The sequence below is a fragment of the Prunus persica genome, chromosome G2, assembly GCF_000346465.2.
Source record: "Prunus persica cultivar Lovell chromosome G2, Prunus_persica_NCBIv2, whole genome shotgun sequence".
Classification (NCBI taxonomy): Eukaryota; Viridiplantae; Streptophyta; class Magnoliopsida; order Rosales; family Rosaceae; genus Prunus; species Prunus persica.
The window spans coordinates 3,406,358-3,476,591 of NC_034010.1; the positions used below are offsets into that span (position 1 = coordinate 3,406,358).

Here is a 70,234-nt window from a genome sequence, read left to right on the forward strand (position 1 = left end):
TCTATGAGTTCTTTTATTTCTTTCTTACTAGGAAATCTTTGGATATTCCTATTATTATCTTCTAATTGGGATGTTATATAGTCTAAGTTTTGTCTAATTGTTTTTAAGGAATTTTTCTAAAAATATTCTAGTAACTGTTGAATTATCCTATTATTTTTGTCATGTTCAAATTTTACACCCTCTGCTTGACTAATTTAAAAGGTCAATAATACTATTTTCTAAGGGACTGTTACTACTATGTAATACATGTTTGTGTTCTTTTTGTGGAAAAAAACAAACTAATGTATTATTATCTCGAGTTAATTTTTTCTTTTGTTGTTCACTAATTTCTAAATTGAGGTATTCTATTATAAAATTTATCTAAGTCTACATTTTTCTTTTAAGATGCCTAAATGCTCCTGGAAAGCTTCTATGGATTCTGTATATACTTCTAAATGATATTGATTTCTTGTTATACTATTATGTACTTCTAATTTTCTTCTAGGATAATTATCTACTTCTGGTGATTTTATAAATTCCTCTAAATTGCTAATTTCTTTTTGGTATTCTGCTTTCTGTTTCTTTAATTCTTGTAACCTTTTTTTTATTCTAATAGGTGTCCACCAAAGACCAAACATGCAAATGGTTTACTGTTCTTAACTGGTTTAACAAAATTTTAACATATTGTAAAACGTTGGTTTTTATCAGTTGTGTTAATTGACTTCTGTCCTCAAGGTACTTTACTGGTATAACTATATTATTAAGGAGCTAAACTAGGGTTCTGATACCATTTTTGAAAATGGGTCTTAGTCAAGGTTTTTACAAGCCAAAATAATAACCAGACACCATGCCTAGAACATAGAACTGTAAAGACACAAACTTAAAGGGCTATGGAGCAGAACTCAGACACTACTACAAAAAGCGAAAAAGACGACCAGAAAATAACGACGGTCTAAGTGAAAACCGTCGTGGTTTTTAAAAAGACGACGGTTCTAAAAACACCGTCGTGTAATACCACCTTAGACAACTAAAAATGGAGATTCAAATGGCTGTTCAAAAACAACGACGTACCTAATTAAACAACCGACGTCTATTTGAAACAGATTTCCGCAGTGTAAAATCAAAGCAAACAAATAACGGCAGAAGTTATGAATAGACCGACGTAGAAAGTAAAGACGACGATTTCAATAAAAGTCGCCGTTTTTACTCATAAAATAACACGACGAGGTTTTCGTATAAGACGCCGTATAATTACAAACAAATCCACGGCTTTAAAATACAAAATAATCTTAACAGATGACACAGATTTGCAATCAGAGAGACAATTTTTTGGAAGTTGATCAACGTCGTTGCAAATTTGCAATCAGAGAGACAATTTTGAACGACGGTTATATTATACCTAACGACGTTTAAAAACAAATCAACGTCGCTCAACAAATATATTACGTCGTCTTAGTCTTACTTAAGACGACGAAAAACGACGACAGTAGTACAAAAACAGTCGTTGTTTTTATATTCTTATTTTAGTTAAATCTGTCGTGTTAGTTAAAAACGACGGCATAACAAAAAACCGTCGTTTTGTTTCAAACTGAATTAATTTAAAATTTCTTCAGGAAAGCAAAATCTATTTATAATTTCCTCGGGTTAGTAATATTGCGTCGTGTTAGTTTACAAATTCTAGAACATTAATTTCCCTCATTTTAAATTTCCTCGGGAAAGAAAAATCTATTTATCACGCTTTGTAATTGAAAACTAAAACTGAAAGAATTCTGGAAAAAAAACTCTATTTATAATTTAAAAATAAAATCCACGTCGGTTGTATTACACTTAACGACGTTTAACAAAATAATCTACGTCGGTAATTATAAATCTACCGCCATCTTATAGAATAAATTTTTAAAACCAACGGCGGTCCTTACCAAAAAACCGCCGTTTAAATTGTAAAATCAACGTCGGTATTACCGACGTATATACAGAACTCCACGTCGGTACATTAATAATCCCGACGTCTTAAATTATCTACCATGACGCGAGTTATTACTTATGTACTTTAATTTTTGAGTTTACTACGACGGTACCTACAACACTACTGTCGTATTTATTTACCACGTCCGAAGTTAAATTTACCGTCGTATTTTGATATTCTTATTTTATTTGTAAGCAACTTTTCGTCTACTTGACTTACACATTCGTTGTTTTTATATTCTTATTTTATTTAAAAATTAAAATCCACGTCGGTTATATTAAACCTAACGACGTTAAATTAAATGATTCCACGTCGAACGAAAAATATTGCGTCGTGTTAGTTAAAAACGACGTAGTTAAATGTAACCGCCGTATTATTTTTTTGAAATGGTTTTATATATAAGCAACTTTTCGACTTACACATGCACTGTTTCCAAACCCGATTAAAAATTTCAATCTCCCAGAGAAACCTTTTCGTCTTTTTTCCTTGTCAGAGCATTGTCAGAGTTTCTCATCGTCTTCCTCTCGTCTTCTTCGTCGTCTTTGAATTTAAACATCGATCATCTTCCTCTTGCTTTCATTGCACGCAAAAGGTAAGCTTTCATTTTCACTATTTTGGTTACTGTTTTGCATGCTCATACGTTTTTTGTTTGAAAAATCTTTTTACCTTTTTTCTGGCCAAAATCATTTTACTTCTTTCCAAGTTTGATAAAATATACAGACAAAGAGGGAAAGTTTCCAACTTTGAAGACAACTACCTCAACTAAATAAGACGACGGTAGACCACGACGGTTCGTCAGTTGTTCTAGCGTCGTCTGAAAATTGACAAAGTTGTTTTTAAAATAATAGTCTTTTTTTATATGCTTGTTTAATTGCAGGTTTGATTTCTCTGAACAATGGTTTTTGTTTTTCCCTTATTTGATAAAATATAAAGAAAAAGAAACTAGGGTTGGTATCTAATATAGACGAAAAATATCTTATTGTTTTACGTCGTGTGAATGTTAATACCACGACGGTGTATTACTATTGACGTCGTATGGACATAAATACCACGACGTTATATAAATAATAGTTTTACCACGACGGTGTATTACTATTGACGTCGTGTGAACATATATACCACGACGTTATATAAATAATGGTTTTAAACATTTATTACGTCTGAGATTATTTCATTGCGTCGTCTAAAATCATATCATACGTCGTATTTTTTTAATACCGTCGTTTGTGTTCTTAATGTTTTCCTGAAATATTTTCACTTGCAGTTTTGTCTGTTAAAATGGTTTCTCAACAACAAACTAAGGATTCTGGCTCCAAGAAGCTTGGAATGGTAGCTCCTCAAGACAAGTCTTCGAAGGAGATGAAGTCTTCGAAGAAGATGAAGTTTGCTTCATCATCTGCTGAGACAGAACCAACCAGCCAGACAACAATCTCTGATGATTCAAAGACTGGTCGAGGTATGAGCACAATGCCTCGTGTTGTGAAGAGAAAGCTTCAGAAACTGAGGCCAATTGTTGAGTACAATAAAAGGGGGAAAGGTGTTGGCCAAGCACATATTGAGATGCAGTCGTATATTGGTGTCTTGGCACGCTCCAGGATCCCACTTGTGGACAAGAAATGGTCCCAAATCCCCAAGGATATAAAGGAGCAGATTTGGGAAGCAGTTGACATGGCTTTTGTCGTAGGCCAAGGGGGCAAGACCTCTGTTTTATCTTCTGCTGCCAAGAAATGGAAGGATTTCAAGTCTACACTAACGAGGCATTATATCCTTCCATACACCAATGACAGGGAGAAATTAAGCCAACCCCCTGAAACATATAAATTCATAGAGAAAGCACAATGGGATGCCTTTGTAGCTTCAAGGCTATCCAAAGATTTTGAGTCTGTGCATTCTCAACATGCACAGATTAGGGAGAAACTCGAGTACAATCATCGATTGTCTCGAAAAGGATACGCTGGATTGGAGGATCAATTGGAGGAAACCATGCCTGGGGTAGAAATTGATCGATCTACCTTATGGAAGAGAGTTAGACAGGACAAACATGGTAACATCCCTGATCCAAAGGTGGCAGAGAAAGCAAAATTAATTGTAAGCCTACTCACTCTGTTTTAAATTTTTATTAAACTGTGAATTATTCTTATTACGTCGTATGTTATATTTTTCGTCGTGTGAATGATATTTCCACGTCGAAAAGTTTTTAAAAACGTCGTTAACGGTCTAAATAGGAATCACTACTCTGTTTTCTGTAATTATAGCATAAGACGTCGGTGGTTCATTTTCGCGTCGTGTGAATGATATTACCACGTCGAAACGTTTTTAAAAACGTCGTTAACGGTCTAAATAGGAATCACTACTCTGTTTTCTTTAATTATAGCATAAGACGTCGGTTGTTTATTCATTTCGTCGTTTTAAATAAATAACCACGTCGGTATAACTACCGTCGTGATAAGTTATAATAACGTCGGTTTATACGTTATTGCATCGTGTGAAATTATATAATACGTCGTTTGTACATAAATAACCGTCGTGTGTTTTTTTGTTTATCTTTGTTTTAGGATGAATTGCAGAAACAAGTCTCGGAAGGCAAAGTCAGAGTAGATGGCAGCAATGATGTGCTGACCATGGCTTTGGGCCCCGAGCATCCAGGCAGGGTGAGGGGAGTTGGTGCTGGTGTTTCCCCAAGGCAATATTTCAATTTGCCCAAACCACAGAGGGTGAGCTTTGACGACCGTTTGAAGGAGAGTTTAAGAGTTCTCCTTCAAGAAGAGACTAAAAAGATGGAGGCTAAGGCAAGGGAAGAGGCCTTAAGGATGGAGGCTAGGACAAAACAATTGGTAGAGGCTGAGAGGGAGCATTTCCTGAGTCAGCTTTCCCAATTAATTCCCAATTTTGATCCAAGCATGCTTAAACCAAGAATTAGCCAAAGCCCCAAAAATCCAATGTCTGACAAAGCTAGCTGCTCTGGAGGTGATGTGAGATCCCTACATTTGGAGGATGATACTGCCAAAATGGGGAAACATCAGCCAAATGAAGAGAAGGAAGAAGAAAAAAAAGATGAAGAGAAGGAAGAAGAAAAGGAGAAAGAAGATGAAGAAAAGCATGACGACAAGGTATGTTCACATAACTTTGCCTTTTTTATTTGTTTTTCAAAATTTCAGACGTCGATATTTTTATTTAATCCGTCGTTTGTTTACAATTTAGACGGCGGAATTTTTTTAAGACGTAATAAAATATTTAAACGACAGTTTTTTCACCGTCGTCTAAATGGTTTCAGACGACGCTATATTCATAAAACCGTCGTCTTTATTGAATTACCACGACAGTTTTTTCACCGTCGTTTAAATACTTTTAAGACGACGTTTTATTCCTTAAACCGTCGTCTTTATTGAATTACCACGTCATTTTTTTTATTTCTTTAAACAGGTTATTGAAGTTGGTGATTATTCAAATATGGAGGCGCCATCTTCTTTAAAAACCCTTTGTCGTTTTGCGGAAACGACACTCCTGCCTGAGGATAAGACACTCCAATTTACAATTGATAAGGAGGTGTTTGGTGGTGAGCGCAATACCTTCCTCCTGCCTGAAGATATTACACAATTTGCAGGCATGGAAGAAATTGGAGCTACTGTATTGGCTGTATATATGAGGTTTGTACTTCTAAAATAATACCTCGTTGGTTTATATATTGCGTCGTCTTAACTAACTAACCACGTCGTCTTAACTAACTACCGTCGTGATAAATATATTATAACGTCCTCATCTATTTCAATACGTCGTGTGAAATATTATAATACGTCGTTTTTTTATACATAACCGTCGTGTTTTTTTGTGCTGACTTGTTTATATTATTTTATGTATTTAGGTACTTACACGATGTTTTGAAACAAGCCAATATGTGCAGCATGGTTGGCTTTATTGACCCTGCTACAGTTAGTGCCAACTCTGGCACAATAACTGAAAGATCACGACTGGTAGCAGCTCGACTTCAGAAGACAGACGGTGAACAGATTTTCATGATGCCTTACAATCCAGGGTTAGTCTCCTTAGGATTTTGTTTTTATGATTTTCAATAAATGACAGCTTATAAACTAACCACGTCGGTGTTTTATTTTATTTAGTCGTTTGAAACTACTAACCACGTCGGTATTTATTTATCGTCGTGATAAATATATAATGTCGTCGTTATCTACTTTATTTCGTCGTGTGAAATACTATAATACGTCGTTTTTGTAAATAACCGTCGTTTTTATATTAATTTTGTGCAGCCGTCATTGGATCTTGCTGATTGTAAGTGCAAAGAAGGAGACCGTCTATTTTCTGGATCCTCTGCCAGGTCATCGTGTGGTCGACGAAGAGGCGAAAAACATCGTGAACAGTGCTTTAAAAATATATAATACCCACATAGCCCGAGCAGGACGTAAAAATGTAATTTGGAAAACTCTCTCAGGCACACCAAAGCAACCCAGCAATGTCGAATGCGGGTATTATGTGATGCGCTTCATGAGGGACATCATCATGGATCCTTCCTTGGGGTTTGAGAATAAGGTAAGAAGAAATTACCTTCATACATTTCACGTCGTTTTTTGTATTATCAACGACGGTCATGTAAAATTAACGTCGTTGAATGGATATACTACGTCGGTTATGAAAAATATCGTCGTCTGTGATTGAATTTCTTTTTATTTATAAACCCTAATAGTCATTGTTTATGCAGTATGCCAAGGGAAACCAGGAAGCTTCATACCCCCAAGAAGCCATTGATGAAGTCCGGAATGAATGGGCAGAGTTTGTTTTCCAAATTATTAAACAGGGCAATTATTGAACACTTGATATTTATGTATAATGTACAAATTTTCTCTATAATATGTAATGTAAAAATTTGTTGAGGTTTTCTTAAATTAAAAAAAAAACAAACATACAAATTGCTTAACCGACGTGTAATACTTTTCCAACGACCTAATAAAGTCAAAAACCGTCGTATTTTGTTGTTTCGTGTTTTAAACAAATACGACGTAAAAATATAGTTAGACGACGTTCTTTGAACAATTGAGTCGTTTATGGTTTACAACATCTTCAATTTCTTAAGGTTCAGGGTATCATCGACGACGTTTATGTAACGACAGCGGTTAAGTCGTGGAATATATAGTTTACGTCGTATAGTTAAATAGCCGCCATGGTTTCTCATTTTAACGACTTAGTAGTCTATTACAATTTACAACGTCTACAATTTATTTAATACCGACGTGGTTTGTTGTTGTGGTAAGAATATTTTATTATTTTTATATCAAAATATTCAAAATAAATATAAAATAAATCAGAAAATTGAAAAGTCAACTCCTATGAAGTCATTGATATATTTTCTTCCACATAAACCTTGAAAAAATTCATTTTGAATAACAAAAATTTAAAATGACCATCCAAAATAAAATTGTTTTGATGAGTCATAAAATCACTTCTAGTTTTATGGTTTAGGGTTTAGAGTCTAGGGTTTAGAGATTAGGGTTGTTATTTATTGGGGTTTATTTTTAAAGTATAATTTTTGGGTAGTCTAGGTTATATGTTAGGCTTTAAAACCATAAAACCTTTTATAAACTTAATTTTTTAAATTGTATAATTTAGTTTTATGGGTTTAGGGTATTAATTTTTAACGACGGTGGTTGGGTCGTGGAATACATATTTTACGTCGTACAGTAAAACATACGACATGGTTTACGCTTTAAACGACGTCATTTTAATATGTAAGTCGGTTTATATAATTTACAACGTCTTTAATTTCTTAACACCGACGTGGTTTTTCAGTCGTCGTTATATAAAAATTTCAAAATAAATTTAAAATTAATCCGAAAAATGAACGGCCTTACGTTCTTTATCCGAAAAATGAAGTTTCCGTCGTGGAAGATTAAATTTACGTCGGTACTTGTAGAACTTTCGCCTTGGTTTTTCTTTCGACGTTTTAAAACGCGCGCGCTCTAAAAATTTTCGCGCGACCTAAATTTTTTTAGATTTGGCTCTTATTCTTATACTTCGATCCCTGAAATCTAAAATTTCAGATTTCGCGCGACATAACATTTCGCTCTCTCACTTCTGCTCTAATTAAAAGTTGCACTCTCCAGGCTCCGTCGAATCTGTGAGCTCGTCCAACCTGTAAGTACAAACCCTATCTTCCCCTTGTAAATTCATTGAATGATATTAGGTTGTTTTGTTAAAGGGTTTTATGTGTATGCTTTGCAATCTGTTAATAACGTGCTTATAGGTATGGGTTCATGGATTTTCTGTTTAATGGGTTCATGGATTACATTATCTGTTATGTTGAATTGGGAATGGATTTATTGTTTTCATGCTTGGTTTCATGTATATGTTGGTTTCTTGCTTGGTTTCATATATATGTTGTGTTCTTAATGGGTTTTGTGTTCTTGAAAATAAACTGAGCCACGACGAATTTTAAGGCATACGACGACGATTACACGACGGTTTTTTTAAACTACCGTCGTTGTATTACTTATACACGACGGTTTTTTCATAAACCGTCGTTTGTATTACTTATAATAGACGACGTCTGTTGAAAATCCGTCGTCTATATATGCCAAATACGTCTGTTTTTGTTTAAAACCCGTCGTCTCTGTTGTGTATTACTTGCGATTAGATCATTGTATAATCTGCTATAGTGATGGTCATTGCCTGTATTTTCACTTTATTATAGATAATAGGTTATAGTGTCGGAGATGGATAAGTCATGGATGCACTCGGATAGAAGATCGAAGGCATATGAATTTGGGGTGGAAGCATTTTTGAACTTTGCTGTAGAAAATCTTCTAACTACAACACATATCCGTTGTCCATGTGTTAAATGTGTTAATTTGAAGTTGTTTGGGGTTGGAATTATAAGGGATCACTTATACTTTAATGGAATTGACCAAAGCTATAAGAATTGGACATTTCACGGAGAACCTTGGGAAGCAACTACTAATGCTAGTAGAAATGTTGAAGAAGATGATGGCCATAGTAGGTACAGTTTTGTGTCTGAAGAAATTGATATGGATGATAATGATTTTGGTGATTTTGGTTCGGATCCGTATGAGTTTGCCAATGTGATTGGGGATGGAGATCAACCAGTGTACCCTGGTTGTAGAAAGTACACGAAGTTATCGGCATTAGTGAAGTTGTATAATTTGAAGGCAAAACATGGGATGAGTGATGTCTGTTTTACAGAATTATTGATACTTCAAGGCGATTTGCTTCCAGAAGGAAATACAATACCAACCTCCATGTATGAGGCTAAAAAGACTTTGTGTGCATTGGGGCTGAGTTATGAGAAAATGCACGCATGCCCCAATGATTGCATCTTGTATAGGAAGGAGTATGAGGATTCAACTAATTGTCCTACTTGTGGTATCTCAAGGTGGAAGGAAGGCAAAGATTCAATCTTGAAAAAGGGTGTGCCAGCGAAGGTGGTGTGGTATTTTCCCCCAATTCCAAGGTTTAAAAGGATGTTTCAATCACATGAGACAGCTAAGAGTTTGACTTGGTGGCATGCTGCTAGAAAATCAATTGACGGTCAGATGTCTCATCCGGCGGATTCCCCGTCTTGGAAACTTCTTGATGATAAATGGCCTGAGTTTGGTAATGAGCCGAGAAACTTGAGATTGGCTCTTTCATCTGATGGATTCAATCCCCACAGTTCTCTAAGTAGCAGATATAGTTGTTGGCCGGTTATCTTAGTTACATATAATCTCCCTCCATGGCTGTGCATGAAACGAAAGTTCATGATGTTAACCTTATTGATTTCCGGTCCTAAACAACCCGGAAATGATATAGACGTCTACTTGGAGCCTTTGATTGATGATTTAAAATCCTTGTGGGTTGGGATTAGAGGAGTGTATGATGCACATAATGGAGAATACTTTACACTCAGAGCTGCATTAATGTGGACAATTAATGATTTCCCCGCCTATGGAAACTTATCTGGTTGTGTTGTTAAAGGATATAAAGCTTGTCCAATATGCGGCGATGATACACCTAGTCACAGGTTGAAAAATGGCCACAAAATTTGTTACATTGGGCATAGAAAATGGTTACCAATCAATCATCCATATAGGAGGCAACGTGCAGCTTTTAATGGGAAACCTGAATATGGCATACCTCCAGAGCCATTAACCGGAGAAGAAGTGCTGCATATGGTTGAAAATGGTGACAGAGTTTGTTGGAAGAAGAAATCAATATTCTTTGATCTCGAGTATTGGAAATACCTTCCTGTGAGGCATGCCCTAGATGTTATGCACATTGAGAAGAATGTTTGCGATAGTATCATTGGTACATTGCTGGAGATCCCTGGAAAAAATAAAGATGGGATTGCTGCTCGATTAGATTTATTGAACATGGGGGTCAAAACTGATTTGCAACCCGAGTATGGAGAAAGACGTACTCGTTTGCCTCCTGGGCCTTGGAATTTGTCAAGAGCAGAGAAGAGAGAGGTTTGCAATTCTTTCTATGGTATGAAGGTCCCTGAAGGTTATTCTTCAAATATTAAAAATCTTGTATCTTTACAAGATTCAAGACTTCTTGGCCTTAAATCACATGATTGTCATACCTTAATGCAACAATTGCTCCCTGTGGCAATTCGTTCTGTTTTGGAGAAGCCTGCAAGGTATGCAATAACTCGTTTGTGCTTCTTCTTCAATGCTATATGTGCAAAGACTGTTGATGTTTCCAAGCTAGATAAGTTGGAAGAAGATGTAGTAGTTACTCTGTGTTTGCTTGAGAAGTACTTTCCCCCTTCATTCTTTGATATCATGGTTCATCTAGTAGTACATCTTGTCAGAGAAGTTCGTCTATGTGGGCCAGTATATTTTAGGTGGATGTATCCGTTTGAAAGATATATGAAAGTGCTGAAGGGGTATGTTCAGAATCGTACTCGTCCCGAAGGTTGCATTGCTGAGCGGTATATAGCTGAAGAAGCGGTAGAGTTTTGTACTCAGCATTTATCTGATGCTAGTACAGTTGGAGTGCCTTCAAGCCAAAAGATGGGACTTTCAAAGCCTTTATCAGGTTGCACAGTGAGCGTAGTTGATCAGGACCTGTTGAATCAAGCACATCTATATGTCTTGGAGAATACGGAGGAAGTCCTACCTTATATCGAGTACGTATGAGTTTTATTCTTTAAGTTTCCATTTAAAATTATTTCTTATGTTTATCTTATATATTTGGGACCGTAATGCTTGAATTTTTCGTGTCATGTAGGCAACATATGATCCACATCAAGACTGCTTATCCAAAATTTAGAAAGAGAACAAAGTGGCTGCAGGATAAGCACAATAGCACTTTCATTCAATGGCTACGCTTCAAGGTATATGTTGTTGAATAACATATTTCTCTTTTAATTTTCTTCTTATTTATATGTTAGATTGAATTAAGATATGATTAATTTGCAGGTTCAAAGTGAACTTGAGGAAGACAATCATGGCGTATCAGAAAATTTAAGGTGGCTAGTAGCTGGTCCAAACATGTCAGTGCCATTATATAGGAGCTATCTTATTAAAGGTATTAAATTCAATATCAAGGCACAAGATGATGTGCGGACAACTCAAAATAGTGGAGTTTATTTACTTGCACATACCATGCAAGTTGCTAGTGCCAAGGATAAAAACCCAATTCTCTCAAATATGGGTTTCTATGGTGTCATTCAAGAAATTTGGGACCTTGACTACCAAAAGTTTACAATCCCAGTCTTTAGGTGTGATTGGATAGATAGTTCTGGTCTTGTAGTCGACGAACTTGGATTTACCCTTGTAGATTTGAGTAAAATTGGACATAGGAATGACCAATTTGTTTTGGCTTCTCAAGTCAAACAAATATTTTTTGTTGACGACCCGATGCATCGTGGTTGGTCGGTAGTGTTATCAATGCCTAATAGAGAATATAATGATGTTATTGGTGATGAAGTATTAGGTGATGTGATAATTGAGTGTGAGCCATTTACTAGAGGGATGCCAAATGTTGACACATTTGATGAACTGGTAGGTGAGTTAGGCGGTCAAAATATTCGAGATGGGTGTGAAGATATATGGATTGAATGATGCTTATGTAATTGGCAGTGTATGACATTAATTTTGTAATATATTGTAATGTGATTTCTTCACTTTCTACGTTCAAATAAAACACGACGTTATTGTGAATCAGTTATTCAGCATATTTACCGACGTCTTAAAGCAACGTAACAATGAAGAACCACGACGCTATTGTGAAGCAATTATTCAGGATATCACGTCGGTGAAGGATTAAGAACCGCCATGTAATTCAAAATAACACGACTCAAATCCCATAATACCGACGTCTAAAAAACGAGATATATAATCTGAACGTTAAAAAATACGACGTCATCATACATTTTCCACGTCGCAAGTTCTTTTATAAACGAAGAGAAACGAAATGAATTCCGACGGAAATTCATTATAACCGCCGTCTAATAACAATTAAACGACGTTATTTGTAATACGGCTCCCATCATAATCTACGCCGTCTATATGTTCTGTAATACGGCTCTCATTTATTTGGAACCGACGTTGTTTAGAAGTTCAACGGCGTCTATATTATTAAGTGCGTCGTGAGTAATGAATACATATAAATACAACGTCGACTATATAAATGTATACGTCGTAAATAATGACACTGACAACTATTTCCACGTCATCTTTTGTAGAAAAATCGAAGTGGAAAATTTATTTCACGACGGTTTTTTGTAAATAAGAGACGTAGTAGATTTCAATAACGTCGTCTTCTCATGTATTTAAAGACGTCATATTTTTTCTTGTCGTGTAAATTATATTTAACGGCGTAGTATTTTAGTTGTAGTCGTTGTATGTATATCTTGCGGCCTTGTTCTTTTAATATGTGTCATATTTTTCCTTTTTAACGACGGTGATTTTTGTTGAGTTGGTCGTCTATTCTCATCCTCGACTTTTTAACACGTCTGTTTTTATTTTTTCCGACGTTGTTTTATTTAACAACGTCTAATATTTATCGTCGTTGTTTGTTTCTGAAAATAGGACGTATAAATTTTTTAATACGACTCTCATATATTTGTAACCGACGTTGTTTATTTTTTCAACGTCTACTCTATAAACACCGACGTCGTAAATAATGACACTGACAACTATTTCCACGTCATCTTTTATCGAAAAATCGAAGTGGAAAATTAATTTTACAACGATTGTTTTTATATATGCGACGTAGTAGGTATCAATAACGTCGTCTTCTAATGTATTTAAAGACGTCATATTTTTTATTGTCGTGAAAATGATATTTAACGTCCTCTTATTTTAATTTTCGTCGTTGTATGTCTATCTTGCGGCCTTGTTCTGTTAATATGTGTCATATTTTTCCTTTTTAACGACGGTTTGTTTAGAGAGTTGGTCGTCTATTCTCATCCTCGACTGCTTTTTTAGATCTTTTTGCAGTACAAAAGACGTCGTTTTGTATTTGTTGATGACGTTGTATATTTTAACAACGACGGTTATGTAGCGTCGTGGTTTATGAGGGAAAAGATGACGGTGGATTCCACGACCATTGAAAAACCCAATACACGACGGTGATTTACCGTCGTCTTTTTGCTTTTTTGTAGTAGTGAGAGGTCCTCTGAACTCAAAGGTTCCCTGACAGAAATCCAATTATTGTTATGGAAAATATCAAACATGACCAAGTGCTCAAACAAAGTATTGATCGTTAGTTTAGCAAAATAATAACATAATTATGAAAAGTGTTTTCCTGTATTGGACAAGAAGTTTACTAAAAAAACCAAAAATAAAAGAGAAAAAGACTTACTTAATTGCTTATGTTGCTGGAACTACTGTTATCACCGGGTATTAACAGTGGTCAGAGATATTAACAGTGATTGACGGTATTGACAGTATTAACAGTGGTCGGAGTAAGTAAGTATAATAAGTGAATAAGAGAAAGTATATTAACAAAGGGAGTTTTATTTATTGAAACTGAAGGAGGAAGTAATGAGATTTTTTCTTCTCTAGTATTGTACTTCTTTCTTCGGAGTTACAAACTATATACACCATTTTCATCGACTTCTACCATTGCTAAGGATGAGACGAAAAGTTGTTCTCTATCTGATACTCTCTCTCTCTCTCTCTCTCTCTCTCTCTCTCTCTCTCTCTCTCTCTCTGATACAAAACATTATATCTGGCATTGTCGCTTCGTAGTAATAACAGTCGGACATATGCAAAGTGACAAAGTCTTCACATGGCCTGCTTGCTTGAAAGACAAAATCTTCACATTCTGATGGCGGATGAAAGGGCTGTAGGACTTGCATGTCTCGAAAGCTAAAGATAATGGGCTCTTTCGTCATTTTGAAAAGTTTTTGGGTGTTTTTGAGAGCTGGCTGCTTATGTTGGGTTTTTTGCTAAATTTTGATTTATACTTTTGTTTTAATAATTAAAGCTAAAACAGAAAGAATATAAAAAACGTATATTAATTTTGAAAAAAAAACTGATTGGCGCGCATGTGAGAGTGTTAAGGTCTATTTTGCTCCAACCCTAATCTCCTCAAAACAAATCAACATCGTTAAAATTAAAACTTCCACTCTCTCTCCCCCTCTCTAACTTGTTATTGGAAAATTTAAATTCCAGTAGAAATCCAGGCTCCCTAAACCTAAAAATCTGATTCCTTTCCAATAGCACGAACATTCAGATTCCACCTCTATTCTGTTGTATTGCTTCTGCTTCCGCCATGAGAGCAGATTGACTAAAGCCCTCCCTGCCTTCAACAGCAAACCAGCATGGTTTCTGACCACCCAACCTGCCCCACCTTTTGATGTTGATGTTTCCCCAGACTCTATTTTTTTGACAAGTGCCTGTTGGTTCATTGGGGCAAAACGTCGAACATTTGGGGGGCAATGCTTGCCTAGACTTCCAGCAGTCCGGGGCTCAAGAAATTTGGCTCAGGCGGCGGTTTATGGCGTTGGGGGTCACTTGACCACCTTGCTTTGACGACTTGGCTGACTGCTTATTGCCGAAATATCCTAAGGACAGAGCAGAGCAGAATTGGGGGTTCTGATTCAAAAGTAATTTAACTTTGCCCTCATTCCTCCTTATTCTTTTGTTTCTTTTTCCTCTACTTTGCTTCAGCTATTGAATAATTAATACCCACTTCGATTTTTGATATCTTCAGGGTTAGCTTGAATAAGATTATAGTATTAATTCCTGGTTATGTTGAAGCATTGATTGTCGTAGCATTATAGGGTTCACTGGGATTTCCTATTTACTACTTAGTTCATTGGTTGATGAACTTCATAATTTACCCTCAGTGCTTTGACGGACCCAGGATCCGAACGTCGTAGGGTCATAGTGTAAATATTCCAAAGAAAATTTAAGAATGGGTTATTTTTCTTATCTATTTTTTCTCTTCCAAATTTTATTCATTTCTTGGACAAATATACTGTGAATGATTTCGATTGGTCATTTTTTTATGTATGTTTTTGAGTAATTTCAATTCGTAAAATTTCAAGCCAAAATTTTATTGTTTAGACTTTTTTGAATATTGGTTTTAGCACTGTTAGAAAAACAAGCCAAAATTTTATTGGGTCAGATATTTTGCCTGCACATCTAGTTCCAATCTGTTGGTTATTGCATTTTGTTCTAATTACAATGAAGAAAAACAAGTTTTTATTTTTTTTTTGTATTTTTTTTGTGTGTGTGTGTGTGGAGAAATTCTTAAGTGTTAAATAGTGGTGATAAAATCATGTTGTGGTCATCCTTAGATAAAATTACAAGTAAAGCTCAGCATTCATGGATTCTAATTTCTAAGCCAGTCATTGAAATTTGGGAGGAAGAAATAATAATAAATGGAACAAAGTTGATTGACTGATTCCAACAACAAAATAGGTTAAAAAAGATTAAAAAGAAAACGCACCAAGTAGGGAATGGAGGAGGGATACGGAAGGGTTTTTTATTTAAAAAATTTTCCTAGGCCAAAACGACGTCGTTTTGCCTAGGGTGTTTTAAAAAAAACATAAACGCGCTGCTTCTTCTTCCTCCTCTGCGCAGCTTCCTCCCTCTTCCTCTCAGGCAAAATATCAAGCACTTGGAAGGCAGTTCAAGGGGTCACACAGCCAGCTCAAGTGGACTTCCAAGCCTATTTCCATGGCTTCCATGGGGTCGTTTGACCCCAGTGACCCCACTGTGGGTCCGTCTATTTAGGTTTATAGTTTGAGACTATTTCCCAAAAGAAGAAAAAAAAGGTTTTCAAGTGAATGTGAATGAGGATCCTAGTTTAATATACAGCCTCAGCACCCAAGAGTTAAATCTCTTTTCTCTTCATGAATGATTAGAAGTTATTGTTGCAGGGGAAAGCTCCAGTGTTCGTGTGTTGCCAATGAAGTTTGTAAGTTTCTTTGTCAATATTTACATACATATGGATTATTCATATATAAATATTAAAAAAAAAATTGTGGGGATTATTTTTTGTACGTTATTTTTATGATTCTGTTTTTTGTTTTGTTTTTGCAGTCCTGCTTGAGCAAAGGTGGTGGTTACCATTTCCCACCATGTCACATACTCAACATATGTGGTTTTAGCATTTTATTGGATTGCCCATTAGACCTTTCAGCTCTTACAATCTTCTCCCCTATTCCTACTAGTTCAAAAGCTAGTTCCTTCGATGAAGAGAATCCCAGTTGCCCAAACCGTAGTGAGTCTTCAGATTTGGAGGAGCCTATGGTTCGGAAGAGACAAAAAGTCGAAAAGCCCCTGGATGCTGATGATTTAATTTATGCAGAGCCTTGGTACAAAACTGTCAAGAACTTGCACCTGTGGAATGTCTCTTTTATTGATGTGGTATTGATATCAAGTCCAACGGGTATGCTAGGATTACCATTTCTTACTCGAATGAAGGGTTTTTCTGCTAAGGTAAATACATTAAGGAATTAGTTGTTAACTTTGATTTCTGACGTTTCTGCCAAATTGAATCTGGTTTTAGTAGTTTTTTTTTGTGCTTAAAATGTGTCAGATATATGTGACTGAAGCAGCAGCAAGACTTGGACAGCTTATGATGGAGGATCTTGTTTCAATGCATCTGGAAATCAGGCAGTTTTTTGGACCTGAGGAGTCGTCTTTTCCCCAGTGGATGAAGTGGGAAGACCTTACGCTTCTTCCGTCTTCATTGAAAAATGTAGCTTTAGGCAAAGATGGGGGAGAACTGGGTGGTTGGCTTTCCTTGTACAGGTAAATTAATATTCCACCCAAATAGTTAATGTTGTTTGTTTCATGATTAGATTTTCTTGACCAAAAAAGAAGAAGATTTTCTTGGTGGAATATGCCAACTGCCAGAAAGTTGTATCTAATTAAAGAGTCTTGTTACGCATGCTGTTGCACTTGGACATGTTTCCTCTAGATAGATAACCTCTATATAAATTGATGATCTGGAATTGCTGTCATCATCAGCTTCTCCATTGGCAGGTGATGTAGAAGAAGCTAAATTTCTTTGACATTTTCCTAACTTTGAATCAATGAAATTTCCTTAGGGTGTTGGTCAAGGAAATGTTCTCTTGTCAGACAGTCTGACATGTTATGTTACTAGACTTCAGTCTGAGCTATTTTTCAGGTGGTTAGTAGGATGTGGTTCAAATTGACATATCTGGATGTAACACTGTCTGACTAATATACTTGGTTGTTTTTTACCCCTCATATTGTCTGAAATATCTATGTAGCAAGTTTCTCTATATGAGAATGTAATAGAGATTGCTTCTACTTCTCAGTGCAGCTGATGTGAAGGATTGCATGCAGAAGGTTCTGAGACTTAAATATGCAGAGGAAATCTGCTACAACAGCACATTGATCATAAAGGCATTCAGTTCGGGTTTAGAAATAGGCTCTTGTAATTGGACAATAAATGGTCCCAAGGGAGGCGTTGGCTTTATTTCAAGTTCCATCTTTGATTCTGCTCATGCAATGAATTTTGATTACAATGCTCTTCGAGGGAATGATATAATAATATATTCAGATTTCTCATTCTCGGATGGTACAGAAGATGTTGAGAGTGGCTATGATAACTCCATTCCAACTACTTGCAATCGGTCATCTCTCAGGTATTACGCTTACATAGCATTTGCCATCTTTATTTATTTATTTATGAGGTTTGATAAATTTTCCAGATTTGTTCTTTATTGGTATAAAGGTTTTAACTTTTCTAAGTCAATATCCTCAAAATGTGAAAATCAAAGCTTTAAACTATTGGAATTGATGCGTGCAGAAATTATGAAAATGATTGTCAAGAGTTGGCCAAGTCCTTACTTAATGTTGATGAGGGTTTGGAGGAAAGGGACAAGCTAGCTTTTATATGCTCCTGTGTCATTGATTCCGTAAAAGCTGGAGGTTCAGTCCTTATTCCCATTAGTCGACTTGGAATTGTTCTGCTGCTGTTAGAACAGATATCAACTTCACTAGATGTTTCAACTTTGAAGGTATCTATAATTTTTTTTTGTCTTTTGCTTACTTGCTTCAGTGTTTTAAGTCCTACCAGAAGTATCAAAATTAACTAATTGTATTTCTCTAGAAGATGATGCTTAACAGGAGTTCTATAAAATTTTAGAGGTTATTAGTTACATGCTGAGACATAATAGTCTTCAATACAGAAATGTGGCAAAGTGTTACTTTTATGGCATATAATGGAGCATATGTGGAATTCTCGTCTTGTTTCAGGTTCCTATGTATATTATTTCTTCTCTAGCTGAAGAATTCTTGGCTTTCTCCAACATCATACCTGAATGGCTATGCAAACAGCGGCAAGAAAAGGTAAAAATATTGAGCTTATTATTCATCACATTGTGCTTGGAGATTTCATTTAATTGTTAGAATTGCCAACTTAAGACATTGCAGTCACTCTTTTTTAATTGGTCTTGCAGCTTTTTTCTGGTGAGCCATTGTTTGCACATGCCAAGCTTGTAAATGAGAAGAAGCTTCACGTGTTTCCGGCAGTTCATTCACCTAAATTATTGTGAGTTCCACATTTGTCCTTATTTTAGAATATTTCTTCATGGTCACTGTTGTGGAGTCAATGTTCAGAACTTATATGTTAGGGGGTTACAGGAGTTACCATAGTTAAGGGTTTTCAATGACAATACATTAATGTTTTAGCTATTATGTTGTTATTAGCCTTTATTAGGATATAATGGGTTTTCCGTTTCATTATAACCACTAGGAAGATATCTTAATAGTTTGTGTATAAATATTGGTTGTAATATCTCAAATATTATAATTGAATATACAATTTTTACACATTGCCAACATTGAGAGTCGTTGGCGCTCCTCATTCCTCACCCTTAAGGGTGTTTGTTTATGTATAGTGCTTTTTCATCTCCTCTTCTCAAAGATGAATATGTTTTTTTTCTTTCCACCTTAGCTGTAGCCGCACTTTTCTTTTACCACTGCAACCTTTTCTTCTATTAACCAGTTATTTTTGTCTCCATCACGCCGTCTTCATTGCGGATTGTCTCCTCACTGGCCTTTATCTCTCTCTCATGTTGTGCTATCCTGCATTGTTGTTCTCTTGCACAGCCACTGCCTATCCCTCTTGAGCTTTTTGTTCTCATAAGCTCCCTTTTTTTGTCCACTTCTTTGTCTCATAAGCTTTTTGAACTTTTCCTTGCCCTCTTGGTTTCTCTCTTTCTCTTGAAATCTCTGTCCCCTTCTTTGTCTCTCGCGCCGTCTCTCTTGCCGAGCTGTCTCTCTTCCCTCTGCGAGCCTTGTCAATGCTCGCCGAGCCTTATCCTAGTATGCAATTGTGGTTTCTTTCTCTCATGTATTTCTGATGGTTTCTCTATTGTGGTTTCCATACTTTCCCCTTGTTTGTTGATGCTGCCTGTCATCGCTCACCGAGCTGTCTCTCTTTCCTCCGTGAGCCTCGTCAACGCTCGTCGAGCCTTCTCTGTCGTGCTACACTGCCGCAGCCACTGTTTCTTCCTCTGTGTTGTTGACTTGGTATCGGCCACTCAAGCCCTATCACTGTGTTGCTGCCTTGGTATTGGCCTCACGCTCTATCTATGCTCAACCTCTTTCTTTGATTTTACTGTTGGTCTCTGTCTTCTTCAATGCTCTCTTGCACTGCCTTTCTTCTTCTTTGTTACAAGGGTATTGTCTTCTTTTCTTTATAATTCTTTTATGTTATTGGGGTATTCTCTTCTCTTCTTTTCAATTGCGTTGTCTCTCTCCCTGTCATGGGTTGTCTCTGGCCTCTTGAGTTTCCTTTCCTTTTCATGGGTTGTCTCTTGCATCTTGTTCTCTCTCCCTCTCTTGACTACTTTCTCCTTTTGATGGGTGTTACCTTTTCTCCTCTCTTTTTTTCTCTCCTTTTTCCATTTTTATTTTGAAAGGATTTTAACTCTATGTGTTTTGCCCACACTCTCTTTCCCTTTCTCTGTCTCACTTGGTTTCCTCCTTTACTTCTTATTATTGTTTTTCGGGTCAATCATCCCTCTTTATTTTAATCTATATGGGCCTTTGTCCTCTTGTGATATTTTTTTTTTTATTACTTTGTTCCCCCGTGGTTTTCTTCCCCATCCCCATACCTTATTGTTTCCATGGTGCTTTGAAATTCAAACTTGCCCATGCTCTCGTTTTCTTTTCTCTGTGTCCCAAGTTGGTTTCACCTCCTATCCTCTACTGTTGTGCTGCATCCTCTCTTAACCCCTTTATTCCCTTCAAATATTCCTTCTTTTCTTTCTGCACCCATCCCTTTCTGCTTTCCATGTGATGAATTTTCTTTTGTTTCCATTCCTCATCTTTATTATATTCCTTCTTTTCACGTCTTATTTCCAAACTTGTCACCTCTCCAGCGTCAAGTTTGCGGGGGAGTGTTAGAGGGTTACGGGAGTTACCATAGTTAAGGGTCTTCAATGACAATACATTAGTGTTTTAGCTGTTATGTTGTTATTAGCCTTTATTAGGATATAATGGGTTTTCCGTTTCATTGTAACAACTAGGAAGATATCTTAATAGTTTGTGTATAAATATTGGTTGTAATATCTCAAATATTATAATTGAATATACAGTTTCTACATTATATACCTTAGCCTAAATGAGATTTGCATAGATTAATGGCTTTTGATTTGGCTGATTTTATCAAGTTTTGTGTCTATTAGCCAACTATCACTTTAATCTCACCTCTTTTGTGGACAAAGTTTGGGATGAAACTCAGTTATTTTTTTCGTTTTCATTAATAACCAAAAAATGGAAAGTTGGGGGCCTTGATTATATTATTATCTTTTCCTTTCTTCATTCCTAAGCCAAACATGGGGAAACTATCTGCTTCATATAGACCAAATGTTGTTGCTCACCTATTATGAGATTTGTCATGATTAAAGGTGGAAGGGGAAACGACAGGAAGCAGTGTATTTCCTGTCCTTCTGGGGTTATTAATCAGAAATCAATGTATGCCAAAAAAAGAAAAAAGAAAAGAAAAGTAAGAATACTTGTGAGTTGTGATAAAGATGCACAATTGACATTTGTGATAGAATGAATTGGCAGGAACCATGCATTGTTTTCTCTCCTCACTGGAGTCTACGGCTCGGTCCTGCTGTTCATTTGCTCCAGCGTTGGTCTGGGGATCAAAACTCTCTACTCATTCTTGAGGTGCTACTATATACTTTCACTGGCTGTTGAACTTCACATGTGTACATAAATAGTTCAAGGAAGTTCTCAGAAAAAAAAAAAAAAAAAAAAGGTTCAAGAAAGCATCTTTACCTTGTGTCTGGATGGAAACTATATATGCTTAAATTGTTACTGCTTGATTTGCAGAGTGGACCGGATGTTGATCTGGCTCTCTTGCCTTTCAAGCCAATGGAAATGAAGGTTCTTGAATGCTCATTTCTCTCTGGCATAAGGTAGGGTTTGTCTTCTTTTCTTGAAACTGACACAACATTTTGATTTATTCATATTATTGTAATGTGGCAATCTTAACAACAACCAAATACCATAATAAGCACCAACCCATGTGGATTACACTCCAAAGAACGTTTGAAAGTATAAATGCAAACCATAGGGATCAACCTCATGAAATTGTGAAATGATGGATGATTGGAGTGGAAACCACTGGTTTTAGTGAAGGTTTGCTGGGCGTATAGAGTTCTCTGACATGCTATGCTAATATCGTAAATGTATCGGCAGCCTTTGGTCTCGAAATGTGAGTAACGTGTGAAGTTGTGGCACTGACAGCTGTTTGCATGTTTGAAAATGAGTATTATTTTTCCAGTCAGAAGGCATATCAGTTATAATTTTTTGTTTTCATTTTAGAAGGGCTTTTGTGTACAAGTTATCTGCTTTGTAACTACTAACTTGTCTTGACACTTAGCAGGCAACTTTCTACCCAACAAAGAACACAAATTTCAACCAAAAAACAAGATTTAGCATGTAATTTTCTATTTAGGTTCTTAATATGTTAACTCCCCTTATCACTCTGTTGAACAACTCCTCCTTTGAAATGTTAAGCAACTTCTGAATTCATCTTAACTACTTCTATCGGGATATTTGCTTTTTGTAGGTTGCAGAATGTTGAACCGTTGCTGAAGATATTGCAACCAAAAGTTGTTCTGGTAGTTCCATTTTGTTCCCTTTGTATAATCAATTTTTATTCTTTCCTTGTTTATATATTAGATTTCATCTCTTTAATAAGTCCCCTGTTATTTTCTGCTCAAAATAGCTACCTAAAGATTTGAAGCAGATTAGCTCTTTGAAATCAAATTCATGCTCGACCTTTCACTACTGCGTTAATGAAACGTTACGTATACCAAGCTTGAAGGACAATTCAGAACTAGAGATTGCAACAGACTTAGCTTCCCAGTTTAATTGGAGGAACTTGAAACAAGAAAATATTAATATGACGAGGTTAAAGGGAGAGCTTTGTGTAGATCATGGCAGGCAACGGTTGTCCACTGGCAATCAAGAGTCCTCAGAGAGTAGACCGCTGGTACACTGGGGTTCAACTGATTTGGAGAAGCTTTTGGTTGTGTTATCAAACAGGGGCATCAAGGCAACGCTTGGGGATGCATTTGGTTCTGAATCAGAAAGTGCTTCTCTAGTACATGTCCATGATCCCAACCAAGCTCTTATAGAAGTCAGAACAACAAGCACTGTTATTAGTACTGCTGATGAAAGTTTGGCTTCCATTATTTTTGAAGCTATAGGTAGCGTTCTAGATGGCGTTTAGATGAAGAGAATTTCACTTGTTTCATGCAATTCTTATCGGCCATGTTTGGTGACTAGGATTGGACTGGCTACATGCATAGTTTACTGTATGTACTATGAGATATTGCTACTTTTCTTTGCAGAGGCGACAGTGAAGGCGGCCAGAAGGATTTCTACCTTACTACCTCTCTTTGCTTCAGCAGCTGGACAAAGGATTAGCTTCCATAAGTCCTTTCCTTTTTTCCAAAAATGTTTCTAATGCTTGCCGACAACAATTGGTCCAATTTTTGCAAATACAACATAAAGTTACTCTGGAAAGGCATCTTGGAATAAATAATATCCTGAAGTGGAAGGACTCTTTTAATACCTAAGATTTCCTGGACTGCTCAGAGGAAATTCTCTTCTTGGAAAGGTAACTTACTGCAGCTCCTATTGCAAATAGGGCCCCTATTTCCATCCTTTCCACAGATTTCCTCTAATATTGCTGGTAATTTGTCTTAATAATTTGTCTCGGTAATTTTTCTGGAGAAAGGATGGACATAGGGCCCCTCCTATTGCTTGGAAGGAAATCTGTTAACCTTGCAGCTCTTGCAAAATTGGGTTGGAATGTTCTTAATTGCCTCAAAAATGGTGAGTTCAACTTGTATGAAAAATTTATTTGTTTCATCACTCCTTTTTTGCTGCTCCTATTAAATCTGGACATTCTGCAACCTGGAAAGCAATTTCGGAGGCTAGAGATCTACTTTGTAATGGTAATGGTGAGCTTATCTCTTCCTGGACTCATATTTGAGTCCTTTTTCCTGTATTCCATCTCCTTGATGTCTCTCAGCAGAGTAATGTTGATTAGGACCTAAAGGTTTGTAATTTATTCAAGATGGTCTGTTGGAATGAGGAAGATCTTAGAAAAGTTGTGCTTTATCTTTTGGTCAAAAGAATATTGACTATTCAATTCCTGCAAGTTTTGTTGTTGGGTTGTAAGTTGGATTGCTTAGACAGAAATTCAACTTGCTGGAATGAAAGCTCAATGTCCCCTGTGAAAGCTCAATTTGATATTCGATTCAAGCCCTGTGAGTTTTTTATCAAGTATAAACCAAGTAACACCATCAGTTGTGAATTTACATAATTCAATCATGAAGACATGACTTAATGACAATCCAATTCCCATATCCAAAACTCTAATTCAGTCTCACTGGAAAGGTGCATGGGTTGAATTGTTTGGTGCCAATGAGCTTCTAAGATCTACAAAATATAAACATAAACATATTAAAACATTAGGCAATTATACATACATCATTAAATCACATAAAAACAGAAACTAATAATTGATTCAATCGATTCATAAAACTACATCTCTTGAATATTTGGCTTATACTTTAAAGAGGAGATTTCATTGGACTATAACCAATTTTGAGCAAAAATTAAGGCTTCCACAAACGTAGGAGTCAATGAAGCACGAAAGGAATTGAGTTCTTGACCACTCGTGCTAAAGTATGATTCCGAAACTACTGTTGATACCGGAATGGCAAGTACATCCTTTGCAATAAGTGACAATCCCGTATATTTAACCCCATTCAATTTTCACCATTTCAAAATATCAAAGTCGAGAACCATTTTTTCAATAAGATTGGTTCAACATCACTTTATTTAGATTCTTTTACCCAATTTTCCACCAATTGCATTCTTTTCCTTTCCCCTTAGTCAATGCTAGTGGTACTAGTATTAATATCTTCACTCGTAGCGCTAGATTCATGAGTGAGTGTTGGTTGTGAGATATTATACTCTTCATAGAGTTTTATTATAATTTCACCTCATTCTTCTTCTTAATAGCATTCTTCTTAATAGCATTCTGATCTTTCATATCGACTCTTCAAGAGAAATTCTAAGTTGCCCAACTTGACTCGAGGATCAAGCACAAGTGCTACCAACAAAAGTTGGTTCACTTTATCTATGTTACCCCAATACTTTTCAATTTTTCTCTTCATGCTTTGTGTCATATCATTCAATACCTTGGCTTGGAAGTGTGGGTTTCAATTTCCATCTTATAATCTCCATGGCCAAATCCTCAATTTCACCTTCCATTGCAATCAAGTCATGAAAGGTGGCGTGAGAAGCCGAATGTAAAGAAAGACTCGTCTTCAATGTGGCTTCATAAAACTCCTTTAGAAAGTTGACAAAATAAGAGCATTACTCCAATCTTCATCATTTTGTTAAACTTGGCAAATGGGTCATATTTGCTGTTTGTGTTAACATGCTTTTTTTAATGGGTTGATGTGATACAACCCTTTAAGTTAACAGGTGAAAAATAACCGACACGAACACAACCTATTACAATTTGAGAATGACACGACACGAAAAAAAAACACACACACGCACAAGCGCATGCAACCTCTCTCAACTTAAAAAATATACCTACGTGCCAATTGCCTACCCCAAATTTCTAAAAAATACCCAATTTCCAATTCTTCAACTTTGTTATGGTAGGTAGGACATTCTTTGTGCTCGCAATGTTTGTGGGGCTAGGTAGCAATGATGGTGAGACGAAGATGAGTGTTGGATTTGGGGAAGGAGCTGGAGATGGTTTTATTTTTAACATATTTTATTTTAAGTTTTTTATTGATTAAGTTGTATTAAAATTATAAAAATAACCCTCTTAACTGGTGAATACCAGCAAACGATAGCTTAACGGGTGGCTAACGAATCCACCTGTTTTCAACATGACCCGTTAAGCCTGATCCGAGTAATATTTCGTGCGAATTTGTTTCATGTTAATGGGTCGGGTTTATTCTATTAAATTAAAGAAAGAGACGAAACACACGTAATGTATAAGTAACACATTGTTTTTTAACTAAAAACCGAACAGTTGTAAATGGTTTCTTGGCTTAATTTTACCTGACTTACTCTTTTTTCTTCATCTCTTTACAAATTTCTTATATTAAATATAGAACCACTGCCCAGCATCTGGCAAACTAAGCTTCAAGTTGAATAGTTAGTTACTTGTGGTAAATTGTTGATCAAGTTTCTTATATAACGGGAACACTTCTCTTGTTCCCTGTAGACAAAGTAGGATGATGAACCATACAGACAAATATTCGAATAAGCTAGTTTCGACTGCAAAGTTTGATTCTTTTTGGTGCATAGTCATATAGTAATACAGTGCTTTGCAGCAAACTGGGAAAAGGAAACTAATACCTCCTCGAGTGACACGGTGAACCATACAAAATAGGATCAGGATCCGGGAACACACATTTTTGACACACATTATGACACACAATCTGTATCATTAGATTAAAGCACATTCAATGGTTTAGATTTAATGTAACAAAATATATCTAAATAACCAGCGATAAAAAAAAGAAGTCCAAACTGCCTTACAAAAACAGCATAGTAACAGCCCATTCTTTTCTCTTGCAAGGTTCTCACGAGATGGTGTTCAAAAACTTCATTCATACTACTAACTATTCCTACAGTAGACCACTTGTCATTGCCATTCACCCCAATGTCATCAACCTTGTAGCACATTGACATGTAAGAGCTTCTTCCGAGAGTTGCTGCACTTGTGCCAATTCAAGAATAATGAACACCAAAATATATATCCTTATTTCTTGTTCATATCTAGACAATCAAAATTGACAAAAACAAAGCAATAAATCCAAAGAAAACTAAGCTAAAGTAATTTTAGGGATGAAAAAATATGCAATTAATCCTTATTTCACTGCTGGGATTGCAAATTAAAATTTTCTTGCTGCACATAAAGACAAGAACAAGATTGGGTTGTTTCTTTGGTTCATGCACCTACATGTGCATTTGGGACAAAATACAATGTAAAAGAGGTTGTTGTGAACAGACAAAAAAAATAGGTCCAAACCCCATCAAAGTGTGAGAATGTGAAGGTAAAGAGTCCCACATTGGAAAGTTGAGAAACCTAGCAAAGGCTTATAAGGAGTTGGGCTACTCCCCCCATTGCCAATTAGTTTTGGGGTGGAATCTCAACTTCCTTCATGGTATCAGAGCAGGTTGCCCACGTGTGAAAGCCCAACGGCCACATGTGCTCCACGTCACCCAAAATGTGTTATCCACGTGTTAGGCTTGAAAATTCGCCACACGTGCCGGGCGTGTGAGAATGAGAATGTGAAGGTCAAGAGTCTCACATTGGAAAGTTGAGAAACTTAGCAAGGGCTTATAAGGAGTTGGGCTACTCCCCCATTGCCAATTGGTTTTGGGGTGAAACCTTAACTTCCTTCACAAAAAAGTCTCATAATCGACAAGTAATTGATCCATGGAGGCAGCTGCTGGGTTCTAAGTGCTAATTGGTGCAAAGAGTTCATTCAGAGCCCAATTGACTTGTCCATTGAAAATTCAATTGGGAAACAATTGGTTCAAGTTTTCAAATCCACAAATTCCAGATTAATGGGCTCAAATCCTAAAAACCCATTAATTCCCCAAATCCTAAATTAAAGCCTAACCACACAAATCTTCATCATCAAAAAATCATATTTGAACTATTTTGGTTTGATCCCGCCAAGGGTACATAGGTAGTCTAGCATCCCACTAGATGCAACCACAACCAAATTTGAATCCCCGGTTTATCCTAACACCAAATCTCCATTCAAACATCCACCACCATAAATCTCAAATAAATCCCAATGAACTACAAGTTGGCTTGATTCCCATAAAGGATATGTAGGCAACTTGGTTTTCATTCCAAGTGCAGCCACAAAACCAAACATATCCTACCCCCGCCCCCCAAAATTATTTTTATTTTTATAATTTTAATCAAAGGGTGTTTCTTTTATGATGTTCATCATAAAGGATTGTAATTAAGAGATATCACTATCTTAAATGGGTCGAACTAAATTAATAAAAGCCTTTATTTCCTTCAACAACTAGTCCTCGAGCAAAACAAAAATTAGAAACATAGAATAAATGAAAATTAACTAAGCCACTTTCATAGGGATCTTAATTGCATTTAGCGTATGCAACAAGCCTTTAAACTCCTAGGTTGCCCTAGTAGACGAGTTATAGTCTTGTGGGTTTATAGTGATGATACCCACAAACATCGAAATGCGAAGTTAAATGATCAAACTTAAAATTATTTCAAATGCCCAACCATCATAAAAAAGAATAACAAAGCAAGAAAAATTTGAATTTCAACTCATGGCAATTTTTAAAAGAGCAAACACATTTTCAAAACCAATCCCAACTTACAGTCGAAAACACTTATAACCATTTAGTAAAATTTTCATTTTTTTCCTTTGGTGTAATGTGGACCAACACACCTGCAGGGCAAAAATCAATTCCAATCATACTAACCTCATTATTTCAAGTATTGTCAAATTTCATTGCAAATAACAAACCAAGGCTTTTTTTTTTTCTTTTTTCTTTTTTAATAACTTGGTGACCATGCAATGTTCAGTTTCGTCCAAAAAAGAAAAAGAAAAAGAAGCTTTCTAATTAACCCATGTAATGAGTTTTAGGCCAACGACTCTCAAATATTGTCCTCAATGTTTCAAAATTAAATCCTAAAACATCTCCAATTTCTAAATCCTACTAAAAACTTAAATAAAACATTGTCCTAAATATTTCAACATTTAAAGTATGACGAATGCAAGAAATTAGATAGGGTGAGATAAAGAAACTTATTACCTGAAAATTGCTTTTCCAATTTCACTTTGAAATTATTCCAACCGTAAACACTAGGGTTTTTTATCGAGTTGGTCACAAGCCCGTCAGAAGCAACCTTAGCAGAAAGCCACTCTTCCAAAGTCTCTTCCATCGTTTGCACAAGTTATAATATATGGAAATTCCAAAAGAAAATAAGAACAGAAAACAATACTCAATGTTGATAGTTCATATCATCATTATGAACCGAGCCTATCGGAGAGCATCACGTGGCTACCAGAGACCAGGTCGTCATTATACTGACCCGAGCAGATCTGTCAATAAAAGGTACTCCTAGCCGAGCCCATCAGGAGATGCCGTGTGAACCAGTGGTCATGAACTCGCACACCGCCCCGACCACTGAGATACCTTGAGACCAGAGACGTGTATCTATATTCTGACACGACCAGACCCCTGTCGAGTCAATCACCACATGAGCTCGAGTGCCAGCCTGGCGATGGGAAAGGATCAGTTAATGCGCCTTACATCCAAAGCCATGTGTCGCTTATCTCCTTATTCCCTGATAAACAATCCGGCGATGGAAAGGGATCAATTAATGCGCCTCACATCCAAAGCCAAGTGTCGCTTTGCCACTTGATCCCTGTTAGACAGCATGGTGATAAAGAGAAATCATTTAATATATTTTAGTCCCACCATGGGGGGAGAGAGAGATAAATATCTCCTCCTTAGATATTTATCCCTCCTTCTCCCCTCGATAAATACCCTTTGCCAAGACAAAAGGTAATAAGTATTCTCACCTAAAAACCCTACATCCCTCTCTCCACATTTAAACTACTTCTGACTTAGTCATCGGAGGGAGTTCAACTGGGATACACGCAGTCTGTTCCTATTCTGATAATTATTCAAAGTGTGCAGGTCATCTCCGGAAGATAGCTCAACCACACGATTTGGTGTAAAGTCTTAAACCTTAACCCAAGTTAGGGCCACTTGTATCACGAGAGGGACACCCGGTTTACACTCAACATAATCAAAATCCTAAGTAAAACACAAGAAACACTTGAAGAAACGAAAAGAAAACCTACAACTAAAAAAAAATACTCAGCAAAGTCAACCAGGAAGAAAAACAAAGAACGAGTCATGAATTGCACTGTGCTCACCTGCACGTATGTGATCTAAATCCGAAGTGAATTTCATATGCAAAGGGTCCAAAGAGCCAAGGCACATGTAATTGGGAATATCATTCAATGGATTCATCTTTTTTGCATTTCTGTATTTCCGAATTCTCTCATCCTCTCATCCTCTAGTGTTTGAAATGACCAAAGCCAGAGCCATGACCCAATTGAATAAAAAACTAATGGATCCAAACAAATCGCTAATCCTACACCTAACAAGATTTTGATCCTTGCCAAGAAGCATCTTCCACGTGCTTCTCCAAAAAATCACTCAAAATGATTATTTGGAGAAGTGATTCTCCATAAAAGTGATTATTGGCATTTCCAGAATCACTCCCAAACGAGCCCTAAAAGAACAAGTCTCTAGAGTGAAGAGATGCATTGGTTTCCAGAATAAGCACTTGCTAGAAACAATAAACAAACTGTAAAACAGTTTTTCTTTGCTGATGAAGAAGAAGCAATCTTTGAATTATTTACAAACGGGTCAATAGTGCCAAAAATAGATCACAAGTTTCAGCACTCTTAGCATAATCATACAACTTTTATTATAAAAGCAATCTGAGGTCTTAACTGAAATGTAATGGGTAGTGCTACTCAGTAGAATGAATCAGAGTCTTTCTCCGAGCAAGGTTAACAAGAACTTTTTGTAGTCTCCTGATGTGTCACTTTTAACGTCGTCGACGAGGCTGCTTTTGCACACTTTGGAATACTCCTCTTTGATTTTGATCATGTCGATCTCAGCTCGGGTTATTATGGTTCTATTCAGAGAATCTTCATCTGTCCCGAGTCCAACAATGGAATTTTTGATGACCTGCATGTGGTTCAAGCAACAATGAAAAGTCAGATGAGATCAATATCTAACAAGGAGCATCAATTCTCTCTACAGCAACAAGATCCAGCTGGTCTGACTGGTCTTGCTGGACCAGGAAATTGAGTCGGAGAGAAATATTATCTTCAAAACAAGGGTTCAATTAAAACGAGCGTGAAAAAGAAACGAAAAGTATATAATAAGTTGGTGCACAAGGAATGGATCTACCTTTGCAAAATACTTCTCAGGTGATTCTATGCACCAAAATACCGCTATCAAGAGAGATTCCAAATCACCATTGCCACAAGCCTTAATGTCCTGTCAACAGAAGTGCCAATTGAACGAGGAAAAAGGAGGACATTAAAAAGAACACAAGTTTGATGATTAGTAAACGGTAGAAAAGTAGAGGCAATACCTGGTCAAAGGAATTTCCATACTTTTGCTTGTAACACTCAAAGGTCGCTCTGAGCTGAAATAAATTCCTTGTGCTGAGTATCCGAACAACATGATCATCATCTAGTTGCTTTCTTTCGATGGCTTCATGTAGCCTAGAAACCTCCGAACCGGCAATGCCTGAGTCCACCAGCTGTCTGTCATACCTGTAGGAGCTCACCAAACCGACCAGAATCTATGGCAACCAGCAACCAGTACTATTAGTCAACAGAATGCAATTCTACCTCATTTTCCAACTCAGTCACCAAACATGGCCTTAACTTATAGTATGAGACATTTTCCCTTTTTTATAATTTTTTCCTTAATATTAATTCAGTCAATTACTGTTTAATTACTTTGAGAATCTCCATGCATTTTAGAGGGCTTTTCCGGATGAAGATGTTAGTAGCATAGCATTATAATAACAATAATTTACCCAGTATTTGAGTCTGATGTTCTTGAGCTAGTCAATATGTTTTCACCTTTCTGAGGGGGAGGGAAACAGTAGATGCAATATCCTCCTCAAGTGAACAATCAAAAAGTGAAGCGTAGACCTGCCTCACTGCCATCAAGTGGTGAGGAGATGATGCACAAGCTATCTCAACTACCACTTTTAGGTGTTTTATGCCTTGCTTCTTTGCCTTCAGCGCATCTCTTGCCAATTTAGCATCCCTTTCAGGAGGATCATATGCCCACAAAATTATTGCTTTCTGTTTCACATCATTACTTGAATTGTTATAATTAAACCCATGGAATAACATGAAAACAATAAAAACATAACATGCTTATGAAATTCAAATTTGCAATTCGACGAATTCATTTACGATTTGTATTGTAAACATACAGAACTTTTGTTCGTTGAGCAAATTTTATTTTTTATTTTTTATCAACTTGAATAATTAAGAAATAGTAATAACAACAAACATACATGTGTTTTTCATACTCACGTAAGAAGTTTATTATGACCATGGATAGCATGGAAATGTTGTTTGAAATGAAAAGTTAGGAGTATTTCTCCTCTATGAATTATGAGAAAGAAATGTCAAGCATAAAGGGTTGGAGAAAATTACTCTGAAATCTCCAGAAAGCTCAGAGTGGAGATCATCAAGGAGAGATTTATTGTAAAGCTGTTGATAAGTGTCTTTGATTTTCCTTCTTTGGCTTTGATTCCTATGTCCTAATATCCATATCACAGCCTCCTCATCCGTTCCCAATCCTAAATCCATTTGTACAAACACTTGATAAATATATTCATGAATGAATATCAGCGGAAGCCAAATCAATTATAAAGATTTTCAAAAAGACCAACTTTCAAATGAAAGGTAGCCAACTTTATTTCATTCATCCAATGACAGGAAACAAATATCAAATTATAATGACAAATAACAGAAAATTTTATATGAAAAATTATCATAACCAGTTTCAGGCTTCTGCCACCCATATTTTTGCAACAAGAAAAAAAGGGAAACAAGATGGTTGATATACATAAATACACATGTGTTTTCAGCTAATCCACAAATGAACCCATGAAGAAATCAAATTAATCCACCAAAATTCAGAGAGAGAATCAGAAATCTTCACAGATATATTCACAAATTCACCATTGACCCATGAACCAACATTGAACAAAACATTCAAAGACACAAACTTTTTCAATGAAACCATCATATAATTGAATCACGTCTGAGAGTGAGAGAAGAAGAAGAAGAAGAAAACCTTCGAAGGCTTTTTTGAGCCTCTGACAGTCGTTGTCTGGAGAAGGAACAGGTTCTGGTACTTTGACAGTACCCATTGGTCCGGTCAGCTTGAAATCTTCCTCTGAAAATGAGATTGCAGATGAAGAATTTTGTTTGTGCACTGAGCTAGTGCTACGCAGTCTACCAAAGAAACTCTGCATTTTTAGCCGTTTCTTTCTCCTCCTTCAGTTGTTTTTCCCACTTTGTTTGCCTCGTCCTTCGCTGGAAGCATAGATTTGTTGTGTGTATCATCATCTTTTCAAATTGACAAATTTACCACTCATTTTTACATTCCGAATTTACCACACTACCCCTGTTTACAATAAACTACCTTTTTTTAGGGAACAATACATTTTTGGTTATTGCGTTTTGCTCCAATTTTTATTTTGGTCCTATATTTTTAATTTGTTGAGTTGGTCCTTCTTTAATTTAGCAATTTAGGTTATTCCCATTTGTTTGATCAAAGAGAAACTTCCTAAACCTTTTTTTAGGTTATTCCCATGTAATTGCACTTTAATATGAGTGAGCTTTGAAAACAAAACTCACTATTCAACAAAAAAAAATAGAAAAACACACAAAGCCACTACTATTATTAACAAATTAACACACCTATGATCGTCGGATAATTAAGGCAATTTGTAGTAATTGCAATTTATCATAAAACCATATGCTTATGAAAAATTACTAGTTATCATTTTCTTTTGTTTTTACCATATAACTAATCTTTATCTCGTAGAACATAGATGTTGAACAAGCAAAAGAGTGTAAAGGTAAATTTCTCTCAAGACTTAGAGCTACAAGTAGCTTTATTGGTTACCTAAAAAAAAAGAAATGAAATAAATAGGGCAACCAACCTTAGCAAAGAAAAAGCCCCTAGATTTTGTTGAAATTATCGAGTGCACCCTGTTATTTGTGATTTTTGAGATTAGACCACAAACTTTGTGTATATCCTTTTTGGTGACCATGAAGACTTTCTATTCTCAAGTTGGAACCGCCTCATGTAAAAATGCACCTTCCATCGGTTACCAACTAATTATAAATGCACCTTCCATCGGTTACCAACTAATTATCACTACCCTTTGGAGCGTTTAGCATTAATTTCATCACCATAATTATATATCCATGAATAGGTCTTTTTCTGGTCAATTGTTAACAGCGTTTTGATGGGGATATAAAGTACGTAGGCCATAAAACACATCAGTTTGAGTGAGTGCATTAACTAATAATTAACAGAGAAAAAAAAATTAATGTTGTCATAATTTATCAGCAAAAGCAAGCAACATGAATGCCATAACGTACCAAATAAGTAAACAATGTTTCAATAACTCCAAGTGAGAGATAGGCAAAATTTGCTTTTGATTTATTATGATAAGCGATAGAATATTATTGATGTGAAAAAGCTAATACAAGAAGTTTGAACTCGTATTAAGGGCAAAGGAAATTCCTTATCACAAATTACAATTCTCATACAATACATTAGAAATAAAATCAGGAAGTTCCTCAAACCAGTACAAAGAAACCCCAACACATTTGCTTTAATATGTAAGAGATAGGTGAATAACCAATTTGGCCTAGTGACATTAGCTTTTACTTGTTTGAAATTAATGAGATTTTGGTACCTATTTGGTAGTTTATTTTTACAAATGACATCTATAATTTCATAATTCATGACCATAACTAGTTATTAAGAGTACTTTAAACACAACATGGCCTAGTTTGGCCGCCCTTCAACTATTTTGAGTCGAGGTGAGAAAACTTCAATTTTAAACTCTTAGAGAAATTTTAGAGATTGAATACTCTTGATTTTTACTCGACCGCTTCTTCGTTCAATTAAAATAATTGAAGGGTGACTGAAAAGAGTCATCGGTGAAAATCACCCAAGAACACATGGTTAAACCAAGCTTATAATATTGTCAATGGCCTCTTGCTTTAACCAAGTTAATTAGCTGATGAGAGAGAGAGAGAGAGAGAGAGAGAGAGATTCTATTAGATAATTCACCTGGCGTTTGATATGATCTCAGAAAACACCAAAAAGATAGAACAAACAATAATTGAAAACCAACCTATACCAAAAAGGAGAGACAAAGAGATAAAGGCAACGTGGTCGAAAGCATCAATCACCATCAGAATGCGTGTCTTGAGCTTCATGTTGAGGAATTATGATAAAGAACATTAATGAAACGTAGCTGTACCCGCACCCTGACATGTGAAACTCATGTCATGTATAATTATTTATCATTTTAAATCTATGCATATGATATGCATGGTTTCCATTTCAACAACCAGCTGCAAGAAAAAGATAGCAGCAGCCCCACAATTGATACAATTGTTTCAATTAGTTGCGCCATGTGTTTCAGGCGACGCACTGTTACGTTAGCAACATCGATATTGTTTCTAACTTAATTATTTACAAAATCAATAAGTATAATTTTTTATCACAAAAAACCTCGATCCACGCAGCTGCTGAAAAAAGTGAGATCACACAGAGAGCAATGTCTTTGCTTTTTTACTCTTAATTAACACATCTTTTGGGCCATGCCATGATTTGTAGCTTTTCCCTTCATGATTTGTGGAGAGCAATGTTCTTGATTTGATAGCTGAAAGATGGTTTTATTTGGATATATATGTTGAATACTTTTCTAATCAACTTCTTGTGTTATATATGATTCTGATACAACTGGAATAGATCAAACGCCAGCCAACTCCTTGTGTTGAAAGATGAGATGACTGAGTTCAAATTATTTGATTAGATTTGTTCAATATTTTACAACCACATGTTCTTCCAATGAAGATGTGGGATATTATATGTTATCTGTCTAGAGATTCTACAGAGGATAGAAATCACATATGTTCAATAATCTTACATGATTGCGAATCTTTTTAAGAAATATATGTAGGACATAATTGTTTACAACCTTGTGTTTTTAAGTGTGGCAACCAAAATTCGTTTTGATGTGCATAATAATATTGAGATCTCAAGGACATTTTCTTTGTGAGTTTTATTTATCGCTTGATTTTTTCAAGCTTCATCTCTTTTTTATTATCCTAAGTTTGCAATTTTAGTTGGAATGTCTATGCTAGAGTTTCTTCGATCATGCTTGATCGTTAGTTGAGGCGCACTAATTGTCTTAATTTTAATGTTAGACCGCTCTGTTATTGTAATGGCCTTTGTGGTTAGTTTGTATTGGCCCTTTGTGACTAGTGCTTTTTGGCTAAATTATAAATGTAATCCTAGAATTTCTCACACATTTACTACTAATGTGCTATAGAAATTCGAATATGAGACCATTGGTCTGTAATTAGGTTAGACCCGTTGACATAAGAAAAGAAAAAAATTAAGAATTCAGGTACACTTCCTCACATATTCAAATCACATGCAAACGTTGGCCAGAAAGTCTTAATTACATATTTAATAAATTCATGGCAAACACAATAAGCTGTTGAAATATTTATTTGCCTTCTGTAAAAGGCAGTACGTGTCATGTGTGAAAGAGTTAGAGAGGAGAGCTTTGAGTTGTTGACAATGGATTATATTCTCCAACCAATATCTTATTGAACTTGTAGACTCACATTCATCACACTATCTTTCTTTCTATACTTTTTAAATACAAATAATTTTCTTTCTATACTTCTTAAAACAAAATAATTTGTAAGGCCAGCTAAATTTCCTTGTGATAGTTGTAAGTATCTAGTGTTTACCTCGTGAATACGTATCTACTATGAAGAAGTGGTTGTTACCCAAACACAAAAAAAAATGTTGAAGAAACTTTTCAATTTCCACAACAACAACAACAAAAAAAAAAAAAAGTCTTACTAATCTTCTTTTGATGATTTTTTTTATTTTTTTTGGTTTACCACAAGGTGCTACACCCGAATCGTAGGATTAATCTCCATTCAGGATTCAATTTGCCCCTGGCCATAAAGTGCTTCCAACGAGTTTCGAATCCCTGCTATTGAGGCACCAAGTAGCTTGCTAAGATCATTCACAATGGGCTCCCTAAACCACCTCCTTACACAAATTTTAGGAAGAAATCGTAAAAATGCAACTTCAACCACGCTCCCTATCCACCTCCTAAAATAGGGAGTCCTCAAGGAGCTCCTAAATCTGAGGAGAGAGAAAGGACTCTTTGTGACTCCCTATAATTTAATGCTACTTTATTTAATGAGTATTTCAAACCTTTATTTAATTCTAACTATTTTTTATTTTATTTTTGTAATAGAGATGGACCAATAAAAAAAGAGTTATAGCATTTATGACTCGCCAAATTAGAGAGTATGATTGAAGTTGAAATTTTTTAGAGAGCTCCTAAAATAGCTTTCTTATATTTTTAGCTGAATTTTAGATAAGAAATAGAGAGCATCATTGTGGATGCTCTAACTGAAGGGGGCCTTTTGCCAACCGTACCATACCTTGTAGTTTCTTTTGATGATTTCGCAAATGAAAAAAACTCTATTTTTTGTTACAATGGAGAGAAAATAAAAGGGAGAATAAAAAAATCCTTTCGATCATATGATGCACCAATCTTTTCTTTGGTTATGATACGTGAAACTAAATAGATTAATTTAGTTTAGTATTACTTTTTTTCTAACGTCGAATGAGATCTCAAGTTCGAATCTCCCTTAATTATATCTAACATGTTTGATTAAAGGGGCATTCATCAAAACTTTTGTGGTGATAAAACTACAAATTGTAGAAAGTTCTGGGAGTTAATAGTAAATACACCATAATATGTGGAGAAGGATGTGCAAGAAAACGCTAAATTATAATGACACATTTACTTTGGTCATTCGTATAACTGTTTCATTATGATTATTTATAAATGGAGTTACGAAATTACCCTTATCTCAAAATGACAAAAATAACCTTTCAAGCTCATATATATGCAGCAGCATGGCGGAGAAGATCTCTACACGTTGCCTGACTTCTCATCAACAGAAAAATCGACACAGAGAAAAGAATGGCTCTCACTGATGAGTTTCAAGCTCTCAACAAGGCTTTCTCAGGTTCTCTTATAAAAAAATGCTTTATTTTTTATTTTTTATTTTCATTTCAATTTTTTTTTTTATCAACCCATTTTAATTTCTTGGTAAAAAGTTTATTTAATTTGAAGCAGGAGTTGGAATTGATGAAAATTCATTAATATCAATACTGGGAAAATGGCATCCTGAGGAGAGGAAATCCTTCAGGAAAGGAACTCCCCATTTTTTCAAGCAAGATGAACGCAACTTTGAGCGCTGGGATGATCTCCATGTCAAACTTCTCAAGCATGAATTCATGCGTTTTAAGGTTTAAAAAAAAAAAAGTTACAAATTCATTGTGGTTATTTCATTTTTTTTCACCACAGTTTTTATTTATCTTCTTTTTTACTGAGACATTTTTACTTAATTTTCTTAGCTCACTTAATCTTCACTATAATTACTCATACAATGTATCTCATAAATGGTATACACATATAATGGTAATTTTATTTCTTACCAAACTGGTGGGTATACTATGTTGTCATACATGAATCAAAATCATTGATTAGGTAAATTCAAGTCGGATTATGTGGTTATGATTGACAGTTTGACAATTTGACTTGCCAGACAATTTATAATCTAATAGGATAACATGTATGTTTGGTTTGACTCACAATTCGATAACACTTGGCTTGCCGGACAGTTCACAGTCTAATAAGAGAACATTGATATTCAAATTTGTATATGTATACATGATCAATGAGTAGAGAGTGATGAGTCCCTTTATGATTTCTGTCAGAATGCTGTGGTGCTATGGACTATGCATTCATGGGAAAGGGATGCTCGTTTGGTGAAGGAGGCCTTGAAGAAAGGCCCACAAACATACAGTGTGCTTGTGGAGATTGCATGTACTAGATCGGCCGAGGAGCTATTAGGAGCTAGGAAGGCCTACCATTCCCTCTTTGATCACTCCATTGAGGAAGACGTTGCCTACCACATTGATGGCCCTGAAGGCAAGGTAAATCACAGTCTTCCACATTGAAAACTGTTTTAACCTTTTGTAGTGTAACAAATGGCATGAAATGTGAAAGTATTTAACTGCCTTTTTTTTTTGGGTTCTTCCTGTTGGCATTTGCTTTGTACAGCTCTTGGTTGCGCTTGTGAGTGCCTACAGGTACGAAGGACCAAAGGTTAAAGATGACACTGCAAAATCCGAGGCCAAAACACTTGCTCATGCCATTAAGAATGCAGATAAGAGGAACCCCATTGAAGATGATGAGGTCATTAGGATACTATCAACAAGGAGCAAGCCCCATCTCAAGGAAATATATAAACACTACCAGGAGATTTCTGGCCACAACATCGATGAGGTATGCATATGAGATACAAAAAGAAAGAGGAATTTCCCAACTTTTTCTCCCAGTTTTCTTCGCCCACTTAGATGGCAGGAAAAAATAACAACTTTGCATACTCCAATGTGATAATGTCATTTAGGTCGGAGAAAAAAGAGAGTAATAATGCTAGAGAGCCTACATTTTTGTACATGTTTGAATAACACATGAAGTGACAAGTAACACGGCATGTAAACCTCACTTGCTACATCATGTGGTACTGAAATGTGGTCTCCCTAGCATTTTTCGAGAAAAAAAAAAGGGTTGGATTATTGTCCAGAAATTTGAAACCAGAACTCCAAGTCATATTATTGAGCTTATAGAAATCTATTATCTTGCTTTTTTGTTTAGGATCTTGATGATGCTTTGAGGTTAAAAGAGACAGTGCAATGCCTATGTACTCCTCACACATACTTCGGCCAGGTAAGGCAGAGTCGCATAGAATTTTTCTGTTTCGCATGCAGCCAACATTAGGCATGACATTTTCAAATTCTTGTGTCTCATCAGGTCTTGGAAATTTCATTGAGAAATGGTGTGGATAAGAACATCAAAAAGGGATTGACTAGGGTAATCGTCACCCGAGCCGACGCAGACATGAAGGAGATCAAAGAGGAATACCAGAACCTATATGGAGTTTCTTTAACTGAGAAAATTGAAGCAACAGCTAATGGGAATTATAAGGATTTCTTACTCACTTTGGCTGCAAGAGGAGGCTAAAACAGGCGGGAGTCAAAGTTTGGGGCTTGTTGGGATTATTTGAAGGGTTTCTGTGTTGCCCTCTTCGATTGTTGCTGTCTTTCATGGTTGCTTTCTTGCTAGAGCTGGTGTTGTTCTGTATGAGTATTGTGTTACCATTAAGAAAAACTGAAATAAAATCAATCAATGAGCCATTTGATTTGAGCATTTAAATAAGCTGATTTTGTATATATGTTCAACATTTTGTTTGTGGCATAACAATGTTACATTTGGTCTCTAGTGTACAAAATGTTGTGGTCTGGACAAGTATATAGGCGTGCATATAACAAGTCTTGTTTAGTCAAATAAGTAGGTAATTGATTGGATAAACATCTCTTAAGTTCACATTCAAAATTTTCATGTTTTTCACCTAATTTCCATAATTTTTCGTGACTTTTTACCGATTAATTTTTCACCGGTATTCCCATCAAGATTTCCGTGTTTTAAAACCCCGATAGATATTTCCCAACCAATTTTTTAGCAAATCCCAAATGACCTATAAAAGAAAGAAAAATAAGAATGGAAAAACACATACAAGGAATACGAGGAAGGAGGAGGTAAAGAATTGCAGAAGTCGTGTTTGAAGTAATGTCGCAGAAACAGAAGTAAGTTGTCTATGGGACTGAAGCAAGGCTGAAGAGAGTCTGAAAAGAGAGAAGCAAAGGGGCAGACAGAGAAATCCAATGGGAATTGGTTTAAAGAAAAAAAGACAAAGCTATCCAAATCTTAGTAATAAAGGAAACCTGAAATGTTTTTTTTTTCCTGAGTGAAGAGAATCAGAGGCGGTCTTGTGGGTGTGCAAGTAGTGTCACGCATAAAGCCCCGATTAAATGGCACTAGGGAGCATTGAACCCATGACCAATCAAACAACTTTACCAGACAATACCACTAGACCAAGTATATATGTCTTCATGAATAGTTGTTCATTATTTTTATTGGTTTATGGCATCAATTCACGATACTTTTTATTTATTATTATAGTATTTTCGTGTTAGATGATGTGAGGGTCTCAATTCAAGTTTCGCACAGGGTCCTCAAATTCTCAAAGCCAACCCTAGAAGAGAAGTCCATACAACAAGAGATTCTAAAATTTTATTCCTTTTCTTTTTCTCCATTGCTATCAAATTATCAATCCAAACACATTGCAAGACTAGCTATAAATATAACTTCTGCTAAATTCATCCATCAAATTTGAAAGTCTGACAGACAACTCTTTATGAAAACTCAAACTCCAACAAACATAGGCGAAGACAGATAGCCAATCCAACATGGTAACTTAAGACACAAACATAAGAAAACAAAGACTGCCATCAAAGTCCAACATAAAACACAACCAACTGGATTATTATACTAATAACTTGCTCAGAGAAGGGTTTCAATCTTGCTGCCCTAACAGGGTAACGAGGAAGGCCTTGTAATCTCCTGATGTTTCTTTGGCCACAGCATGCTCAAGATGAACACTGTTCTTCTTGTAGTAAAGCTCCTTGATGTCCTTCAAGTCCCTCTCTGCCCTCGTAACGATCACACGAGTGAGAGCATCCTCGTCTGTCCCAGCCCTTTTGATTGCTTGGCGAAGTACCTTTACACACCAAATCACAGGGACTATTTGACTCAGAAAGGGAATTGTTGCTGGAAGAAAAGAAAAAAAAGATAATTGAGATCACATCCAGCTTTAATTTATATGTTTATCACCTTTTCAAAGTACTTCTTTGGGTCATTGAGGCATCGAATGACGACGTGAAGTGCCTTCTGGAAATCATCAGCACCATCATCCAACAAATTCTAAGAGACAAAAGAATAAACGTTAAGCCATAACACCACTCACTCTATTCAATGAAGCATGTTTGGAACTGTTTCTCTAGAAGGGCTAAAAATGCTTTCTAACAACCAAAATGCACTTTCGATAGTGTTTCGCACAAAAACTTAACGTGCATATGGGTCCTAAAAGCACTCACTTCTAAATGATTTTTTCCATAAAGCACTTGGATTTTTAATAAAATTTCGACGTACTTATAACTGAAGTGCTTACCTTGCTGATGGAAATGCCATGGTCATCTCTGTAGCGGTTGAAGGTTGCCATGAGCTGTGTCTTGCTCCTTGTGCTGAGGATCCTAATAACTTCCTCATGATTGAAAGCCTTGTCTTTGATGGCATCATGAAGAATATCAGCTTCCGATTTTGCCACTTTCGCATTGATCTCACCACCATCATACCGATAAGTAGTCACCAAAGCAACCAGAAGCTGTACATTGGCCATAAACCACATATCAACAACACCATATTAGCAATTTTTTAAGTCTAACAATTCTCAAAGTTGGCCTTAGTTCTCCAATTTGGGATGTTATATGTTCTCCACCGGTGAAGTCGATATTCTCATGTTATATTGACTGACAGTTTCACAACATAACATGTCAAGACAAACGAATGGCATCTGTAAATAATATACCTTGCGGATATCACCGGTGGTATGTGCAGCCAAGTCTTCCTCCAAGGAGTGCTTGTAGCGAAGTTGGTAAGCCCTTCTTACTGCCAGGAGCTCTTCAGGAGATAGAGTGCTTGAAATTTCAACGATGACATTGTAGTCAGTCTCAGGTTTCTTGATTGCCACATGAGCCAAGACTGCATAGCGATCTGTAGGATCCAATATCCAACGGTACACCGCTTTCTATACACATGCCATCCCCAAATGAAATTATTTTTGTTAGTATCACATAAATAAGCTATAATTAACCAAAAATACATGGTTAATCTTGGTTTTCAAAAAAAAAAAAACCACGGCATGTAGAGATTAACTTTAAAAAAAAATATGTTAAAGAGGCTATTTGAGATGCTCTTAATATTATTGAAATATGCACCCACTTTCTTGTGACAAAAAATCGACATATTGATTAGAGCCAGATCTTAACTTAGCAATATGTTCCATTAATTTATTGTTATTAGATAAATTGTTCAAGATTATTTTTAAACCAAAAAAAGTACTTGAAATTAATAATTTATTGACGGCATATTGAGATTTGTTCAATTGCTCTTTTAGATGAGAATATTCTTTTTTCCCACCCGTTTTCAATAACTTTGTAGGAAAAGGACAAAAGCTTTCGGGGATTCCTATGTTTTGTGATACACAACAACAAAAAGCAGAACAATTATATATATATATATATATATATATATTTATCATGAATTTATTATAAATAAATATTTAATGACAGAGAAAAAATAAACAACAATATTATAAGTAGGGTGATGAAATATTATGAGAAAAGAAAACCTCAAAATCCCCAGAGAGCTCCGATTCAAGGCGCTTGATAAGATCTTCATGATAAAGCCCCTCATAAGCAAGCCTGATTTCATATCTCTGAGCTGCATTTCTATGTGACAGTATAGAGATTACAGCCTTCTCATCAGTCCCCCATCCTACCAAAAAATAAAAATAAAAATATAGAACATAAAGTCAGCTGCATGTACATGAAGAAAAAAAAAAATTTGAACGGTGAAAAAATAATTAAACCTTTCACAGATCTTCTAAGAACTTCAGCATCCTCAATGGGGGAGAAGTTTTCAGAAGCAATAAGGGTAGCCATTGATGATTGTTGAAGATAATATCTATGGTGCTATGTGCTTCTGCAATGCCTAATATTTATAGCAGATTGGTGTGTGAATATATTATGTGTGAGATGGTGATTGGGTGTGTTTTGGTTGGCTTTGGTGTGTCATTAGTAGACGGTAGCAGAATGGCAATCTCTTATAGGGTGTGGTGGATATGACTTTTGCTGGATTCAGAAGACATTCAATTTACTTTCCTTTTTATTTTTCTTCCATTTTTGCTAATTGAGAAAAAGGAAAAGAAAAAGAAAAGTTAGAGAGAGAGTACCTTTGCAGGCCTTGTGAAGAGCTTCTGCATCCTCGTTAGGAGAGAAGTGGTCTGGAGCAACGAGGGTCGCCATTGTAAATTGCTAGCTATGTCGTTTGTAGGGAGAGGAGGCAAAATGTGAATGAGACTGGCCCAGGTACGTGAGCAGGCTTTAAAAAATGCCTGGGTTTCTTGTAAGTATCCACCCTTGAAAATAACGCCTACTCACAATTCACAAAACCCATGTTCTGTCCCAGAGCTTCCATATACGTTACATGTGAACACTATTATATATCTTAATTATCTTAATAATAACCCTTTATTCCCACCAATTATTTATAATTTTTTTTTTTAAAAAAAAAAAAGAATTTTGTGTTCACATCTCATGACTGTTCATTTATATATATTTTTTATTTTTTTTATAAAAGGTGAGGATAAAGCCTAATTATTATTTGTCTTTTGGTACGGGGAAAATTTTAATTGATGAATTAAGTTTTGGTCTGTTCTGTTTGCACCTTTGCATGGTGGACATGTGGTGCTTTTGGCTAAGAAAGAGAGACTTTTCTGGGACTTTTGGCTAAGATCAAGTGGAATTAAGAATTTTTCAAGGGGCTTCGAGAAGAGGGGGATTGAACTTAGGACAAGGGTAAATGGTTTTAATTTAACTATTTGAGCTATAAATTTTTTGAAATTTTTAATAAGCTTTAGCATAAAACAAATACATATTAAACGCAATCGAAAATCACATATTATCAAAATGAAAATATGTTTAACAACATAATTGAAAAAGTACCTATTTTAATGTGTATTTTTATTGCTGTCATGCAACTAAATTCAAAAGGAATTGAACTTTTTTGAACTCTAATAGGTTAATACATACTGGGTTGTATTTTAAAAGAAGGCAAATATATAAGTTTGAATTTTTTTTTTTTCTTCCCAAAAATCTCCGTGGGCTACAGCTCACTGCGACCTTTGTAGTGGTTCTGCCAGTGTCATACACTTGACATATGTCAAACCTTGAGACCACGAGTCTGCAAATCAAGATTGTTTTTTACTGAGCTAACGGTTGGCCATGAACATTTCTCTTTTCCCTCTTTTCCACTTTTACTTATGCAATTACGTACCTTCTTGTTTTATTTTTCAACATATTAAATGTTAATATTGACGTTTTAGCTTATTTTGGTTCCTCCCCCCCATCTCACCTTTTCTTTATTTTGCAAGAATTTGCTTTCCAGATTGTATCCAGCTAATGAGTTTTGTTATATACAATCAAGACAACTTTATTTTAAATCACAACCAAAAAAGAGTATAAACGTGTTAACTTTCTCAGAAATGGATTTATACTCCTACTTGAAGTATTGTAGTAACTGGAATCCCAATTCCAATCAAAACTAATATGAGGATTTCATAAACTTTTTTATTCAACTTAAAACGGGCATAATTGGGGTTTAATACTTTCGTTCAACAACAAGAAGCTCTTAAATAAGTATAGCTTAGCCATACCACAAACAAAGAGATACACAAAATTAAATGCAAAACTACAATCTTAATACTGCAAATGGAAATATTTTTGCTCATCACTTTAACCCAATGTGTACTCTTATCATTCTCAACACTTGACATATGTCCATGGGCATAACCATAGTTAACTATTTGCTTTGTATTTGTGGAACCATGGTTATGTTCATAGACATGTATTAAGTATTGAGAAGGGTAGTGAGGATACACATTGGGTTAAAGTGGTGAGCAAAAATGCACACTACCTTAATGCCCCGTTTAGTTCATGGGAAATGAGACTTGGGGATGGGAAATTAATTGCTTTCCCATGTTTGGTAAGTCTAGGCATGAGAAATCATTGCCTGGGCCATGGGAAAGTAGGGGGGAAAGTGAAGTCATTCTCCCAACTTGGGTTTTGTTTTCCCTCCTCATGGGAAAGTTTGGGAAAATGAGCCAATATTAAATAAACAATTTTCATGACCATTTTGTCCCCATTAACAATTTAGAATTACAATATATCATTAAATGCATTCTTTTTTTATTTGATTTAATATGGGTATAATTGAAAATTTATACAAACTTTGTTGTCTATTTCTACTCAAAACAAACATGTGAAAAGAAATAAAGTGATATCTTCTGGTTACTTTCCTAGCATTACCAAACGTGGGAAATGATATGAGAAATGATTTCCTCTCATATTCGTTCCGTGAACCAAAAGGGTCCTAAATACCTAATGTGCTTAATCACTCTAGCTTCATGAATTCAAATTCACTTTTCTCAATATTACTTGTATATAGGTATAGCCCACTCATGTCTAAATAGGATTGGAGCCCGACCCAAAATTTTAAATTGCAATATCTAGTTAGTCCAGCCTCTACAAAGGCTTGGAAAGCAGCCCAGCCCATAATATTCTTCTACCCAATCAGCCCAACTCATATAATTAACCTTTTACCCAGTCAGCTTTATCCAGAAAACAAAAACAGAAATATTTAAAAGCAGCTAGCTGCCCACATGAGTTTTTATTCCTTTTTTTTTTCTTTCTTCTTCTTGTACTCTTTTTTTTTTTTTTTTAAATTTTAAAAAATCATTTAATTTGTAAAATACCTTCTGAATTTTGATTTAAGGCTATATAAATTAGGAATTTTTTCTTTCTCTTCTAATTGATGTCTAAGTTAGGGATTTATGGTTGTTACTACTTGGATTTATGGGTGTTACTTTAGAGATTTTACTGTCGAGTTTTCTTTTAAGTAAAATTTAAAAAGTATGTTGTTCTTGATAATGTACTTGAATATGTAGAAGTAAATAATAAGAGTGTTTAACATGTTATATATCATTTACGAAAAGTCATAAAAACAAAGTAAACTCTATCGAAATTTCAATACAAGTTTTCTTATTAAGAAAATTGGCCTACAAGTTAACCCCATACATTTTTAAATCCTAAGTCCGTGCATACTTGTATAGGAAATAAAGAACCATACAAGATTATGAAATTTTCTACAGACCTTTAGTTATAACCCTACTTTCTATGTGAAGTTGCCCTTGTTACAGTATTACAGAAGCAATATTAATATAGAACTCTTGATACACTATATTGAATGTGTATGAGAGCAATAATACGAGTCTTTACGGCTTATAACTAAAATATCGTCTACATGAATTAACAAGCAAAAAGTATTAGGTACATCCTAGTAAGTAAATAATGAGTAGGCCTCTATAGAAGCCATAAAACCCAAATGTTCTAAATAAGTATAGAAGTAAATAATTTTCCATGTCTTTTCCCAAGGAATGAGAAATGGAAATTTCCTTTCTCATGTTTGGTAATGCTGGGAGAGTAATTAAGAAATATCACTTTATTTCATTTTCCATATTCGAGTTGCATAGGAATGTGAATTTACAAGTTCATCATACTCATACACCAAAAAAAAGAGTATAATGAACATGAAGATTCTTGAGGTGGATACATACACTAGCGAGAGGCAACAAGAATTCACAAGAATGGAAATAAGGGCTTTTCTACAAAATATAAATGTAATGGCAAAAGGACCTACTAACTAATCCAACAAATTCCTAACCTTATTCAACAAACCATAATCAAAACAGACACATATTTTGTAGAATAAGGTTAGTAACTTGGTATGATCCGGATGCTTGGATTTTCTCTACTAGGATTTGCTTGACTTTTCATGTCTACATGCTACCTCATTTAAATTCAATCTAAGGGCAAAGGACCCACTAGTGTAGTGGTTTGGAGTATTTACTCCCTCAGACAAGGTCTTGGGTTCGAGTCCTAGCATCTGTGTTGTGTGTGTGAGTTTAATATGCTATCGCCCCTTTCAATAGGGAAGGTCCTCAAAAAAAAAATAAATTCAATCTAAGGGTTTGAGGATTGACACATCACACTTGAAAAAGGGGTCCCATTTTTGACACGTCAGCATTTAACAGATTCACTAACAGTTCGGCTAACGGAGGGGGCAAATTGTAGGGTTTCCGCAACATTGAGTATGTATTGGTAAATGTCCCAAAAATCGGGTATGAACTCCTAAATGACCCTATAGATTTGGGGATTTACTGTAGTTTGTCCCCAAAAAAAAAAAAACCTTACCCAAATCCAATAGTCAAACTAAATTCCAAATCAAGCACTTCGATGTCGTTTCGTCCATACACGTCTAAGACCACAACTCCGTCGTCACCAGAGTCGAAGGGTTGGTGTACATCGGGGTGACGGACGAGGAAGTCAAAGTGTGAAAGAGAGCGCAGATGCTGTTAAAGGAGCGTGGTGACAGCGCTCGCCATCAACGTCTCGGGGCTCGATCATGTATTGCAAGTCCTCTGACGATATGGGTGGTGGGGGTGGGGGTGTGGGTGGGTTTGGGTGGTTATGGATTTAGTTAAAAGGTTGAAGACGTGAAAAAGAAGAAGAAGCAGCAGCTAACGCTGTTGTTCTTCTTGTTGGTTATGTTTTGGAAATTGGAAGGAAAACGCATAGAGGAGCGGAGAGGGGTTGGGGAAGCAGCTTGTGCTGGTGTTGCTAGAAAGTTGGACCTGGGTAGGTTTTTTTTTTTAATTTTAAAAATAATTTAAACAATTAATCACTTTTTTTATTATTTGTTTTGTCTACTAGGAATCCATGTCATTAAGAAATGGAGTCCACATTCACCACATCAGCATTTAATAGATTCACTAACGGTTTGGCTAATGGAGGGGGCAATTTGTAGAGTTTTCGGAAGTTTGATTATGTACTCATAAATGTCTCTAAAATTGGGTATGAACTTGAAAATGACTTTATAATTTGAGGAGTTTTATATAATTTATCCTAAAATTTATATATACATGCCAAATTGTGATTGGTGTGAATATATTATAAGTTCCTACATTCGGAGGAAGGAGAAAAATATTTTTCTTTTAAACTTCCAAATATATTATTTTATAATGTTTGTTGACAAATAGTCGTGAATGAGTGTTTCTAAAAGTAGAAATATACCCAATTTTGGATCACACGCAATTACCCAATTGCTCACAGTCCGCAAAGACTCACCCACCCAAATCCAGAAAGCATGCCGTGGACAAAAGTGGTGGCTTAGGTTCAACCTAGCCCAACTCTCGTTGACAGCGACCTCCAACGCAACATCGTCCACGAACCAGATCCAGTGGGGCCCACAACAACCTAAATAAATAATAAAATAAAACCTGAACGCAACCCAAATGGAAAACGGAATTCATCTGAAATGCAAATCCAGCCAATCACGTCGCAGCATTAGATCGATCCTCTCTCCACCACGAATTTAGATACGCTCTCCCCATCACTCGTGTCGCCAAATTTCACCATTTCCCCCCGTAACGTCACGTGACGCGGGCCCCACCCTTTTCCAGAAGGCCAACTCTTCTCTGCCTCGCTGTGGAAAGCTCTCTCTCTCTTTCTCTCTCTCTCTTACTCTTTCGGAGGGAAGGCTCTGCATGTTGGAAGTTTGGTTGATGTTTACTTTGTGAAGCTTCTGGCGATGTGTGGACGAAACTCTGTGCGTGCCTCTGATTGCGGTTTCGGTTTCGGTTTTGTGATTACTTGTGGCTTCTTCAGAGATGTTTGATTGGAACGACGAGGAGGTATGCCGTTTCTTCTTCTTGATCTTTTTTTTCTTCCCATATTAAACAGTCGGATTTATATTTGTTGGTTTGATTGTGAAATGATGAAAGTTGTTGTTTGGTTTTTGGAGTGAGAATTTGATGCACGGTAGTCAAACATGTTATATTTCTTGAATTTTTGTGACAATCTAGCAAATGAGAGACAGACATATAAACTAGTTTTCAGTAAATTATGAATCCTGAAAATTTTTCCAAATTTGAATTTTCTAATGCCATAAAGGTAATTACTTATATTTATGTAAGACAATTGAAAAAAAAAGGAGAGAGTCCAAGGATGAACAGATCTGGAGGTGGTTGTTTGATGAACATACGGAATGTCAGTTTGTGTTAGGATTGACAATTTGAATTAATCTAGGAATCACTGTTTTTTGTCTTCAGTATGAGTATATAGCACATGGTCATGAACAGTAGGGGATAAAGTGAGTTTACATTATGCAGGAAGAGTTCCTTGTTCGAGTGAAAGCAAGGCGAAGAAACAAGAATTGGGCTGAACTAGGATTCTATATAATGAAATGAAGACCTGAGAAACAACATTTTTTGAAATGATGTTGCAACTTGGATATGTAGCACTAAGTGGAATTATAGAGGCGACATTGAGCTCTGGGGGTTATTTAGAGTTCTAATAAAAAATGTGGTTCTTTATGGTTTCTATACTGTAACTAGGAAATATGAGAGTGAAGAAGGTATAATGAAAGTTACAAGTTATACTGTATGTGTAACCCAAAAAAGGTCGTAGTGGAATCTCGTCTTGAAAGCTATAGATCACACTGTCCCGAATTCAATTATGCACACTGTGCTAGTTACACAATAGCGAAACTACAATGACAATTATGAAAGCTGTAATGCGGAACTGTAGAATCGGCATATTTTTTATTAACAGAGGTGTAGGTTTATCATGTTCTTATATATTTTTGTTAATCAGAAAATTGGGGAGCTGCAGTTTGTCAAGTTTTGAGGTTTTTGTTTTGTTTTTTGGGTTGTAGAAGTGGTTGTACTACAACCTTTAGGATGTGTTTTGGTAATTCTATCTAGCTGATGGAATTCTTATCAGCACCTTTACTTTAATTTTTTTTTTGTTTTGTAATATTCGAACCGAGTATTTCAATCTGCAGCATGCTTTGTTAATATTGGTCCAAACGACTGGTGTTTTAATTTTCTAAGTACATCTCTATTATTTGTAATAATGAAGTTTCAACCTAATCCTCAAACACCAACAAGCACTTACACACTTTAGTTCTATTAGATACTAGTAAATCCTAACCAACTTGTTTAATTGTGTTAGATGACTTCAGACTAACCCGATTTATTCATTAATCATGTCTTGTTTGTATCACACATGAAATAGAAACTTAAGACTAGAATCCCTCATTTCTAAATCAAATATACCACTCATACAACCCTCGCGCAATAAAAATCCAAATCATTGAGTGCTAAAAAACTAAGAAAAGGACAAACAATAACATATGAAGAACCTCCACTTTGATGGCTAAGTTCAAGGTTTTCATCGGTTCTCTCATGCACCTGAGCTTGTGGCAATGTTTGCAATGTTTCAGCTTAACTCCTAACTTTAACAGTAAGTGTATGCAGAGCAAGAGAAGGAAGTTCCTCTACCAAGTCGCTTTTGTATAGCCACATGAGATGATAACACATTTTCACCTCATATCTCATTATTTTGTTGCTGTAAGGTAAAGTCTAGGATCTTGAAAGAACAGTAATGACTTCAGACTAATGAAATAATCAAAATGCATCAGAAGTTTCCAAAAGGTGACTGGAGGGATGAAAAATGATGGATGCTTATTTACACGGGTCACTGAGACCGAATCTAATTCGTGTACAATGTGTTAAAATGCCAGAAGCTTTGAGAATTATGATTTCCCGATCAGTGTACATTAATCATCATGCGATGTCTGATTGTCTCTCTATCTCTCATATGTACACAATCTCAAGTAGTGATATGCAACTAAGCTGACAGAATCATCTGTTATTACTTTCTGTGATCTTTTAAATCCTTTTATATCAACTTCCCAATGAAAGTATTTAAATATTGTTCTCATCATGTCTCATGCTAATGTTTAATTTTAGTTTGTGCTTTCAGCTTGCAAACATAATATGGGGTGAGGCAGGTGAGAATGATGATCATATTGTGCCTTATCCTGAGGCAAGTGATGATTATTGCAACAAGAAGGAATGGAGTCAAGAATCTCATACCATCAAGCCTACTGAACAGAAGACCCCTGTGGCCAAAATTGACTTGCATAGCAGTTCCAACTTTGACACCATTGAAGGAATTTCAACCTCTGAATTTGGAACGGACTCGTGGCCTGATTTATCTTTATCCGATGTTGCCAAAACTGAACAGCATTGCATAGGTACTGAAGCACCTGACAATTTTACTGAAATTATCAACAGTGGTTAATCAATTGTTTTTTTTTTTTAGGGCATAAAACAAGCATTTTTGTTTTAGGTAAGATATTGGATAAAACAAGCATTGACACACACTTACACACAAAGAGACATGCAAAAGGGATTGGTACCCCAGTGTCGGTTAACCTGACTTCATTTCCTGTTGACAATGGAGATCAATTGTGCTATGTCTTTTTTACTCCAATTGAAAATTTACTCTTTATATCTCAGCTCCATTTCCTTACTCATCCTTCTATTCTTTCCTGGGACCTGAGCTGTATCGTTTGTTATATGCGTAATCTATCTTTGAGTTAATTCTTGGTCCTTCCTGGGACAAAGAAAACACAAAACTGTCTTCTTCTTTTTTTTTCTTTCTTTCTTTTTTTTTTTTGTTTGCTCGTCAGAGTGATTAGACTTTTTCTTCAGGTGTGGTTCACTTGTTAAATCAACTGAAAATTTGAAATCCTCAAACGACCCGAAGATATCAGGATTAGTGATTGTGTAACACAGTTGTTTAATCTGAGATTTTGATGAGTTGATGGGGGGCATGATGTTGTAGCGTATATGCTTTAAACAATCATTATGGTGATTTCATTGTCATCAATTGTATGGTGGAGTGCTCTATTGTTGGAAAAACAGGAAGATATGGGTAAGGCTTTTTAAGGTTTGTCATTTCCATTAGTTTCTTTCAACTTGCAAGCTCAAGAAGATGGAGTTTCAGAAGGCAAAAACATTATGACAATATGAGGAATTTTTGTCAGTATATAAATGGCAAGGAAGGTAAATAACACCAATTTGATGTGATAAGCTAATCACTATAACTTGTGGTTGGCTATGCAATGAAACATGCATGATTTTTTATATTTCTATGGGGGAAGTGTGCAGAAGTGTTAAGCGTTTTGACAGGTGTATTAGGGAAGGAGAGCTGTTTTCTGTAGATTTTACACGAAACTCAATTTACTTGGTCTGATTTTAGGGACAGGTTGGTTTCTAAGTTGGACAGATTCCTTTTGACACTTGATTGGGAGGAGGCCTACCTGGATCATGGACAAGAACCCTTAGTTATGTCACTGTTGAACCATTTTCCTGTTCTGTTGGACGCAAGGGGTTGGGTACCCTTTAGATATTAGTGGCTGCAACATAAGTCTTTCAAATGGTGGCTGGAGTGTTCAATGCAGGGCTAGGCAGGTTTCAGGTTTCTGAAGAAACTGGAATGAGTTTAACAAAAGCTGAAAGTGTGGAGTAAGGAGCTTTCTGGGATTTGAGAGTTAAATAAAAATTTTGAGCAGGAATGAGGAGATTGATTTGTTGGACAAGGAGTGAGTCTAAGTGCAGAATTGATCAAGGAGAGGAGTGATCTTAGAAATAAGTTGGGTGAGGTGATGTTAAGGAACATTTTTCTCGGATGCTAAAAACGAAAGTGGAATGGCTAAGGGAGTGGGATGATAAAATTGTTTTACTAATTGGGCCGGCGAGCTGTGTTTCCACATGTTTCCTAGTTTATATTGGATTTCTTTGAACTGCAACACTGTGATCTCTTCTTAAGTTTCTTCTTGGATTGGCATCATTTCTTGGGACAGGTTCGGAGTAATTTTGAGTGAGTAAGAGTTTGAAGAACATTTGGAATTGTCTTTTTGTCTAGGCAGCATCTCCTTGCATCCAAATCATGTCCATAAAATGTAATGGTCTGTTCTTTCCTCTGGTAATTTTCCTTTCATGTAGCCAACACTCAATGAAATCTTCCCTTTGAGCACTTTAAGTTGATTTGGAAGGTTGGTGTTCTAACTAATGTGGAAATTGTACATGGGGCTGGTGATCCGTGGGAAAATAAATGTGTGTCACTTGCTCCAAGAAGAAGGCCTTATGCATGCTTGTAACCACCTTGGTCTCTGTCGTGTAAAAAGGAGGCGGAGAATGCTGACTAAATTTGTATACATCTTCATTTCACTAGGCAGATTTGGGCTTGCATGTTGATGGTGTTTGGGTGACTTGTGCATGTATCCAAGGAGCTGATTTTGTTGTCGTCAGAGGGTCATTGGGCAGCAAGGGGCTAGGAAAATGGTGCTCACTCTGGAGATGTGCTGATTTTGCTCTTACGTTGAATGTTTGACTGGAAGAGAATAGCATGCTCTTTGAGGGCAAAGAGGAGGATGTGGAGTTACTTTGGGATAGGATATATTTTTAGTTTCTCAATGCTCTTCATTGTCAAAGAATTTTAAAGGCATCCCTATTAATGTAGTTCTTCTTTATTTGTTTTTTTTTTTTCGGGTGGGGTGGGGTGGGGTGGGTGGACTAGTGAATTTCTCATCTATCTTACCTTTTATTTTCTGCTTGTTTTAACATAATTCGTGGTTCTTATTAAAAATTACCCTTTTAACAGCTGAGACAATTCAACTTGATAAAGATGGTGAAAATTTTCAAAATTCCAATGAAGCTAAAGAGCAAGGTGATCTTGTTGACTTTGGGTGGGCTAACATTGGAAGTTTTGATGATCTTGATCAGATTTTCAGGTAATTCACTATGATGACATCATTTTCTTGGTTTGTAAATGAAGCATGTTCGTCTCAAGAATATTCTGATATACATGAGTTTTTGCTATCGCACGGAAGTTTGCTCCTCGTTCTTTTTCTTTTTAGAATTGACAAGCTGGCATGATCTGAAAACCTAATTAAGTTTACCTTCTGTGTAGTTTCATAACTATCATTTGCAAATAGTTTTCTCTGTATAAAAAACTAAAGCAACTGAAATGTTATGTGCTTCTTGGAATTTGCACTCTGAAGAACACCAGGTATAACATACAAAGTACTAAATTATATTTACAGTTTCAGACCATGAATTAGTAATAGATTTTGATACTCCTCACTCCAATTGTTTTACATAGCTTATTTAACCTTCCATATTAAATAATAAAAATATGCAGCTGTATCCATCTGACTCAATATTCTCACAAGTGGTTATTTTGCAGCAATGATGACTCCATATTTGGCCATGCAAGTCTTGCTAACACTGATGAGCTATGGTCTTCTTCTAGAGATGCAACTACAAGTCCAATCAAAGCCTTTCCTGTATCTTCAGACTCACCAAGTTTCACATCAGGAGCACTAAGCAATGCATCTGAGAAATTGGAAATTAAAACAGAATACGCCCAGAAAGATGACGAGTCAATCACCCCTGGCTATGGAAAGACGAATTATTCTGCATCTCATGGTCTGCGGAATGCACATGTGATTCTTGATCATGCGGAATATGCTGGAGGTAAAAGTAAGCCCATGGCAAAGGAACAGGTACTATGATTTAATCTAAAACATGATCAGTTCATAGCACATTCATATTTTTTTAACTAAATTAATCAAGAAAAGCAATCTCATAATTTTATTTGACTTTCACAGACAGATTTGGACATGGGAAAAAGCACTCTGACAAATTCTTACTTGATTGCTGAGAATTCTTCTACCCCAAATGAAATAGCTAATAAGGTACCATCTCTCTCTCTCTCTCTCTCTCTCTCTCTCTCTCTCTCTCTCTCTCTCACATGTTCTGATATGCCTAGGACTCATGATGAGGCAAATCATTTATGGTTCTTAATAAAAAGTTAAATAGTCTGTCTGATGTCTTTTAGAATAATAACATATAGGATGTGGAAATGCTTAAGAAATTACTTCAAAATGTAAATGGAGTTGTCAACCTTTTGTATTAAAAGTCCATTTAGCATGGAGGAAGAGAAACTAGTAGTTAGAGAGGGGAAGTATCAGTAGCCTGTGAGTATTGCATTTGACAGAAAAAAAATGTTATCTTTAGTCGAAGTATTGGTTATTTTCATAGTATGTCAGGTTTTTCACAGTTTTTCCTTTAGACCTCCGACTTTGATTAAAGTATCATTAATCTTTTACTTACTGTGTATATACTTTCTATTTTCATCTAAACTATTAAACAATATTCAAAAACGGAAATTCTTAAGACATCCATGCAAAGTAGTAGCCATTTAACATGATAAATGCATTGTCTTCTGGACTTCATCCAAGAGATATTAGGCCAGGTATTGTTGGAAGAAATTCGTGGGTTAGGTCGTAATGAAGGAATTGCAAAGATGCCTCTAGAATACAATGAAGTCTGGCACTTTCTGTTGTTGGTCTGCCTTTTGCAACCAACCTGAACAAGAAGGCTCAATGTTTAGAAAATAGTGAAATCGTTTCTGGAAATTTCTAGAGAAACTGATGAGTTTTAGAAAAAGATAGAGTGACGAATTTTAGAGAGGGAGAACAATATTGGGATCATACAAATGTGTGAAATGTGGGTACTTATAAAAGTTGTAGCATTCTTTCCTTTTACACCATAACTTTATCGAGTACAGAAAAATCTTTGTTGATTACAATATCAAATTCAATGTGTTAGTTTGTACTTATTCATTTCAAATTGAGTTATAGGGGTTCTTCCTTCATATGTGCAGGTTTCTAGACACAGAAAAATTATGAGGGGTCACAGAAAGTTGGAGGAGAAAAGCGAGGAGAAATCATTGCAAGATTTTTATGGCACATGGCCTTCATCAAGAACCCCTTCCGGACATTCTGAGAACCAATTGGCACACTTCATGCTACAATCTTCTCCTTCTTCAGAGCTCAGCCAGAAGAGACAGCTTCAAGGACCTGAGTCTTTTCCATACCAACATATCTCAAACCAATATGTGGCCCAGTCTATGTATGGGAACCTCACTAATCCAAACCATGCTACATATGTGCCATCTCACATTCAGCCTGGGGAGTTGAAGCATCAACATTGTTTTTCTAGTTATGAAGTTTCTCCTGGGGGTGCAAGGGCTATAAACAAGTCAGCAGATACTTCTGTGAAGGCTCTGACCATGACTCCTCAAGAAAAAATTGAAAAGTTAAGGAGGCGGCAGCAACTACAGGCAATGCTTGCCATTCAGAAACAACAGCAACAATTTAGTCATCAAATCTGTAGTACCAATCATTCTGCCACTCAAAAATGTCCTCAAGAAAATAAAATTCAGCATTTTGAGAAAGCTGATCTGGAAGTTGAAGGCTTCAGCACTCTTCCTTCTCTGGACCCAAACTCATCCGCAGAACAAGATGATTCCAGTATGGTTTCTGCAGCAGTTGATGATTACTCAACGGAGGATACAATACTTTACAGGCTTCAAGATATTATATCAAAGGTATGCTCACTTTCAAAGTGGATTCTTTTCCTGGTAAGGTAAATTGGACTTAGTTACAATGGCAAGCAATGTTTCACTACAGTTGGACATCAAAATAAGACTTTGCATACGGGATAGCTTGTTCCGGTTGGCTGAAAGTGCATTGCAAAGGCATTATGCTATTGATACTAGCAGTTCAAACAAAACTAGCAAGGATGAGGATGAAGTCGTTGCAAAGGAGGACACCAATAGTCATAACAGGTTAAAAAGCTTCCTTGTTCTCATAGTTTTGTTGCAATTTCATTTGAGCCCAAATGGTTATCCCTTGTATGCTGATTTCCTACATGGATTTACACCCGTGAAAAGAAAATATTTACTTGTAAACAATCCGAAAAGAACAGAGAAATAGTCATCTAGGTTATAGAATCCTATAAAATCCATGACTTTATAGTTGACTTATTTTTGGTTTTTCTTTCCATGCCTGAAAATAATCAGTGAAACTGTCATGAACTTGTTGAAATTTTAGTTTACACATGTAGTGAATTCCTTTGATTACTAGTAATGGTTAATGCTAGAACTTTTCAAGAATTAATGAGAGACTTCATTTGGGAGGTGGTGAGGGTAAAAAGAATAATTTAATCAGTTGGGATCTTGTATAGAAGCCGAAGGGGAAAGGTGGGTTAGTTCTTGGATAAAGAGTTAGGGGTTTAGTAGGCAAATGGTTCTGAAGATTTCACCTCAAAAATTTCCCCCACAGTTTGTAATATTAGGAATATAAGTGGAGTTAATTCTAATGGTTGGAATTACTGAAAGGTTCATTTCGATGTCCTTTGAATTTTTGAGATTGATATTTTTGTGTTATCCTTCCCTTTCTCATTTGTTGGAATTCACTGTTGATATTGGAAATGTAAGTGGATTTTTTTGGGAAGATATTTGGGTTGGTAAGTTGTCTTTCTGATTGTTGTTATCCCAACTTTTACCGAATAGCTTCTATTTCACATTCTTGTGGGATTTAAGTTTTCAATGGAATTTGAATGGGATGTTGATTTGTTTATGTTATAAATAAATGTTTCCTAAAACCCTAGTTTTTGGGATAAAAAGACCGTTTCTTTCCCACTTTTTTAGAGTAAATTGGAAACTACTTCATGCTGTATAATTCTTTTCCTTTCTTAACTTCTCACAGCTACTTGGGTTCTTCATGAAGACCCTATTATCACCTTTTATGATGCACTTGACTATACTTAACAGCCCATGTATTGTAGGAAGTTACGATTTTCCCTTTTTTTTTCTCTTTATATTTGTGGTGTATAAACTCTGATCAATTTTATATTTGGGTTTGGAGTAAGAACCATTTTGTCCGAGTTGTTTTTCACTCACTTTCCTATTAATCCCATGGTATTGCAGGCATGGTAGGATGCTAGATGTCGAAACAGAGACCAATCCCATTGATCGAATCGTGGCCCATTTTCTCTTCCATAGGCATTTGAATTTATCAGAGAAACATTCTGACGCACCTGAATCACCTGTTTCTTCTAAGTTGACATGTGAACACAAAGCAGGTTTAGTGAACATGTCGAATGAATGCTTGCCAGACAGTTTGAAGAACAAACAATGTTTTCCTCGTCAAGGATCTACAAATTATTGCCCATTGGGTGAGCCCCATTCTTCGGACCTGTTTAAAAAAAGTCCTTTGATGGACACCTCAGAAAACGCATCTAACAATGGTCCGACACATGGAGCTATGAAGGCTGAAGCCTCTCTGTGAACAAATATGTGTCGCATAATTTGATAAGGGTAATTCCTTCCTTTATCTCTCCCATGCTAATTAATATTTTAATAGGTTTCTAGTAAATGGCTGTACGAATTCACTGGTAATGTGGAGATTTTCTTTCATTGTCAGCCAACCGCGATCTTCATCAAGTGTGGTCATGGAGCTTCCAGCAACACCATCGATGGGGAGTATCCTATAAATGAATGCGCTTCATAAAAAGATTGCATGTTTCAAGACAATGTTCAGTATAAGTAGTTATGTATGTGTCAACCGCCATAAGATTGGCTAAAGTGCCTCACATATACGAGGCCATACCTTGCTACCTGTGTGAATAAGATTTTCTATGTATGAAGAGTTGGAGCTGCATATTTAGCTAGTATTTCAGCTCCTAACAAATTTATGCGTTCAACTTGCAAAAATAAATCCAGAGGTAATATGTCCTTAGATAAAGTAAATATCTTAGATTGTTAAATAAGATATGAATACTTGATTTACATTGTCCAGCTACACAAACGACAAGCTAGTTTTTTGGTGGATGGTTTTCTACTTCTGCTTGCAACTACTTTTGTTCTTGTGTTGTGCCCCTTTTCTGTTTTCCAAGCATGTTGTCGTAGCTTTTGTTTTGGAGGTGTTTTTTTGGGTCATGTTTTGGAGTCTATATATGGGTCTTATAGATACAGAGTGTGATTTTTGTCTTTATATTTTACCAAAAAGAAAGTGAGTGCACATTGAACAATTGAACGCGATAGCAGTACATTGAGGTTGGAATATAAATAGAATGTATACGGGTTTTATAGGGCTTGTTTGATAGGGAGAACTAGATTAGATTAGAGTAGTAAAATGCCTACATTTTATGTGCATTCAAGGCATAATATGAATATGTTGCCTAACTTGGAGGAAGAATGAGAACTATCTATAAGAAGTTGATGACTAAAACTTATCTGTGGGTCTATCTATTAGAGAATGGGGACTATTCATACCGTGGGTTCTTCGGACGTTTTTAACTGGTATAAAGAACAATAAGAATATATATGTTGTCACGGATGGGAAATGAGGTAATGCACGATGCCATTGTTGAAGCTTTTTCCCAATTCCCATCATCATTTATGTTTATGGTACATTATGAGAAATGTGAACTCCAATTTGAATGACTTGAAAATTGTAAGAGAATTTAGCTACTACACGCATGGTGCTTTGATGCTAGAAATCCGAACAACATTGATACATATGGTAGACACATGATCTAAAAGGCAATTGGATTGAGATGGCGCACATAAATAGAAAAGATAGACTGAAGCTTATTGCTCGAGGCATTCTTTGATGGGATACCACCAAGCAACTAGTTGAGGGTAAGCATAAGAATTTCAAGGATGGAATCGGTAGACGGATGAAGTTAGTCAAGTGTATGCCGCGAATTGATATATGTATGTTGAGTTGTTGAGAAATGAGAATGTGAATGATAGATCTATTTGAATAATTCAAACCCAGCCCCTCTTACCCAACTCTGATCTTCGAAGGGACATACTTAACTCCAATTTGTAATTAAACACACTTAATTCCAATATTTTCAATCCAAAAAATTCCATAAACTTCCCACAAATACATTTAACGATAAAATGATTTTTTGCAACATTAATGAACAACAAGAATCTTATTTTGAGGTTATTATACAACTTAAATTTTGGACAAGGTTGAGAAAGAGACTAGGTTAGTATATATGTTGTGACATCTTTTTCCCTAAAATACAAAAAAAACTAATACTTTGACGAAAGAACCAATGTCACAAACTGTATTGAAAGACCAATGTGAGAATCATGTAATAATTCAAGGGATAAAGCTACAATTTTTTACAAATGTGGATACTTGCTAAAAATGAAATATCGAAGTTGAGGATTCCATCAAATAATCTTATGTGAGGGACACCTTTATAGGGCGCACCATGTGTTTGTGCAAATTTATCATGGGAGAATATTCGCGTATAGATTGTTCACTCTTTGAGCTTCCTTCTCTCTAACGTAGCAGTTTAGAGGAGAGAGAGAAACTTTTGTTTACTAACATACGTTTTTCCCACGTTATCTCCATTAATTCTAACTTCTATTAACGCTATTTCCCCTTTCTATTCCATTTTCTCTTTCATTTTAGGATCATAAAGAATTAGGGATGGCAATGGGTAGGTCTGGGCTCAAGTATGGTAATACCATCTTCGTCCCTAGCCCATTCCCTTTAAGAATTTTCTAGGAATCCTTGTCCCCGTACCCATGGAGGGGCTATCTCCCAAACCCATCCCAAATCCCTGATTTTTTTATTCAAAAAATATTTATCCTGCTAGTTGCAACACACTACAGCAAAAGAAGATATACATGCAGTAACCGTAACAGAATTTGTTCGCTGCAAATCCAACAAAACACAATGTAAAGTGAGAGTAGAAACCTAAAGAACTTAACAAATCCACCAACAATATTAACATTAGCATCAAACTATCCATCTGACCAAGGGAAAATTTTATTTTGATGGGAGAAAAGCAAGGCTTCGATAGCAAATGATTGTAGATTGACAACTGCCAATATACTCTCATATGCAAGCTTTGTGCTCCTCCATGATATCTTATATCATCTGCAGGAGGAATAGATGGACCAATTGCAGCTACCTGAGAAGGATTCAAAGGGGCAGATGTGTAGGGTAACTTATGCTTTGTTATATTATATTATGTATTTATTGATTTAAAAATAAATATATAATTATCTGGTAGTGTTCGGGGACGAAGATACCAATACCATTCCCAGTTCGTACCGGATGGGGATTTTTAAAATTCGAGAATCCCTGTACCCGCCCCCAATTTTCCTTCGAAATCTCCCCTTGTTAGGGTCGGGGACCCGACATGAATTTCAACCATCCCTACTCATATACTAACTTTAAAGGGATAATTTCATCACAATATAACCTTTCCACCCACAAGATACTGCACGTCTAATGTTCAGCAAGGGCATCGGATCTCATTTGTGAAACTTTAAATAAAGAGCATGTGACTTTATTTACGAATGAGCTATAATTTTACGAAAAATAACCTTACAACTTTACAATTCTTATTCACTAGCCTCTTCGCACGTGCTTCGGCACTTGCGAGAGGCTTTTTAAATTTTTTTTTAAATTTATTTTAAAATTGAAAAAGATAATGAGTAGTTGTGTTCATAAAAATAGGATTCATTATCTGAATTTTCTTTTAATTTTAAAATTTTTTAATATGAAAAAGTGTGAATTTATCATATTATCCTCATTTAATTAATAATTTTAATTCTTAATGCTTGGATTAACTAAGGACATTTTCTGGTATTTTGAATGTTTCACCATTCTCTGTCTTTTGCTTTATATATATAGACTAGCCTCTCTGCACGCGCTTCCGCGCCTGCGAGAGGCTTTTTAAATTAAAATTTATTTTAGATTTAAAAAAGATAATGAGTAGTTGTGTTCTATAAAAATAGGATTCATTATCTGATTTTTCTTTTAATTTAAACTTTTTTAATATGAAAAGGTGTAAATTTTCCATATTATCCTCATTTACTTAATAATTTTAATTATTAATGTTTGGATTAACTAAGGACATTTTATGGTATTATGAATGTTTCACCATTCTCTGCCTTTTGCTTTATATATATAGATGAAGAGTAAACATGCCATAGTTCCCTAATGCCTTACTTTCCCCAAGAAAAGATAACATGGGTAGTTATGTTCCATAAAAGTAGAACCTATTATTTGATTTTGTTTTTAATTTTAATTTTGTTAATATGAAAAAGTGTGAATTTACCATATTATTCTCATTTAATTAATAATTTTAATCCTTAATGCTTGGATTAACTAAGGACATTTTCTGGTATTTTAAATATTTCACCATTTTCTGCCTTTTGCTTTATATATATAGATTCATAAACATGCCATAATTGATTTTGAGAATTGGAGGGTTAAAATGAGAACTCTAGAAAAATTTGTGGACCACTCATGATAAAGACCCTTAATTTTCTGGTTACCATTTCCCCACATTACCAAACACTTAATTATCATCTCATGGGAATGGAGATAAGAGTTTCATTCATCGGGCCAAAAGGGGCCCTACAAGTTAGGAGGAGTTCACAAGTTTACACAAGGAAAAGGCCTAACAATACAACTTGTGAGATTTGAACATAACGATACAAATCGCAACCGAACCAATGTTAACTTTTGGTTTAGTTCGGTTTATGCCTCAAATTAATAGCATAACTGTATCAAACCAATTCATCTTAGTGACCAATTTTGTCCGATTATCTCCCTTAATAAAAAATATATAAAAATTAGACAACAATTGAATGGTTTGAAGGGTTTTTTGCCAACCCCTAATTAAAAACAAAGTACATGATTAAGTACCACTAAACTAGGAGCAGCCTTGGTATGGTGCAAGGGGTGCTACTGCACATGACCCTTAATTTTTGAGGGCCTCAGAAATATTTTTACTTTATATTATATATATTAATATTATAAAAATTATATATACTCTAACGTGCAACACATTGACACAAAAGCGTATTTGGTAAAGCTGGTTTCTAGTGCATATCCTTTGATACAAGGCCTATGTTTAAGTCTAAGTGATGTCATATGCTTTCTCCTAAAATAAAATTTTTTTATAAAAAAAAAATCATGCCTTCTTTCGCTTGAACTCTTTTTTTTTTTTTTAAAAAATACAGAACATACTAATATTTAACTTTATCAAATGAAAACATCAAAAAATTTATGAATTTGGTTTGTGATTGTTATCACATATTAATTGATGATGAATTTTAGTTATCAAAAATTATTTTATGACATTAAGTCATGACAAATTTGTTTTTTTAGTAATTTTATATTATATTATGTGAGGGCTCTAGTTTAAATTCGCACAGGACTCTCAAAATCTCAAGACCAACCTTACACTAAACATGTTACTCATCTTCACTTTAGGTCAAAACACGATATCGTGTCACTTAAAGCACAACCTATGATACTAATTGAATCATGTTAAGGACAAAATTGCCATCCCTTGAACTATAGAAAGTAGTTCTAATTACTAGTACTTTATGTAAGTAACACAGAAAATACAAACCCATTAAATCAAAACCTGTTTGTGAATCCAGTCAAAACATGTCTAAAGTGACTTCTTTATTTTGTATGTCATCACTTCATAAAGTGGCATGTAAGTCGTGTAGAAGGATCAGACGACGCAGCGGTAAGTTCTGAGGGAACCAACAACTCCACCACTGTAAGTAACTTTTACAACCTTCCCTTTCTCCAATCCATAGTATCGAGCAATTCCATCAGTTTCCAGCATTAGAGGGAGCTGTGGAAGACACAAACAATAAATTGCCTTCAATAATTTTATCAATCAAATTCCAAATTAGTAAATTGCAATCAACAGCTAGCATAACAAAGAAATTCAATGCTACATAAATAAGTGGGTTAATGACCTAAATGGTCCCCCAATTATTGCTCCATTATCATTTTGGTCCACCAACTAAAATTTTCAATTCAAACATCCTTAAACTTTTTATTTTGTACCAAGATGGTCCATCCGTCAAAGTCTGTGTATTATTCCATGAAATCGAGGGACAAAACCGTATTTTTAGGTGAGTATCCTCCTCTAAAAGGGTTATTGATCCCAATGGTCCCCCAACTATTGCTCCAATATCATTTTAGTCCACCAACTAAAATTTTCATTTGAACCGTCCTTCAACTCTTTTTTTTTTTTTTTTTTTTTGTATCAAGGAAACTATTATAAAACTTAGAAAATTTTAAAAAATTGAATCTCACTAGCCACATGGCTTTTTTTTTTTGTGAGACTGAACTAACAATTAATAATAAAAAATTCTCTATTGTTTAAATTAATTAAAATCATATATATATATATAATAACAAATTTTTTAAAAGGGCAAACAATGATTAAAAATTAAAGAAAAATATTATAGGAACTTGTACCTAATTTTAAAATTGAAAAAATTGAATCTCACCACCAACATGGCTTTTTTTTTTTTTATGACATGGACTTAAAAAGTAATATTTTTTTCTCTATTGTTTAAATTAATTAAAAATTTTAAAATAAGATAAATACAAAAGTAAATAACAATAAAATTGACGGACTTTGACGGTAGGACCATCTTGATACCAAAAAAAAAAAAAGTGGAAGGACGGTTCAAATGAAAATTTTAGTTGGTGGACCAAAATGATACTGGAGCAATAGTTGAGGGACCATTTTAGTCATACCCTTCGATAGAGCTTCTCAAAAAGTCGCATATACCCTTCAAAACTCAATCACGTAGCCATCGCGTGATCAGAAGTAACGGAATCTGTTACGGATGGACCATCTTGGTACAAAATAAAAAGTTTAAGGACGTTTGAATTGAAAATTTTAGTTGGTGGACCAAAATGATAATGGAGCAATAGTTGGAGGACCATTTAGTTCATTAACCCTAAATAAGTCTATTCAGATCAAAACTATTTCAATGGATACCTTGCTCCCAACCAATGGAGGAAACCACTAACCAACTATCAAGAGCTTGCTGTCAAATGAAAACTAACTACCTTCCTTGTTTTTCACTCATAAAACAGTAGAAATCAAAAGCTATCTCAGTGTCAACAAAATTTAAGCCAAAAAAAAAATCAGCAAATAGATTTGACCCTAATTGTCACCAACATTTGTAAAGGTTGCATTCAAGGTGCATACACAGTTACCTGCTTGTCTTCCAACTTGTACTTCCTTAGCAGCTTGTTCTTTTCTTCGGCAGTGAGTATCTCGAGCTTTGGCTTCAGAGCATGTTTTGTAATATTGACCAGCAAGTCACAAATCTAAACCCAAAGCATAAGTACTGGGGTAAAATGGAAACTCTTAAGCTAAAACCAGAAATATTAAGGGAAAAATGCACAAAGAAACAAGAAAGGAAAGGTTGGATAGAACTTATGCTCAAAGTCCAAACGTTAAAGGCAAACAGCCGTATTGCCTAATTACAACAAAGTTACGAAAGTGTAGACAGCTGCATTGCCTTACAAGTGATAAATTATATACTAATATTCATCTAAATAGGCATATCATCAAAAAACATTTGAACACCGATCAAAAAATAAAAAGAGAAACATTTGAACAGAAAACTTAATATTTCTGCTTCAGAGGAAATCCAGATGATGGTTTTCTCCAGTTATTCAGCATAAAACAAACAGAAAATGCCTTGACAACTCAAAGAGTAGCCCTTAGGACACTTGGAAAAAGGGTACAGCACAATATTGTAGAACAATTATCAGGTAACTTACATGGAAAGTCTCAACTTTAAATGGATACATCTCCAGTTCTTTCCGAGCATAGGAGTTCATTTTACTTTGCAGGACAAGAATCAGCCGGTGTATATTTTCTTTGTTCGGGAGGCCAGCATAGATGCCACACATAGTCTGTTTCCTTATTTCCTCAGTTCCACAAAAGATGACAACAATCTGCAAAGAAACTCAACATTCAGTTGCATCACTAATGCTGGAACCAAAAAAAAAAAGCATGGAGGTTTACATAGGAACAGAGAAAAACATCAATTAATTACATTTCATTTCAACCATATCACTTCTGGTTTTGAAGAACATTTTCTTTTGGACCTTGCCAGTTTCTAATTTCCAACATTATTTATAAAAACAAAAAAACAAAACAAAAGGAAAAAGTCAATCAAAAATCAAAACTTTTCACTGCATGAAGCTTTTGTTCTTTTGTTTCAGAAATTTTCCTCATTCACTTCATCTCTGCTCCTAAAGTCAACATTTTTACAGAGCATTTTATTAGACACTTTCCCACCACGACAGAGTTTAAATACTAAGCAATATACACAATTGCTTAAATAGGTTTTATATAATATGGTAAACTTACTTGTTGATTATAACAGTTTCCGTTTTTTTTTTTATGCACAAAATATATATATTTCCTGTATCAGACTAAGACTATATCCTCTTAAAACTTCAGAAAATAGACAATAACATCAAAAGTGTGAACTTTTACCTTTGTGAACAAAAAAGGCAGGAACTTTGAGTAAAAAAGGTGTCATTTTTTCCAGGAAAACATTTTCTGTCTGGCATTATTTTCCTCCTCCTGTCCTCTGTTTTACTCGGCAACCAACCAAGCACAAAACTCAGAAAGGTACTTTCTTGGAGGGACTGGAGCCGAGAGAGAGAGAGAGAGAGAGAGAGAGAGAGAGAGAGAGACGCAGATACGGAGGAAAAATACATCCAAAAAGTAGGACTTTTTTTTGTCTGCGAACAAAAAAGGTTGGAACTTCGAAGAGAAGGTGTCATTTTTCCTAGGAAAACATTTTCTGTTTTGCATTTTGTTTTCCTTTCCCCTCTGTTTTTTTCTTGGAAAGCAAACATAAAACATACCTTCTTGGAGGGATTGGAGCGCAGAGAGACGCAGATACGGAGCTGCTGGAGGTCCGGTTTGGGGCCGAACTGGGAGTGGAACTCAGTGAGTGAAAGAGAGAGGTCCGAGTCAGAGACGTCGCAGCCTCGGTCACTCAGCATCTCCATGGCCGTACGACGAGACAAGTAGAATCTGTAGCTCTCCATGCTCCCCTCCACCACATGGCTCGTTATACATCCCGGTCGTCGTCCTCCATCGCAACCCAAAACGACGTCGTTCTCGTTGCCGGTAGCCATTCAGCTTCTATTTCTCTCTCTCTCTCTCTCTCTCTCTCTACTCTCTCTCTCTCTGTGCGAAAGAGTGTGTGGGAGCGTTTGGAGGGAATATGAAAGCGTCGTACGGGCGGAGATAGGCGTGTGTATGTACGGAATGTGGCTTCGAGTAAGAGGAACGTATGTTACTCGCTTGATCTTGTTGACACGCGTCCTTTTCTGAGCTATAGTTTTTGGCCTTTTCCCTCTACGACCCTTGTTTTTGCTTTCATTTTTTATGAACTTCTCTCTCCGACCTTTTGGCTTCTTCAATTTTGAGAACTTTTGTTTTCTTTATTTCTTTGTGAAGGTGAGGATTATAAATTGTTTGAACACTTTGTCAAACTCTCCTCCCACAAATCAAGGCTCTCTCCCTCATTTAATGTATTTATGAACAATTCGTCCAAAAAAAAAAAATTGTAGTTATGAACAATTTTCTTTTTACTTCTTTTGATGTGTAATGTAATGTAATGGTTGAATTTTTTGGTAAATTCCATTTTTGTGTTCGTTGAAATAAATGTAGATAACTTTTCATTTCTTTTACTTCATTTTGTTGCAGTGTGAATACTATCTTAAGCAGACAAATCCCTTGAACGCATTTATACAGAGTTATGTTTTATTTTTTTATTTTTTTTGTGATTAGAGAGAAAGAGAGAAAGTTTCACCAGTTAATGTTTGTGATTTGCAATTTTAATACTTACTTACTAGATAATAGGGCTCGTTCAGTAGCATTTTAAAGAGTTGTTTTCATTTTCAGAGAACAAAAATTAGACAAAAACACGTTCGGTGACCCAAAAGCATAAAACACTAAGAATGTTTTTATAAAATGAAAATAAGTTCATGTGTACTTGTAGAAAATAGAAAAGAAAAAAAAAGTTGTTTTCATTCTCATGGGAAACATTTTATAAAAATAACTCACATATTATTATTTTAAATTATACTACCAGACACGTTTTCATTGTTTTTATTTTCTGAAGATGTTTTCTAATTAATCTACCAGATGCATTTTTATTTCCTGAAAATGTAAATTCGTTTTCTTGTTTTCATTCTCTGAAAATATTCTAAGAAAACATTCTCAAAAAACGTTACTAAATGGGCAACATTTTTCTTTGTGATTACAGTGTGACTTTATATGTTATGTAACAAGTTTTTGTTTTCGTCCTGACTTTCAAAATTTTAGGACGAACACTGTATAAAAAATAATAATTTTTTTTATTTTCTAAGTCTAAAAGAATACACCGCTAGTGTAATAGAGTAGCTCATTCTCTAGCGCAGTTTGCATTAAGTTGCACAAAACGAATTATGAGAGATGAATTGAAGAGGAACCTAGTTGGCTGACCCCTCTTAGAGCCACTCCAGCGCAAGACCCAACCCGGGGGAAAGGCCCCCTAGGCGAGCCCAGGCGCGCTCCAGCGCGTGACAATCAGCCCGGGCACCTGTTGGGTCCCACGAGCCCGGGCAGACCCAACGGCAAGTTCGGCCTGGGCTTCAACCCGAGTTTCGTGAAGTCAGTGCTGACGTCATGTCGACGTCAGCGCACGGTAAACAAAATTTTTTTTACCGTTGTCGCGTGAATTACACTCGCCTACGGTAAAAAAAATTTGATTTCCGCGTGCTGACGTCAGCCCTGACAACAACCAACGGACAAGTGCCACGTGTCGCGACAGGGACGCTCCGATGGTTTTTTTCCAGAAATCCGACGTTCCTTTTTTTTTTTTGGCTTAAAAAATTCGAAAAAATTCTGAAATTTTTTTTAAAAAATACCAAAAAATTATGTATTTTTTCCCTATAAATACCTAACCATTTTATTTACTTTCCACACAAAATCTTCATACAATTCTTCTCCATCCCCAATATTTTTTACTCTCCACTCACATTATTGACTTTCCTCACCAATTCTCCATACAAACTCTTCTCATTCCAATATTTTTTACTCTCCACTCACATTTTTCACTTCCCACACCAATTCTCCATACAAACTCTTCTCCTTCCAATATTTTTTACTCTCCACTCACATTTTTCTACTACTTTCCATTTGTATAAATAAAATAAAAAAATAAATGGCATCTTCTGTCGAAACCGGAGGCTCGTGGTCAACTCAGGAAGATATTGCGTTGTGTCAGTCTTGGGTGAACGTTAGTCATGACCCTATCACGAGCAATGAGATGAAGTTCCATCATATGTGGAGTAAAATTCATGGAGAATTTTGTCAAAGATCGGGTTCCATTCGGACCGAAATGGCGTTGTCTAGTAGATGGAAACTTCTGAATAAAGAGTTAGGAAAATGGAGAAATGCCTTGACAAAAGCAAGGGAGAACATTCGAAGCGGTCAAAATCTATCTGATGAGGTAAAATATTTATAATTGCCATTTTCATCAATTTAATGTAACTTTTTTTTGTGCATATTCTATTTCTTTTTCTTGCATAATCTTTTTTTTTTTCTTTTTGCATTTCCAATTTGTCTATATTTTCTTGCATAATCAATTTTATTCTTGCATTTCAAAATAGTTTATATTTTCTTGCATAATAATTTTTTTTTCTTGCACTTCCAATTATTTATTTTTAATAGATCATACAAGCACAAATGTGGTTCGGTGCCATGGGGCAAGGCAAAAAAAGTTTCATGCATTTCCAATGTTGGGAAGTTGTGAAGGATTGTTCGAGATTCAAAATTATTCCCACCGGTCCGCCAGTTGTGTTGAATGAGACGCCGCTCCACGATTCACCATCAACCGATTCGCCATTGGACTC

General features: G+C 35.7%; 7 protein-coding genes across 12 annotated transcripts; 3 read left to right on the forward strand and 4 right to left on the reverse strand.

The window, feature by feature from the left end:
- LOC18785988 (integrator complex subunit 9 homolog) lies at positions 14,405-24,169 on the forward strand. 4 transcript variants are annotated; one of them, XR_002270416.1, is made up of 13 exons: positions 14,408-16,330; positions 16,456-16,854; positions 16,955-17,169; positions 17,703-18,032; positions 18,197-18,407; positions 18,646-18,738; positions 18,849-18,940; positions 21,456-21,573; positions 21,739-21,824; positions 22,481-22,532; positions 22,640-23,123; positions 23,268-23,536; positions 23,657-24,169. XR_002270416.1 is itself a non-coding variant. In XM_020558289.1 (13 exons), exons 2-13 carry the CDS (start codon positions 16,322-16,324, stop codon positions 23,381-23,383), a joined length of 2,205 nt encoding a protein of 734 aa, XP_020413878.1. In that variant the 5' UTR covers positions 14,408-15,011; positions 15,119-16,321; the 3' UTR covers positions 23,384-24,169. The 4 variants fall into 4 exon arrangements, 3 of the variants coding, with proteins under 3 accessions (XP_020413880.1, XP_020413878.1, XP_020413879.1); XM_020558289.1 differs by having other exon boundaries at positions 14,408-15,011; positions 15,119-16,330; positions 23,268-24,169; XM_020558290.1 differs by having other exon boundaries at positions 14,408-15,011; positions 16,293-16,330; positions 23,268-24,169.
- Positions 26,239-29,121, reverse strand: LOC109947589. The gene is made up of 2 exons (XM_020558105.1): positions 28,768-29,121; positions 26,239-26,672 (listed from the first exon to the last, which is right to left on the reverse strand). Exons 1-2 carry the CDS (start codon positions 28,895-28,897, stop codon positions 26,410-26,412), a joined length of 393 nt encoding a protein of 130 aa, XP_020413694.1. The 5' UTR covers positions 28,898-29,121; the 3' UTR covers positions 26,239-26,409.
- LOC18786770 (annexin D3) lies at positions 30,325-33,184 on the reverse strand. Its single transcript, XM_007218157.2, has 6 exons — positions 32,872-33,184; positions 32,226-32,371; positions 31,638-31,865; positions 31,139-31,351; positions 30,952-31,041; positions 30,325-30,726 (listed from the first exon to the last, which is right to left on the reverse strand). Exons 1-6 carry the CDS (start codon positions 33,050-33,052, stop codon positions 30,523-30,525), a joined length of 1,062 nt encoding a protein of 353 aa, XP_007218219.1. The 5' UTR covers positions 33,053-33,184; the 3' UTR covers positions 30,325-30,522.
- On the forward strand, positions 37,783-40,216 carry LOC18784828 (annexin D4). Its single transcript, XM_007218646.2, has 6 exons — positions 37,783-37,895; positions 38,006-38,178; positions 38,650-38,868; positions 38,996-39,220; positions 39,593-39,664; positions 39,749-40,216. Exons 1-6 carry the CDS (start codon positions 37,850-37,852, stop codon positions 39,956-39,958), a joined length of 945 nt encoding a protein of 314 aa, XP_007218708.1. The 5' UTR covers positions 37,783-37,849; the 3' UTR covers positions 39,959-40,216.
- On the reverse strand, positions 41,081-44,067 carry LOC18785270 (annexin-like protein RJ4). Of its 2 annotated transcripts, none has more exons than XM_007218643.2 (6): positions 43,848-44,067; positions 43,245-43,390; positions 42,423-42,641; positions 42,006-42,218; positions 41,669-41,758; positions 41,081-41,555 (listed from the first exon to the last, which is right to left on the reverse strand). In XM_007218643.2, the coding sequence occupies exons 1-6, from the start codon at positions 43,918-43,920 to the stop codon at positions 41,352-41,354; spliced, it is 945 nt and encodes a 314-aa protein (XP_007218705.1). In that variant the 5' UTR covers positions 43,921-44,067; the 3' UTR covers positions 41,081-41,351. The 2 variants fall into 2 exon arrangements, with proteins under 2 accessions (XP_007218705.1, XP_007218704.1); XM_007218642.2 differs by lacking the exon at positions 43,848-44,067 and adding an exon at positions 43,485-43,704.
- Positions 49,031-59,333, forward strand: LOC18785267 (protein LNK2). 2 transcript variants are annotated; one of them, XM_020556830.1, is made up of 9 exons: positions 49,031-49,424; positions 51,559-51,832; positions 54,247-54,376; positions 54,832-55,150; positions 55,256-55,342; positions 56,314-57,039; positions 57,122-57,279; positions 58,423-58,812; positions 58,919-59,333. In XM_020556830.1, the coding sequence occupies exons 1-8, from the start codon at positions 49,401-49,403 to the stop codon at positions 58,781-58,783; spliced, it is 2,079 nt and encodes a 692-aa protein (XP_020412419.1). In that variant the 5' UTR covers positions 49,031-49,400; the 3' UTR covers positions 58,784-58,812; positions 58,919-59,333. The 2 variants fall into 2 exon arrangements, with proteins under 2 accessions (XP_020412419.1, XP_020412420.1); XM_020556831.1 differs by lacking the exon at positions 49,031-49,424 and adding an exon at positions 52,293-52,515 and having other exon boundaries at positions 51,755-51,832.
- Positions 64,005-67,468, reverse strand: LOC18785416 (DNA-directed RNA polymerase V subunit 5C). The gene is made up of 4 exons (XM_007221067.2): positions 67,193-67,468; positions 66,092-66,268; positions 65,519-65,632; positions 64,005-64,130 (listed from the first exon to the last, which is right to left on the reverse strand). Exons 1-4 carry the CDS (start codon positions 67,466-67,468, stop codon positions 64,005-64,007), a joined length of 693 nt encoding a protein of 230 aa, XP_007221129.2.

Coding starts and splice junctions, on each gene's coding strand:
- LOC18785988 (XM_020558289.1), top strand. Junction 21,574..21,738: donor ACTCTCTACTCATTCTTGAG/GTGCTACTATAT, acceptor CTTGATTTGCAG/AGTGGACCGGATGTTGATCT. Junction 21,825..22,480: donor TCATTTCTCTCTGGCATAAG/GTAGGGTTTGTC, acceptor TGCTTTTTGTAG/GTTGCAGAATGTTGAACCGT.
- LOC109947589 (XM_020558105.1), bottom strand. CDS start 28,897: ATGGAAGAGACTTTGGAAGAGTGGCTTTCTGCTAAGGTTGCTTCTGAC. Junction 26,673..28,767: donor ATTGGAAAAGCAATTTTCAG/GTAATAAGTTTC, acceptor GCACAAGTGCAG/CAACTCTCGGAAGAAGCTCT.
- LOC18786770 (XM_007218157.2), bottom strand. CDS start 33,052: ATGCAGAGTTTCTTTGGTAGACTGCGTAGCACTAGCTCAGTGCACAAA. Junction 32,372..32,871: donor GCTCAAAAAAGCCTTCGAAG/GTTTTCTTCTTC, acceptor AAATGGATTTAG/GATTGGGAACGGATGAGGAG. Junction 31,352..31,637: donor TTTCCCTCCCCCTCAGAAAG/GTGAAAACATAT, acceptor TGGTTGCCATAG/ATTCTGGTCGGTTTGGTGAG.
- LOC18784828 (XM_007218646.2), top strand. CDS start 37,850: ATGGCTCTCACTGATGAGTTTCAAGCTCTCAACAAGGCTTTCTCAG. Junction 37,896..38,005: donor TCTCAACAAGGCTTTCTCAG/GTTCTCTTATAA, acceptor AATTTGAAGCAG/GAGTTGGAATTGATGAAAAT. Junction 38,869..38,995: donor TTGATGGCCCTGAAGGCAAG/GTAAATCACAGT, acceptor TGCTTTGTACAG/CTCTTGGTTGCGCTTGTGAG.
- LOC18785270 (XM_007218643.2), bottom strand. CDS start 43,920: ATGGCGACCCTCGTTGCTCCAGACCACTTCTCTCCTAACGAGGATGCA. Junction 43,391..43,847: donor TCTTCACAAGGCCTGCAAAG/GTACTCTCTCTC, acceptor ATTTTTTGGTAG/GATGGGGGACTGATGAGAAG. Junction 41,556..41,668: donor CAAAGAAGTACTTTGAAAAG/GTGATAAACATA, acceptor TGGTGTGTAAAG/GTACTTCGCCAAGCAATCAA.
- LOC18785267 (XM_020556830.1), top strand. CDS start 49,401: ATGTTTGATTGGAACGACGAGGAG. Junction 51,833..54,246: donor AACTGAACAGCATTGCATAG/GTACTGAAGCAC, acceptor CCCTTTTAACAG/CTGAGACAATTCAACTTGAT. Junction 55,151..55,255: donor AGCCCATGGCAAAGGAACAG/GTACTATGATTT, acceptor TGACTTTCACAG/ACAGATTTGGACATGGGAAA.
- LOC18785416 (XM_007221067.2), bottom strand. CDS start 67,468: ATGGCTACCGGCAACGAGAACGACGTCGTTTTGGGTTGCGATGGAGGA. Junction 66,269..67,192: donor GCTCCAATCCCTCCAAGAAG/GTATGTTTTATG, acceptor GTTTCTTTGCAG/ATTGTTGTCATCTTTTGTGG. Junction 65,633..66,091: donor TTAAAGTTGAGACTTTCCAT/GTAAGTTACCTG, acceptor CTTTGGGTTTAG/ATTTGTGACTTGCTGGTCAA.